At 42.0% G+C, this 72089-nt stretch overlaps 1 protein-coding gene across 2 annotated transcripts; it reads left to right on the forward strand.

The window, feature by feature from the left end:
* Positions 1-13715: 13715 nt before the first annotated feature.
* On the forward strand, positions 13716-40174 carry LOC139569649 (zinc finger protein 518A). Of its 2 annotated transcripts, none has more exons than XM_071391064.1 (3): positions 13716-13845; positions 16008-16082; positions 26383-40174. In XM_071391064.1, the coding sequence occupies exon 3, from the start codon at positions 26401-26403 to the stop codon at positions 30715-30717; it is 4317 nt and encodes a 1438-aa protein (XP_071247165.1). In that variant the 5' UTR covers positions 13716-13845; positions 16008-16082; positions 26383-26400; the 3' UTR covers positions 30718-40174. The 2 variants fall into 2 exon arrangements, with proteins under 2 accessions (XP_071247165.1, XP_071247163.1); XM_071391062.1 differs by having other exon boundaries at positions 13794-13860.
* The last annotated feature ends 31915 nt before the right edge of the window (positions 40175-72089 follow it).

Below are 72089 nucleotides of genomic sequence, written 5' to 3' on the forward strand. Positions count from 1 at the left end.
ACACAACTAAAGACAATAACTCCTGACCATAACTGCTGACCAATACTGACGACACAATTACTGACCACAACTAAATAACTACTGACCACATCCATGCAACTACTGACCACTACTACTGAGAACAACACAATTACAGAACATAACTACTGATCACATCTACTGACCAAAACCACAAAACGACTAACCACAACTACTGACATCAAATACTGACCACAACTAATGACACACATTTATGACGACAACCACACAACTACTGACCACAATGACTTACCACAACCACACAACTACTGACCACAACCACATAACTACTTATCACAACTACAGACAAAAACAACACAACTAAAGACAATAACTCCTGACCACAACTACTGACCACAACCAAACATCTATGGATCAGAACTACTGACCAAAACACACCAATACTGACGACACAACTACTGACCTCAATTACTGACAACACCCACACAATAATTGACCACACCTACTGACCACAACAACACAACTACAGACCGTAGCAGTCAGACGTCTTTGTCCTTCGTCTTGTCGTGTCCCATGAATATATATTTTTCTTCGCATATCTTTTTTATATTTTTCTAAACCTCAACTTCAACTTTTTCGAAAGTATTTTTATTTACCTTGGAACCGGAATCCCCCAACAGAAGCTAGCCAGCTCACTAGCTACTAGCTAGTAGTCAGCTAACCACTGCTAGCGGTCATCAGCTAACCTTTAGCTCGGAAAGCTCTCGCCAGTTTGTACAACGCGACTCAAACCAGAGCATACCGGACCTATTTTCTGTCCATGTCCCCGGGTTCCTACCGCAAGCTCTGGACATTTTCGCCTGGATCATTGCAGCTAGCTAGCTGCTATCCGAGTGACTACTCCTGGCTAACGTCTGTCCCGAAGCAAGCACCAATTAGCCTGGAGCTAGCCCATGCTAGGTCCATTCTCCTGGCTAGCTGAAGAGGCCCATCAGCCACTCCTGGGCTACAATACCCGGACCCCTTCTACTGCCGGCCCGGGGCATGGAACCCCGCCGATCCTTCACAACTGGACTACGACGTAATCTGCACGAGGGGGTACTCAACTGGCCCCTACATCGCGACGTCCCCTTAATGCCAATCTGCTAGCCTGCTAGCCGCGGCCCGCTGTCTAGAGCATATTGGACTGTTAGCTGAATAGATCCACCGGCCAATTCCTTGGGCCACTATACCTATTTTGCCAATTGGACTTGGACCCCTCAGCTAATCGGAACCCTACTAATCTATCACGACTGGTCTATAGACGTCACAGCACGCGGAGGCTAAAACAGACTTTCCTCCATCGAGACGTCCCTCTAAGGCCCTTCTGCTAGCTGTCTGAATCGCAGTTTCTCCAGCCAGCCCAACCACTCACTGGACCCCTATGATCACCCGGCTACGCATGCCTCTCCCTAATATCAATATGTCTTGTCCATTACTGTCCTGGTTAGTGATTATTGTCTTATTTCACTGTAGAGCATCTAGCCCTGCTCAATATGCCTTTTAGTTGCCTTTCATATTGCCTTTCAATATGCCCAACCATTTAGTTCCACCTCCCACATATGCGGTGACATCACCTGGTTTAAACGTCTCTAGAGACAATTTCTCTCCCATCATTACTCAATGCCTAGGTTTACCTCCAATGTACTCACATCCTACCATACCTTTGTCTGTACATTATGCCTTGAATCTATTCTATCGCGCCCAGAAACCTGCTAATTTTACTCTCTGTTCCGAACGTACTAGACGACCAGTTCTAATAGCCTTTATCCGTACCCTTATCCTACTCCTCCTCTGTTCCTCTTGTGATGTAGAGGTTAATCCAGGCCCTGCAGTGCCTAGCTCCACTCCTACTCCCCAGGTGGTCTCATTTGTTGACTTCTGTAACCGTAAAAGCCTTGGTTTCATGCATGTTAACATTAGAAACCTCCTCCCTAAGTTGGTTTTATTCACTGCTTTAGCACACTCTGCCAACCCGGATGTCCTAGCCGTGTCTGAATCCTAGCTTAGGAAGACCACCAAAAACCCTGACATTTCCATCCCTAACTATAACATTTTCCGCCAAGATAGAACTGCCAAAGGGGGAGGTGTTGCAATCTACTGCAGAGATAGCCTGCAGAGTTCTGTCATACTATCCACATCTCTACACAAACAATTCGAGCTTCTACTTTTAAAAATCCACCTTTCCAGAAACAAGTCTCTCACCGTTGCCGCTTGCTATAGATCACCCTCTGCCCCCAGCTGTGCCCTGGACACCATATGTGAATTGATTGCCCCCATCTATCTTCAGAGCTCGTGCTGCTAGGTGACCTAAACTGGGACATGCTTATCACCCCGGCCATCCTACAATCTAAGCTTGATGCACTCAATCAATGAACCCACTAGGTACAACCCCAAATCCGTAAAGTCGGGCACCCTGATAGATATCATCCTTACCAACTTGCCCTCCAAATACACCTCTGCCTTTTTCAACCAAGATCTCTGCGATCACTGCCTCATTGCCTGCATCTGTAATGGATCTGCGGTCAAACGACCACCCCTCATCACTGTCAAACTCTACCTAAAACACTTCAGCGAGCAGGCCTTTCTAATCGACCTGGCCCGGGTATCCTGGAAGGATATTGACCTCATCCCGTCAGTAGAGGATGCCTAGTTATTCTTTAAAAGTTCCTTCCTCACCATCTTAAATAAGCATGCCCCATTCAAAAAAAATTGAACCAGGAACAGATATAGCCATTGGTTCTCTCCAGACCTGACTGCCCTTGACCAGCACAAAAACATCCTGTGGTGTTCTGCATTAGCATTGAATAGCCCCCGTGATATGCAACCTTTCAGGGAAGTTAGGAACCAATACACACAGGCAGTTAGGAAAGCTAAGGCTAGCTTTTTCAAGCAGAAATTTGCATCCTGTAGCACAAACTCAAAAAAGTTCTGGGACATTGTAAAGTCCATGGAGAATAAGAGCACCTCCTCCCAGCTGCCCACTGCACTGAGGCTAGGAAACACTGTCACCACCAATAAATCCACTATAAATGAGAATTTTAATAAGCATGTTTCTACGGCTGGCTATGCTTTCCACCTGGCTACCCCTACCCCCATCAACAGGCCTCCACCCTCCACAGCAACTCGCCCAATCCTCCCCCATTTGTCCTTCACCCAAATCCAGAGCTAATGTTCTGTAAGAACTGCAAAATCTTGACCCCTACAAATCAGCTGGGCTAGACAAGAAAATTACAGTAACCTTCCCGCTAGCCATGATTGGCTGAGATAATGAGTGGGCCAGACATTCCGCGAGATGAGTTTGGATTGGTCTGCCATATAGCACGCTTCTGTATATTTGAGCTGATCAGTATGTCTAGGTAATCCTGTCTAAAGCTAAATCTCAGAGATCAATTGGTAAACTCTGATTTACCACCTCAAAATATCCTTAGACGATGTCTATTTGCATCCTCTACTGGATGGAAACGACTGCGCTCAATGCAATGGCACTTACAAATGTAGATCCTTCAAACAACCCCAAACAGGGAAACCGGACCCAATCAAAGGTGTTATCACGTGCTCCACTAAGGCATTTGGTTCAAATCCAGGCTCTGTCGCGGCTGGGAGACCCATGGGGCAGCACACAATTGGCCCAGCGTCATCCGGTTTAAAGGGATGTTCTTGTCCCATCGCGCTCTAGCGACTCCTGAGGCGGGCTGGGTGCAATGCACGCTGACACGGTTGCCAGGTGTATGGTGTTTTCTCCGTTGTCTACCTAGCTATAATGACAAACACTGTTTTCTCCACTTAACCTGGAAGCGGCTGGCTTCCGGGTTAAGTGGGCATTGTGTCAAGAAGCAGTGCGGATTGGTTGTGTTTTGGAGGATGCACGGCTCTCGACCTTCGCCTCTCCCGAGTCTGTACAAGAGTTGCAGCGATGAGACAAGACTGTAACTACTAATTGGAAACAACAAAATTGGGGAGAAAAAGCGGTAAAAAATATATATAGATAGATAGTCTAGCTATTTACATTTTCAGATATTACACATTTCTAATTTTGACAGAAAGTTCAAGTTACAGTGTACTGTTAGCTAACTAGCTAACATTAGCTGGCTGGCTCGCTAGCTAACGTTACTTGTACGATCTTATTACTCGTATCTCAGAGCCATTTGCTTGGCTAGCTATAGCCTAATGTTAGCCAGCTAACTTTGAACCTGGTTGGTTAGCTACCTGCAGATTCATGTAGGGTAGTAATGGATTATTGGGATTATAGTTCATTGTTTACCTAGCTAGCTAGCTAACGTTATGTGTATGATCTTATTATTTGTATCTCTGAGCCAATTGCTTGGCTAGCTATAGCCTAATGTTAGGTAGCTAACATTGAATCTATTTGGTTCGCTACCTGCAGATTCATGCAGGGTAGTAATGTCATGAGTTGGAATTATGGTTAATTGTTTACCTAGCAAGCTAGCTAGCTAGCTAACGTAAATTCAGTCTGGCCATCTACTCTGATTTCAGAGCACTCTCATCTGAGTGTGCCAGAGCACAAAATAACTGACGAATTTACGAATGCACAACACCTGTTGAATATGGCCGGTGTCAGTAAATTTTCAGCAAAAAAGCATAATTAAATTGTTGCCAGCTGCACAGTTACAGTCACTAACGCTCTGGATAACATGAAAACAGCCTAACCAGCTCTGCTAGGTTGAGTAAAATGGTCAGAGTGGGGTGTTCTCTTGTTTGTCCGGAAATAGCCAGCCAATGTTAACCAGTTAGCTTGGGTGCTTGACTGCCGTTGTGAGGTCAGAACATTTGGATGCGTCCAATGTGCACTCTGAATGCTCTGAGAGCAAAACCTATTTGGTTATGAACGGACTATCTGACAGCACAGTTGCAGTCACCAACGCTCTGAATAACATAACAGCCTAACCAGCTCTACTAGGGCGAGTAATGTTCAGTGAGCTGTTCTCTCATTTGTGTCTGGAAGTAGCTAGCAAGTTAGCTTCGGTGCTTGACTGCTGTTGTTAATACAGAACGCTCGGATCAACCTTTAAAGAGATTCTTCTTCAGTGGGGTTCATCGGCGGTTGGCATCCAACGTTATGGTGCATTACCGCCACCTACTGTATTGGAGTGTGGGCCAGAGACAGGGGGAAACTAAATCCTACCTGCCAGCCCTGTTGCTCTTAAAAAAAGATAGCAAAATATTTGGTACTATATCTAATGACTTTCTACTCAATATACTCTTTAAACTTATTTCCTGTATCCCCTTCTGCCTCATACTAAATCTCAGCCTCTCTCTTTCCCTCTGATACTGCTCACACTGTAGCAATACATGCTCCACGGTCTCTGTTTCCTGGCAATAATCACACTTTCACACTTATTATTTAAGGACTTATTCAACTGGCTGTGTCCCACCCTTAATCTCTCTTCTGTCCCTTCCTGCCGTCTTCCCCGACTTTCCTCTGTACTTGAAATAAATGCCTGCCCTTAGTATCTCTATTCCCCCTTAAAGAGATGGGTGTGGCTTAAGCTTAAGAGGGTGTGAATGATGCTGAATGGGTTTAGACAAAGAAGGGCTCTGCAGTAGTAGTACCAAAACATTCAAAGACCATTTTCTCAAAAGTGAGTTTACAAGTTTATATTTCAAAGCAGAATTACTTTCCCATTGTTCCTCAACTGTAGTGTATGAAACACCATTTTGTAGCTCTGAGTCTCTACTTTTATCCAATGTAAAAAACACAGTTTCAAATTTTGCTACTTAAGACCGATTTGAGCCAGTCAGTCACATTTGAGAAAAGCGCTACCGAAGTTCTATCAACACATTGCCTGTAGTACTCGCGTGACCATTATTACTATCCCTTCCGCGATGGCTACAAGGCCCTCCCCCGCCCTACCTTTGGCAAATCACGACTCCATTCTGCTCCTCTCTTCCAATAGGCAGAAACTCAAACAGGAAGTACCCGTGCTAAGGTCTATTCAATGCTGGTCTGACCAATCAGAATCCATGCTTCAAGATTGTTTTGATCACGAGGACTGGGATATGTTCCGGGTCGCCTCTAAGAATAACATTGACGCAGACACAGACACGGTGACTGAGTTCATCAAGTGTATAGGAGATGTTGTTCCCAAAGTGACTATTAAAACATACCCAAACCAAAAACCGTGGATAGATGGCAGCATTCGCGCAAAACTGAAAGAACGAACCACCGCATTTAACAACGGCAAGGTGACTGGAAATATGGTGGACTACAAACAGTGTAATTATTCACACCGTAAGGCAATCAAACTGGAAAGACATCAGAACATAGACAAAGTGGTGATGCAATTTAACGGCTCAGACACGAGCCATATGTGGCAGGGTTAACAGACAATCACGGATTACAAAGGGAAAACCAGCCACGTCGCGGACGTCGACGTCTTGCTTCCATACAAGATAAACACCTTCCTCGCTCGCTTTGAGGATAACACAGTGCTACCGATGTGGTCCGCTCCCAGGGACTGTGGGCTCTTGTTCTCCGTGACCGACATGAGTAAGACATTTAAGTGTGTTAACTCTTTCAAGGCAGGTTGTGAAGGTACAAAACAACACCTCCACTACGCTGATCCTCAACACAGGGGCCCCACAAGGGTTTGTGCTCAGGGCCCTCTTGTACTTCCTGTAAACCCATGACTGCGTGGCCATGCAAGTTTACAGACGACACAACAGTAGCAGGCCTGATTATCAACAATGACAAGACAGCCTACAGGGAGGAGTTGAGGGCCCTGTCGAAGGGGTGCCAGGACAATAACCTCTACGTCAAAAAAACGAAGGAGCTGATCGTGGACTTCAGGAGACAACAGAGAGAACACGACCTATTCACATCGACGGGACCGCAGTGGAGAAGGTAAAAAGCTTCAAGTTCCTCAGCTTACACATCACTGACAATCTGAAATGGTCCACCCACAAAGACAGTGTGGTGAAGAAGGCACAACAGCACCTCTTCAACCTCAGGAGGCTGAAGAAATTAGGCTCGGCCCATAAGACCCTCACTAACTTTTACAGATTGAGAGCATCCTGTCGGGCTGTATCACCGCCTGGTACAGCAACTGCAGGGTCTGCCCAACGCATCACCGGGGACAGATTGCCTGCCCTCTAGGAAACCTACATCACCTGATGTCACAGGAAGGCCAAAAAGATCCTCAAGGACATCAACCACCCGAGCCATGGCCTGTTCACCCCACTATCATCCAGAAGGCGAGGTCAGTACTGGTGCATCAAAGCTGGGACCGAGAGACTCAAGGCCATCAGACTGTTAAATAGCATCACTAGCCAGCTTCCACCCGGTTACGTAACCCTTCACCTTAGAAGCTGCTGCCTTTATACATAGACTTAGAATCACTGGCCACTTTAATCATATTTAAATCCTTTTTCCATACTGCTTTACTCATCTCATATGTACTGTATATACTGTATTCTATTCTACTGTATTTTAGTCAATGCCACTCAGACATTGCTCGTCCTAATATTTATATATTTCTAAATTCCCTTCTTTTACTTTTAGATTTGTGTGTATTGTTGTGAGTTGTTAGATACTACTGCACTGGAGTTTTGAACACAAGCATTTCGCAATAACATCTGCTAAATATGTGTATGTGACCAATAAAATTTGATTTGATGTAGAGTCGCACGCTTTTTCGATCTAAGGTGTCCACAGATCGATTTATAAGCGAAATTGTCTCTCGTAACCGATACCAGAAACACGCAGGTCCCCTAAACAGGGGACCTTATATCTAAGGTATTCGTCTCCAGCTATTATAAGCCATGCTTTTGTGTATATTTTGTATTTCTCTAAGCTCAGGTTTCCTTACTAGCTACCCAGCTTACTAGCTCAGTGTAGTTTTTTTATATATTATTTTATTGCTGTCAGGTTATGCAAAATGTTCAATTCAGTGCACTAAATGCCAGGGGTTTACGAGACATAACTAAATTAAACATTTTATTTTTTATTTTGTAAACACACTAATGCAGATATAATTTGTATTTTCTGATCTTGCTGATAAGCTTACTGAGCTGCAGAACAAGTATGACTCATCATGGTGCCTTTCAGCTCTGCCTTGAGAATGACGTAGGCTACTAGGAAGGGTTAAGTGACGTTATAACACCATTGAAATAATGGCATAGTTATTTAGGGAAACAGATGTAATTGAGAACACCGCTGGCCTCTGAACATTCTCTTCATATGCATTTGCCTCTTCTAAATCAGTTGGAGCGCATAGAAAAGGCTTTTAACATGTAATCCATATTAATCTGTGTTAGAACACAAAATATACTGTATATAATGACGAAATGGTCTCCGCCCTAACAATGGGAGTCGTTGTCTGGCGGTCTGCTTTTATTGTGGACAGATTTTGAGGGGAATAAACCCTCTCATTTCGCCTCTTCCTCTCTGCCAACACCAACCTCAGACAGTCAGAACCACTGAGCTATAATAAGAATGTCAGAAACGAAGTACCCAGATGGTGACATGCAGCCCCGAGGGATAAAGTTGTGACGATAGAAGAGAAGCATGGAGAGGCCAGAGACTTGTAAATTAGGATAAGGAAGAGAAGTTGGGTTTTGGAGAAACACCATCAGTGCCTGCTCTGCAACCAATACAGCGGATGAAGGCGCAGCAAGAGCGTGGTGAGCGGATAGATGTGGTTATGGACAGCGAGGAAGAAGGAGAAGAGCTGAGTACAGTCGGAAGATGTGTGTTGAGGAAGAATGGCGGCAAGTACAAATCGTATTCTGCTTTCTCTGATGGCACAGATATTTAACCTAACGAGAGTGAAGATGAATTACCTGTGGTGGCAGATGTGGTGAAGACCTCCGAGTCCGAGCCTCACCCCGAGAAGAAGGATGATTTGGGCCCAGTGGGAGTGCCATTTTTCTAGAAAGTGGATCCCAGCCTTTAGGCTGATCCATATGTAGTCGCAGGCTGGGTAGAAAAGAAGTTTGGCACTGTTAAATCGGTAAAGGTAGCTTGAAGTGACTTGTAATGATTTTCTGTGTTTCTTCTGTTCAGAGGGAGTGGGTGCTTCACGTCACTCGACAAGGGACAAGACCTGTGACTTGCTTTGCCTTCTGGAGCAGGGTGCCTTTGAAAATAATGATTACTGGGGTGGCGTTAAGTGTTGATGTGGAGCAACTGAAATGGAAAATTCCTTGTGTCTGTGATGCCCGACATTTGATGCGACGCAGACCCTGTGGCGAGCGTGGTTAAACTGAGTTTTGAAGCATAATCTTTACCTGATAAAGTAATGTTAGGATATGTCAGTTATCCACTGAGAGCTTTTGTACCGAACCCACTAAGGCAGTGGTCACCAACCTTTTCTGAGTCAAAATACAAGCCGAGATCTACAGATTTTTTGGAACATGACTTAAAAAACGTAAGCCTATGCAACATTAACCAATTAATATATAAACAGTTCTGTAGCAATCAGGTTTGTGCAGTAGGATATAGGCCTAATACATTAAACTGCATATTGTCTATGCTTGAATTGCCCTGCCAATGTTGTTCTCCTCAGACCATTTTGAAATTATATTACAGCATTTTAGGTATATGATCACACTGGTAATAGATGATTTGTTGTGTTACTTGTGAGGCGCAGCTGAGTGAGCATAATATATACACTATTTATACAAAAGTATGTGGACACCCCTTCAAATTAGTGGATTTGGCTATTTCAGCCACACCCTTTGCTGACAGGTGTATAAAATTGAGCACACAGCCATGCAATCTCCATAGTCAAACATTGGCAGTAGAATAGCCTTACTGAAGAGCTCAGTGACTTTCAACGTGGAACCGTCATAGGATGCCACCTTTCCAACAAGTCAGTTTGTCAAATTTCTGCCCAGCTAGAGCTGCCCTGTTCAACTGTAAGTGCTGTTATTGTGAAGTGGAAAAATCTAGGATCAACAACGGCACAGCCGTGAAGTGATAGGCCACATAAGCTCACAGAACGGGACCACCAAGTGCTGAAGCGCATAGCGTGTAAAATTCGTCTCTCCCCGGTTGCAACACTCACTACCAAGTTCCAAACTGCCTCTGGAAGCAATGTCAGCACAATAACTGTTCCTCGGGAGCTTCATGAAATGGGTTTCCATGGCCGAGCAGCCACACACAAGCCGAAGTTAAACATGCGCAATGCCAATCGTTGGCTGTAGTGGTGTAAAGCTCGCCGCCATTGGGCTCTTGTGGCTGAATGGAAGCAAGTCCCTTCATCAATGTTTCAACATCTAGTGGAAAACCTTCCCAGAAGAGTGGAGGCTGTTATATCAGCAAAGGGGATCCACTCCATATTAATACCCATGATTTTGGGATGAGATGTTCGACGAGCGTCCACATACTTTTGGTCATGTAGTGCCTTCGGAAAGTATTCAGACCCCTTGACTTTTTCCACATTTTATTAGGTTACAGCCCTATTCTAAAATTGATTAAATAGTTGTTTTTCCTCATCAATCGACACAAAATACCCTATAATGACAAAGCAAAAACAGGTTTGATTTGTTTTGCTAATTTTTGCTAACAGATATCACATTTACTTAAGTATTCAGACCCTTTACTCAGTACTTTATTGAAGCACCTTTGGCAGCAATTACAGCTTCGATTCTACTTGGGTATGACGCTACAAGCTTGGCACAGCTGTATTTGGGGAGTTTCTCCCATTCTTCTCTGCAGATCCTCTCAGGCTCTGTCAGGTTGGGTGGGAAGCTTTGCTGCACAGCTATTTTCAGGTCTCGCAAGAGTTGTTCGATCATGTTCAAGTCCGGGCTCTTGCTGGGCAACTCAAGGATATTCCGAGACTTGTCCCGAAGCCACTCGTGCATTGTCTTGGCTTTGTGCTTTGGGTCTTTGTCTTGTTGGAAGGTGAACCTTCGCCCCAGTCTGAGGTCTTGAGCGCTCTAGAGCATGTTTTCATCAAGGATCTCTCTGTATTTTGCTCCGTTGATCTTTGCCTCGATCCTGACTAGTTTCCCAATCCCTGCCGCTGACAAACACCCCCACAGCATGATGCTGCCACCACCATGCTTCACCGTAGGGATGGTGCCAGGTTTCCTCCAGACGTGATGCTTGGCATTCAAGCCAAAGAGTTCAATCTTGGTTTCATAAGACCAGAATATCTTGTTTCTCATGGTCTGAGAGTCTTTAGGTGCCTTTTGGCAAACTCCAAGCGTGCTGTTGTGTACCTTTTACTGAGGAGTGGCATCTGTCTGGCCACTCTACCATAAAGGCCTGATTGATGGCGAGCTGCAGAGATGGTTGTCCTTCTCAAAGGTTCTCCCATCTCCACAGAGTAACTCTAGAGGAAGAGTTACTCTCTCCCTCATGGCTTTGTTTTTGCTCTGACATGCGCTGTCAACTGTGGGACCTTATATAGAGTGTGCCTTTCCAAATCATGTCCAATCAATTGAAGTAGGGAGAAGGTGCATTTTATGGCTTATAAAAGAGTTGAACAAAGTGTTGACAGTGCTGAATAACAACTTAAACATTAACTTACTAATACAAACAGCAGCTCTTTGCTGTATTCATTGAGTCTCTCTCTAGTCATAGTTTTAAAAGTTTTGAAGTCTCACATTATCAACTTTGCTGTGCGTTGAGGTTTCTTTTTACAGTCTATGGTACGAGGAAACTATGCAGAAACTGTGAACTGATTGGCCAGCGGTCGGCCTATAAGTGCACTTGATTTGTTCTCTGGTTCTGCTGGGTAAGCGGAGTTCTACCTTCAGACACATGAATAGGTTCAAAATGGGAACACTTTCCCTTCCTGGCGCTAGGGCTGCTGAATCAAGTGCATATGTAACCGATGTGAAATGGCTATCTAGTTAGCGGTGGTGCGTGCTAATAGCCTTTCAATCAGTGACGTCACTTGCTCTGAGACCTTGAAGTAGTGGTTCCCCTTGCTCTGCAAGGGCCGGGGCTTTTGTGGAGCGATGGGTAACGATGCTTCGTGTGTGACTGTTATTGATGTGTGCAGAGGGTCCCTGGTTCGCGCCCGGGTCGGGGCGAGGGGACGGACTAAAGTTAAACTGTTAAACATATACCGCCAACAGCACGAAACATATACAAAAAATTAGAACGCAAGGCTTTTTTTAACAGAAATGTTTCGTGATCGACGAGGAATGCATTGGAGATCGACCAGTCGGTGACCACTGCACTAAGGTGTTTCAGATGCCAAGCTTATGATCACGTTGTGGCAGTGTGTAGGCGGGAGATTCCGAAATGTGTGAAGTGTGCAGGAAAGCATGGGACAAAGGAATGTGTAGCATCGGTGGAAAAAACTGTGTCAACTGTGCGAGAAAGACAGGTTGAGGTTGCCAGGGCCAGAGTACAGCAGAAGGTGTTGTATGCTGAGACAGTGAAGAGAGTAGAGGATGATGTGTCAAGGGTGAGTAGTATTTGGTTTCAGTAAGGTTGGCTTCTTAGCATTCATTGCCATAGTTATCAACTGTACCGCAGGAATGGAATGTAAATTACAGAAAATATATGTTGTGGTGGCAGCTGCAGAGAAGTACTTCGGTTTTACTGCAGAAGAGATACAAGGCAGTTAACCCACTGTTCCTAGGCCGTCATTGAAAATAAGAATTTGTTCTCTCCCTTGGTCATATGTTCATGACCCGGATTCACATAAATTATTTTAAATTCATAGTAACCCCTCCTACAACCCCTCCTACAGCATATGCTGACAAAATATTCTATAAAAAAAGTATTTTAGTGGCAAAGACTCCAGTGGTCATACATAATTCATAGATTCACCAAACATATATTATTATTTTATGTTTCATTATTCATGGTATATACTATTGGTTATGATTGCAGACAGAGCCCAAAGAATGCAATCATAACCAATAGTATATACCATGAATAATGAAACATAAAATAATAATATATGTTTGGTGAATCTATGAATTATGTATGACCACTGGAGTCTTTGCCACTAAAATACTTTTTTATAGAATATTTTGAATTAGTAATATTTTGATAAGGTGCATGTCACCCAGAGATATGCCCATGTTGTAGAGATACACCTAGCGGACTGAAAGCTCACAGTTGTAGGCATATTACAGTTAGTGCTATTTAGATTAGCGCTGGCAAACAAATCCATTACATTAGCTACCTAAATGTGAAGTAAACTCAACTGAGGACTAATAGAGCAGCAGGTAGCCTAGTGGTTAGAGTGTTGGACTAGTAACCGAAAGGTTGCAAGATTGAATCCCTGAGCTGACAAGGTAAAGATCTGTCGTTATGCCCCTGAACAAGGCAGTTCCTAGGCCATCATTGAAAATAAGAATTTGTTCTTAACTGACTTGCCTAGTTAAATAAAGTTAAAAAATAATAATAATGGAGACTTTTAACTTGTAAACGTGCAGGATAACTACTTCCGTTTTTTTAATACTCTGTTTTGCTTGTTTGGGTAGCACTCCTCACAGGCTGTTTGGTGTATGTTTTTTGTTGTTGCTGAGATGAAACTGCCCAAACTCTGAAAGGTATTATTGTATGTCAGAATTGCAACTCGAGATTTGTTCAAGCCTAAAATGTTATTCCGTAATCGTAACATGGTGTTTGTATGTTCACAGATGAAATTTCACGTTCAGTTCATTTTTCACGCAAGGCTTTTCTTATGAACCTAACAATTTATATATGGATCTTCTTACGATTCTAACAATACGTACATTCAACCTTTAGGCAGGTATCTGGCTCCATAGCGGCGGCATGCACAAACAATTGTGCAAACGCCATGATACCAAAGAAGAAGTAGTAGTAGTACCCGGATGGAGCTGTCATGGCCGCCGTCGCTGAGCTGCAAGGCTGAAGAGAAAAGGAAGGTAAATTCATCAACGGTAAACCTTTTTTCCACTGTAATTTTAACAATCGCCAGGGTTTACATTGCGTCACAGTCGATAATGTCTAAATAAATCATCGCTAACCATACATTTACATTATGAGGCGTTATTTCTGGCGTGGGTGGGGGCAAGCTCTATTTTGTATTTAAATAACCGGTTATTGAACAAGTTCTTACTTTATATTGGGACTCTATAGTGTAGTTATTTGTCAGTATCACGGATGAAGTTAATGAGGTACGTGGAGCAATATAAATTCTCAAGATAAACATTGCCCCATGCTTTCCACTGGTGTTGTAGGCTATACGTCTGCGTTTTTTCAAAGTTAGAGAATGTCGAGTCTATAGGTAATGTTAGCTAGCTACCGGAAAAGTACATTTTAAAATTGTATTTTTGTCAAGTAATTTATCTGTTTACAATGTATACACACGAGGTGGGATTTGTCTGTCTTCCACAAATATTGTTAGTTGTTGCCTGTTGTGAAGTAACGTTAGCTTACTGAGACATAAAATTGTTTGGGGGCACACACTGTACTTATTGTGTCGTTTTGCTTTGATGTGCTGAACGGTGTGGGTATGGATCCGATGTTCTGGCCCATGATGTTCTGTTGGTCGTAGTTTGTAGGATGCAGGGAATAAAAAACATTTCCACAATGAACGTTATCCTAGCTACTTCCTATAGGGACCCTCTTCGATAACAACACACAGACCTACACATTTTGAAGGACATTAGTGTTAATATCATTATGCTATCATATTGTCAAATTAATAAATTTACCACATTACTGCTATTAAATTTATATATTTTTCCACAGACAATGTGGTAGAATTAGAGAATAGTTTATGGTTTGGTTGCCTTGTGAAATGCATTCATGAGTTGCATAGGCTAGCTTAATGCAGCAAATGTAGTATTCGTTAGCAGTGAGGATGGAAATGTGTCTTTTGGGATGGTGGCACAACAACTCACTCAGTTATGTCTTCTTTAGTTGTGTAGTGCTGGGACATCACAGAATTTGTAAATCCTGGTGGCTATTTTTTCAAACATGGTCGCCAGCCAATGCTCCAGGGTCAGTTATGCAGTTTTCTTGGTTGGGTCAAAAAACATGGGTTGTGTGCTAATACCCAACCTTTGAAGGATACTGTGCAAATAAGTCTGTGACATTAGAAAGCCAGCTATTTAGACTGCCCTTTGTGCTTGTTGACAACTATATTTTGCCCTAGCAGAATTAAGTTACAATGGCCTTTAAAGTTATAATCAAACCTAAATCCTTGGAGTTGGTTGGCAGTTAGGCTATATTGGAAAATGAGTGTCCTCTTTCAATGCGTGCCTATATCCAGTAATGTGATGTTAAACTTAAAGGTTGAGTAGGCTTGGGCGATACTCCGGTATACGGTATATTCCGTAATTACCTACAGTATGACTTTCAATACCCCCCCAAAAAAAACATTTATTTATGTGTGGGGGGGGGGGCACCACTGCTGTGTGGGGGTGTGTGGTAAGCCACTGCTTATAACTAGAAGTAAAGTATAACTACAAGAAATTTGAAGGTTTGTCAAATACATTATGTCCATCTCAGGGCTCCAGCTATGCATTTGGTTTGCTAACTTGCTAGCTAAGTGGCTAGATGTCAAGATCAAGCTTATTGGTTACAGCAGATGCATCCAATCCCCTACTGGATCAAGATCCCTGTTGCCTAATTTTTTTAGAAATACTGCCCCTTCTGTGCACATTCGGTAATACCGTAGACCCCGGTATGGTACAGAAACAGTAGGACGGTATGAAAATCTGGATATTGCCCAACCCTAAGGTAGACTAAATAACAATATCGGGCTGACTAACGCAACAACTAAGAGCATGAAGTGTGAGGCTAAACTCCTGCAATATGAAGTGTGAGGCGCTCATCTGCAATATTATTGGTTAATCCTGCTGCTTGTGGCAATGTCACATTGCTGAGTCTCAGTTCAACCGTAATCTGAATCTTACCCTTCATTCAACCATATCGATAGTCTTTACCTTTCATTCAATATTTTCCCAATTTACACAAACAGAATTATGATGACAATAAATGGACATCAAAACCATGTAATCAGTCCACACAATTAATGGAAGCAGTGGTGATGTTAATCATTTTGCAATTTTTCTGACAGCTTTTTTCCCGACATCACCAACCCAGAGGGAGAAGACAGAACATTCATGTTAAGGCTTCCTTGGAAGGGGTAAAGGTAAATTCAAATAGTCATAATAAAAACAAAGGATGTCATTTCTGAGGTTCTTTTTTGTTGAGCAAGTATTCTATTGATGTTCAGTCTTGATACTTTTGTAAAATATGAATTAGGATGTGCATACAACAGACATACAGTAGCTATGTTTCAATCAATTTCAGTCAATGCAGTTTGTCATGCTGTTCATTAATCTTAGTCTGTAAAGCCTACCATAATTTATTATCTGATTTATTATCTGATATCTGATAAGGCAATTGCACCAACAAATGTGCATATGCTGTGTGGAATACTGTTTTTCTTTTAGTGGTAACATTGAGATATAGGCCTAATACAGAATTCAGTGTGAAAATAATCTTGATTACAATGAAAAAGCCACAAGAATAAAGCATGAGACCATCTGATCTCACATTGGAACTTTGTGAAGTCATCATTAGCTAGGTTTCCATCCAATTTGCAACAGATTTTCATACGAATATCGTCATTTTCCAACCAGAGGTGATAATTATTGGAAAGGAGCATCAAGCTCATCACTGTGCACTTTCACCACCCTGTGAAGTTCATCTTCATTTATTACATCTGTGGCTTTTCCAAGTCGCAGTGGGAGGACCACACAACATAGCATTGTGTAACTGTAAGTTTACTTTGACATGATAGGTATTATATCAATATTTGTGCATAAAAGCGGGGATGCACAGCCAGGACCGCACACCTCCCCAAAATTCCCAACCAAGGCGACTCATCATACGTGGCTCCTGTTTGGGATGGGCAGTTGACATTATTTTGCTATTCGAATAATATATGCAAAATATGTATATGCGTGAAAAATAAATAAATGCTCAAATCTACCCATAAAATATTTGGAAGCCAATAGTTTGGGGTATACATATACACTATAGACTACAATATTATGCTAAGTTAGTATTGATCATATTGAACAATATTTCTTTATTTTCATTTGCATTCTGTATAGAGGGAGTGCTTTTTGTGCTAATGTACCCTTTAAGCTCACCTAAGATAAATGTCAAATTTACAAAAATTGCATTTTTAAATGTATGTTGTTGTAGCAACATAACTTCTGTGACATGCAGGTATGACTGCTAGCATGAAAAACACATATTTTAAATTGGCAAGAAATAGTAATGAATGTTAATGAATATGCTATCATGTGCATATAGCAGCACACTGATCTCTTAATTTGAGATAAATTATGATCACTTATCTGACAATGTTATCTGCGGGTAGCCTCAACAGAAGTTTTTTTATAGCTTTGAAATTGGCCATTAATGTGAACTTACACAATTGTCAATAACTTAATAAAACATCTGATTAGCTTAGAATAAAATAATTTATGGATATAACATCCAGATGAATTAGTTGAAACATTAAACAGCAGAATACTTTTTATTTTTATTTGAATCCAAAGATTGAAGTGGGCTTAATGGGTACATGGGCTTAAATGCCATGTTGCGAATTACATTTGACAATATAATATACATACACCCTCTGTGGATGGCAAAACAACCCAAAAAAATTTGGGCTGCTAAGAAGAAAATGTGTGAAGCACATGCGCTATTAAGCAATGCCCCCCTCAAGTGCATGATGCAGCCTGTGATTTTACCTAAGACGTTCGTTCAGGTGAAGACTCTGGAGCTGACTGGGGACAACATATGGTGAAGACGCCAGTTTTACAAACAAGTAACTATTACTCCTAGGCCTGAAGAACTAAAATAATTGTCTCTTATATTTACATGTACATGATTTTTGTTGGTAAAAGGCATGAACTTGGCATTGCTTGCTGGCTTCTGACTTATTCATGCTACTTTACGAGCAGCTGGCAAGCTGGATCAGGCAGTTTTACATGCCAGGGGGAAATTAAATGCTATATTTGCTAAGCTATCCATCTGATTGTTAGCACTGACTAATATTCACTTTGTCCCATTCTTTAATCTTGTCTGGGATATACAGTGCATTCGGGAACTTTTCAGACCCCTTCCCTTTTTCCACATTTTGTTATGTTACAGCCTTATTCTAAATTGGATTAAATAAAAACAATCCTCATCAATCTACACAAAATACCCCATAATGGCAAAGGAAAAACAGGTTTTTAGACATTTTAGCAAAAAACTGCTTATTTACGTAAGTATTCAGACCCTTTGCTATGAGACTCAAAATTGAGCTCAGGTGCATCCTGTTTCCATTGCTCATACTTGATGTTCCTTCAACTTGATTGCAGTCCACCTATGGTAAATTCAATTGATTGGACATGCTTTGGGAAAGCGCACACGTGTCTATGTAAGTGTATGTCAGAGCAAACACCAAGCCATGAGGTCGAAGGAATTGTCTGTAGAGCTCCGAGACCGGATTGTGTCGAGGCACATATCTGGGGAAGGGTACCCAAAGAATTCTGCAGCATTGAAGGTCCCCAAGAACACAGTGGCCTCCATTGTTCTTAAATAGGAGAAGTTTGAAACCACCCAGACTCTTCCTAGAACTGCCAAACTGAGCAATTGGGGTAGAAGGGCCTTGTTCAGGGAGGTGACCAAGAACCTCATGGTCACTCTGACTGACAGAGCTCTAGAGTTACTCTGTGGAGATGGGAGAACCTTCCAGAAGGACAACCATTTCTGCAGCACGCCACCAATCAGGCCTTTATGGTAGAGTGCAGTAAAAGGCACATGACAGCCCACTTGGAGTTTGCCAAAAGGCACCTAAAGGACACCCGAACCATGAGAAACAAGATTCTCTGATCTGATGAAACCAAGAATGAACTCTTTGGCTTGAATGCCAAGCGTCATGTCTGGAGGAAACCTGGCACCATCCCTACGGTCAAGCATGGTGGTGGCAGCATCATGCTGTGGGGATGTTTTTCATTGGCAGGGACTGGGAGACTAGTCAGGATCAAGGGAAAGATTAATAGAGCAAAGTACAGAAATATCCTTGATGAAAACCTGCTCCAGAGCGCTCAGGACCTCAGATTGGGGTGAAGGTTAATCTTCCAACAGGACAACGACCCTATGCACACAGCCAAGACAACGCAGGACTGGCCTTGGGATAAGTCTCTGAATGTCCTTTACTACAGGTGGACTCCAAGTTGTAAAAACATCACAAGGATGATCAATGGAAACAGGATGCACCTGAGCTCAATTTTGAGTCTCATAGCAAAGGGTCTGAATACTTATTTACATAAGGTATTTCTGTTTCTGAACCTGTTCGCTTTGTCATTATGCGGTATTGTGTGTAGATTGCGGAAAAACATGAATCCATTTTAGAATAAGGCTGTAACAACATAACAAAATGTGGAAAAAGTAAAGGGGTCTGAATACTTTTCGAATGCACTGTATCTGCCTTGTAAGGCAAAAGTATTCAGATTTCAGTGGAGATCTATTGAGAGCATTGGGTGTTATTTTTCATTTATGCTTGGCTATTCAAAGAATATTTTAACATTGTCAGAATGACATGACCAATGTTGAATATAGGGGAATCCCAGCTTTCCAACTGTGTCAGATTTATTTCTCAGGAGTATTTAGCTTTGGTTTATTAACACACCCGTTCATTTGCAGTTATTCTGTTGTTTTTAGGACGTCGGACATGACAATGACATTAATAGATGCTAAATAGTTAACTAGCCAGGCTACACAATATGTTTTGAATTGGCTATCTAGTCTGTCTGTTGTCTTATTATTTTATAGCCTACATGCTCTGTCTCTCTCTCTCTCGGGCCCAGTCGCACTGGCACACACAGGTGACTCATACATCTTTACTTTTCCAGGATTTTCATGACCGTACAAACCTTGTTTGCTGACCCAAGTCTTGCTATAACTGGGTAAATAACTCAATAACTAGCAAGGATTATCAGCACTTCGATCTCAAAAGCTTTTGATCTCGGGACCGCAAGTGATTGACAGATCGCCTTTCAATGCAATACAATTATATTCTGATGCGATCTGCAGAAATCACTTTTTTTTAAATTTAATTTTTATTTTTTATAAATCAACCATGTAGACTTAAATGTATATTCTGCTTGTCAAATATTTTTTGGGGACTTGCCCCAGTGTTAATGTCGAACCCTGTCCCACTGAAGGCTACTATCAACTATTAATAAAAGTTGCTCTCTCTAATACACCAGCCACAAGTTTTCAACACAACTTTGAAAATGTCAACTTCTTCCACGAGATGCACAATCATATTTCTCTCCCAAAATAATAGCCGATAACTTTTCAAATTCCTTCATGATTAAATGTGGAATAGTCTGAGTAGTTATTTGTGATGAAATATGTGATGTAACTGCCCCACACTCCAAGGTTGATTATAGTGGGGTAATCAGACCAGATATTTTAATGTTAACCTTTTGACTATATCTCACCGCTTCACTTTAGTAAAACGTTTTAATCCTCTTAAACTACCGCAAAAATAATTTTCTTCATGGGAAAATTACCATCTTGTTACTGATTTTATATATTTCATGATTTGAAGTGAATAAATATTCACTTTGTGGACTTGAGTGTGACAATCAGGCATCTGTCACTTAAAGGGTAACTTCATTATCTCCAGCACAATACTAGTGTCAACATATGTGAAAATGGCGCATTTCTAAGTTTTGTAGAAGCAAATTCATTTTTAATGTTACATCTGTCGATTATCATCAGTTTAAACATTAATTTAAAAAAATATTTTCAAACACTATGAGATTTGTGGTGATGTGGGGAGCAAGCAAATATCCGCTCTTGGGCTAGAAACTAGTAGCAGGTTTTGAAAATCCCTTTTTAAATCCTATCCTGTGATGTCACAGAGAAGCATTTTTTTTAGGACCTTTTTAATCACAGATCATAGAAATGTGCTGTTTTTAGAGACTGGTTTGGTGCTGGAGATCATGAATATGAGGTTGAAAAGTGGCGGATTTGCCCTTTTAGCCCTTTGACATGTACCAACAAACGGGTGTGATCATTCTACAGTGGTCCCTACAGGGTACGCTCAAACCTCTGTCCAGTTTCGATTGATGCAACAGTCAGTGTTTCAGCTGGCCACTTTTTTCACAGAAATATTTTGCACAAACATAGTCCTTACAAAGTTGTCATGAATGGTTTATTTTTGGATGCAATGTTCAGACAGTCACAGAAGTAGCCACAGCATAACGCAATCATCCAAACCGTAAAATGTAGGCTACATTAGTCCTAACTCTGGGGAAAGATTGACGTAACGCAGTGGTCATATTTAGCTGACATAAAGCACAATATGAATTAGCTAGTAGCAATTACTATTCACAGTTCATCACATCACGGTTGAGCTCACCATTGTTAAAAATAGAGAAACACTTTGATGTGTAGTAATCCGACAATGGGTAGTTTTCGCGCGCCACCATGTTTTTTCCCCCCACGTCGACCAAAGATAAGAGGAGACAAGATGAGTTTGGTCTGTTTGCAGTATGCATGTTGAAGGGGGTGTGTCATCTACTATCATTCACTTCCCTTCATTCACTTCCGGGAAGTTTACTTGAAAGATGTGTGAACCATTCCTTCACCTCATTATAACATCTTTGGTCTGACAGATGTTTACGTGATACCCAGAATGCATTGTATAATGTCAACAAACAGGATTAGCTCATCATAATCAGTACATCCGTCAAAAAAATACAGTGGCTTGCTAAAGTATTCTCCCCTTGACATTTTTCCTATTTTGTTGCCTTACACCCTGGAATTAAAATGGATTTTTGGGGGGTTTGTATCATTTGATTTACACAACATGCCTACCACTTTGAAGATGCAAAATAATTTTTCTTGTGAAACAAACAAGAAATAAGACAAAAAAAAGAACTTGAGCATGCATAACTAATAACCCCCCCCAAAGTCAGTACTTTGTAGAGCCACCTTTTGCAGCACTTACAGCTGCAAGTCTCTTGGGGTATGTCTCTATAAGCTTGGCACATCTAGCCACTGGGATTTCTGCCCATTCTTCAAGGCAAAACTGCTCCAGCTCCTTCAAGTTGGATGGGTTCCGCTTGTGTACAGCAATCTTTAAGTCATACCACAGATTCTCAATTGGATTGAGGTCTGGGCTTTGACTAGGCCATTCCAAGACATTTAAATGTTTCCCCTTAAACCACTCGAGTGTTGCTTTAGCAGTATGCTTAGGGTCATTGTCCTGCTGGAAGGTGAACCTCCTTCCCAGTCTCAAATCTCTGGAAGACTGAAACAGGTTTCCCTCAAGGATTTCCCTGTAATTAGCGCCATCCACCATTTCTTCAATTCTGACCAGTTTCCCAGTCCCTGCCGATGGGGAGGGGTGGGGAACATCCCCACAAGCATGATGCTGCCACCACCACCCCCACAGTGAAGCATGGTGTTCTCGGCTTAAAGTGGTCCTATAGACAGATACTCCAATCTCCGCTGTGGAGCTTTGCAGCTCCTTCAGGGTTATCTTTGGTCTCTTTTGTTGCCTCTCTGATTAATGCCGTCCTTGCCTGGTCCGTGAGTTTTGGTGGGTGGCCCTCTCTTGGCAGGTTTGTTGTGGTGCCATATTCTTTTCATAAAAAAAAAAAATTTGATTTAATGGTGCTCAATGTTTCTGATATTTTTTTATAACCCAACCCTGATCTGTACTTCTCCACAACTTTGTCCCTGACCTGTTTGGAGAGCTGCTTGGCCTTCATGGTGCCGCTTCCTTCGGGATGACCCTTGCTTAGTGGTGTTGCACCAGATCTTATTTAGGGGCTTCATAGCAAAGGGGTGAATACATATGATCTCACCACTTTTTTCAGTTTGACATTTTTTTTAAATCTTTGAAACAAGTATTTTTTTTTATATTTCACTTTCAATTTGGACTATATTGTGTATGGCCATTACATGAAATTTACATGATAGGTTGTAATGCAACAAAATAGGAAAAACTCCAAGGGGGATGAATACTTTTGCAAGGCACTATACATACATACATACATACATACATACATACATACATACTGTATGCTACAGTAGAAACAACACAATATACAGAAAATAAGGCACTTGCTTTGATAGGAACGCATACATTTCCAAAGTTATTATTTGTAAGGAAAACAACAATGAAGGCAATGCGTGCACCAGCCAGATAATGTGCCAGACTGTGCAAATATCTGCGTACTTGTTCTGCGGAAACACTGGGGAAGTGCTTAGGCTCTCCTCCCAGAGAGGATAAGAAAGAAGTTTGTCCGGCTTAGTAAAGCCTCATACTTATATAGTTTGAACAGTGAAACGGCTACTTCTATGTGAATTAATGAGGCGGAACACCACTAAATTCAAACTGTTAGAAAATTTATTTTGTTCGAAAATAATTTGAAATTGACTAATTGAAACAATTAGCAGGCAGCGCAGGTTATCTATAGGCTAACTGTCTTGTTGCGTAACAATCACATTTTGGAAAAGTGAGTGCATTCTGACATCACGTGCATAAAACAACTCACGCTGGGGCGACCGTTAGAGATATTTGGAATTCACACGTGAAAAGGTCAAGTGTACACCTGTTTGAATGTAAGTAATAGAGCCTTGTAAAATCATTTTATTTAAAAAAATATATATATATATTTTCCCCCCAAGTTTGGGTGTCTGTTTTGTTTTTCCCAGGTTATGGTTTTTGGTCACATAAACACACCGTTTGTTTACTAGAAGAACATCCAATTTCGTTGTGCTTTAAGCATTGTTGTGGACTTAAAACATTTGGAAACTACCTTGGAGGTCTAGGAAAAATCAAAGAAATTTTGATTTTGGGGTGCAGTTACCCTTTTAATGCATGTGTGCATCAGCAAATTAATGTTTGTTTAGCTATGTTTCTGTAACGGTTGTTATGTGTTTGCAAAACAAATGGCCACTGGATTGATGCAAATAATCACGATATCATTCTGCCAGGTAGGCATAGGCTAGCTAATTTCTAGTTAACATTTTAATTGAGAATGTTTTTGAGAAAGCCTTTCCTTCTCTACCAAAAGATGATTGTCATTAGCATCATCGCTAACTGCTACACAAAGTGTAGGGTTACCACAGACACAAATTTTAAATAGGTTATTTTGTAAAAATTTATGAAAACAAACATTTTGGTTCTTGGTATAAATTTAAGGTTAGGCATACGTTTAGCAGTGTGATTTAAGGTTAGGTTTAAAACAAATTTTAAGAAGATAAATGGTAGAATAGGCAGGCTTTATGACTTTGTAGCTGTGGTAACCAGTGATGACCAAAATGTAGGCATACACGCATACCGCAGATGTAGATCATAGTCAATCGATGTATATGCGTTGGGCATGAACGCGGGAGGTTGAGACTTTGGAGGCAATTAACAGTGGGGAAATTGATTGGCAAAATTCAGAATGACGGCTACAGCACATAGCCTTCCTAAGTCATGGAAGGGTAATGCCTTATCAAGTCTTTTGAACACACTCCTTTGATTTTAACTGACATCCAGATCTTCATCACTTAACATTTTTTATTTATTTTTTAAATACATTTTATCCCCTTTTCTCCCCAATTGTCGTGGTATCCAATCGCTAGTAATTACTATCTTGTCTCATCGCTACAACTCCCGTACGGGCTCGGGAGAGACGAAGGTCGAAAGCCACGCGTCCTCCGAAGCACAACCCAACCAAGCCGCACTGCTTCTTAACACAGCGCGCCTCCAACCCGGAAGCCAGCCGCACAATTGTGTCGGAGGAAACACCGTGCACCTGGCCCCCTTGGTTAGCGCGCACTGCGCCCGGCCCGCCACAGGAGTCGCTGGAGCGCGATGAGACAAGGATATCCCTACCGGCCAAACCCTCCCTAACCCGGACGACGCTAGCCCAATTGTGCGTCGCCCCACGGACCTCCCGGCTGCGACAGAGCCTGGGCGCGAACCCAGAGACTCTGGTGGCGCAGCTAGCACTGCGATGCGGTGCCCTAGACCACTGCGCTACCCGGGAGGCCCCCCACTTAACATTTTAAGATTGATTTTGATATCCTTTTAAAGCTTTCAAAGAGGGTTGTCAAACTATTTTTAAATCTTAGTTTTGATCTCTGTCTTAACATGCACTCCTGTTTGTATTTTCTTTTGAAAGGTTGTGGTGTCAGGTGTCCATCAGATGCAAAGCCATGTGATTAAGATTTCCAAATCCGCTGATGATTTGGACCCTTGTTTACATGTTTTGGTGTTGTGCCTGCCATCGGTTGTTGAACTGCATAAACTTAAATTCAGGGTGTCAGGTCTCAGGTTATATGACTAAAGCTAGTATGTTTGTTCATGTCTTGAAGGATCATGTTACACTTTTTTTTATGAAGCTTTTTTTTTAAGAACAATGCAATAATTTGAAACATTGTTCCCTTGTCATGTGAGACTCCTTCCTACTTAGCATTAATATAGCGTTCATATCAGCTTTTTGAATGGTTTTGATTTCCTTAAACTAAAGTGATAGCAGGTTTTCCTTTTAGGATTTTACCTGGACTCCGTCCATTTGAAGTAATAGGCATACCAGCAAAGTAATATGAGTTGTAATGTTATTTCTGAAAAATCCACTGAACATTATCTACTGTGTCCGAATCATTGTGTTGGGTCAAGTCGGCTGAGCCTTTTAGCCTGCAGCAATATGTCCATTATTATATTGCTTGATTCAATTGAGGTTTTTAAAGAAGCACTATGCAGAAATCGCTTTGCCATTTCCTGATTGCTAAACTTCTAATAGTTTAGCAACCTGGTTGCTAAATTTCTAATAGTTTAGCAACCAGGAAACGGTGGAAAAATATTGTATTTTCAGCGCCGAAAGTAAAAGACGCAAAAACAAAACTTAAGAACGGGAAGCACAGAAATGGCGCATACAGAACAGATCTATCGCTTCTTAGACTTGCTTTCTATGAGAATGACAGATCTATTACACACATTTCTATGTGAATTTGGTAGTGTCGCCCACAGTTACATATTGCAGGTTTAAGTCAGAACCGGAGCCATTCAAGAACAGCTGTAACATCAGTAGAAACTGTGCTTGTCAGTTAGTAATTCTGTAACAAATCACACAATACATTGAATAGATTCCATAGAGGGTCATGTAATTATAAGCATAAGTAACCATTTATTTTTGTCCACAAACATGATTTACAATTTCTTTTTCAAATTTGTGAAGTGACAAAAATCCTGATTTTTAGTTTTCACACAATTTCTCCATTGACACCAATGCCTGATTTGCAAGGTCAGTCAGAATTCCCAAGTTGTGATTGACTGACTGTTCAATCAAAGGCGGTTTCCGAAGGTGAGAAAGATGTCTTGTGCTGGTAGATTGCATCTTTGTGACACTCGTTTCTCTTGTCCATAGGAGCCTGTATATTGAAGCATGGAAGAGGACCTGATGACACAGGATGATCCCGCTGAAAGCCATGATGACATCATGGAGGCTGAGGAAGAAAAGGAATCCACAAAGGCCCACACAGACCAGATGGCAGGTCAATCTTCTGTGTTGCCATGTAGTGACCAATGTGACCCCGATGAAACATCTGAAGAGTCGGGTAGTTACAAGACATCCAGAAAAGCATCTAAGAAGTCCCCATGTAAAATACAGCAGGGTGCAGTCTTCTCTGGGAAAATACTTAGCTTTGGGTGTTCAGAGTGTAAGGGTGAAGCCACCTACAGCCCCAATGACCTCCTCAAACATTTTCAGGGGGCCCACAAGGGAACCCTGCCGACGTATCCGTGTGACTTGTGTGGCTTTGCCACAAATGAGTTCCCTGCACTTCAGCGCCATCGGATCGGGCACAGGAACACTTTAGTCACATGTGAGATCTGTAATGATGATGTACAGTACTCTCTCCTCATGCTCACTAGACACTATATCATGTCTCACAGCCAGAATGGCCACTTTCACTGTGAAAAATGTGAATTTTCAACAGTTGACGCAGGAACATTTGTGCAGCACATTCATCATCACAATGAGAGCCAGCTCAAATGTGTGAAATGTCAACATGTGAGCTCTAACCGAGGTGAGCACCAGAGGCACCTAAAACTCTACTCGGGTACCTTCCCCTTCACGTGTCTGGTCTGTGGATATGGGGCAGCACGGAGAGAATACCTCACAAAGCACATGGTAACTGTCCATGGTGAGGAGGCAGACAAGAAAAATGTATCGAGATCAACGGAGGACAGCAACAATACCCTGGCAAACTCCTCTGCAGGATTAAAACTCCTGCTGAAGAAAAGCCTTGCTGCAGGTGGTCAATCAAAGGAATCCCAGTGGATGTCAAAACTGAATTCTCTTCCTGGAGTGGGTTTACATAACCAAAATGGAAGGGTGCTGAAACCAGAGAAAACATTGGAGGAATCCCAACAGTTCCATGAAAGGGCTGTAGGCGTGAAAAAGGACAGTAAGAAGTGGTTCAAAGGCGCTCTTAAGAATGAGCAACAAATTGACTCCCAGGCTGTATCATCTATACCACCACCAAAGACCCAGGAAAGTTTTGATAGTCATGGGGCTGACGACCTAAACCCCAACAACACCAATGGACTAACTGTTCTCATGGTCAAAAATAAAATCTCTATTCCACCTAACTGTACTACAAAAGTGATGGGCTTCAAGATGGTTGATGGTAAAAAGCATTTAGTTCTCAAAGTTATACCAACAGCAAAGCTGGAGTTCTCAGCAGAAAATGACATTTTATCTACAGGGCAAGAAGTGGGCTGCCCAATGATAGGCACTAACTCTGATGGAAGTAAATGCTCAGACTCGACTGAAAATGGGGAAAATACTAGCTCCCCTTACTTGGCTGTTCTAAGCCCCTCAGGGACTGATAGCGATGCTGCAATTTCAGTACAAGTGAAGCCAGAGGAAGAGGACGTTAGCATTGAGGAGACATTGCCCATACTGGAGAAACTAGCACAGAAAGCAAAAAACACAGTGGAGAAGAGGATTGATAAACAACATACGTTTAAGGGTGACCAGATTCCTTCCTTGGCAGTTTTTCCAATGACTAAAGAGTCGGATCACGCCACGATTGAGAACGGTAAACTGAGTAACAATACAGCAGACAAAATGTCTGCTTATTCAAGCCCTAATGTGACTGCTGTGGAGCTCCTCCCAGCCAAAATACTCACAGATAATACCATGCCTTCTGAATCAGCTTATGAGACCATGCTTCCCAAACCAGTTTCTGAAGAGACGATCAACATGCTTGGAGTTGGTGACATGAGTACAGCTACTGCTGATAATTTCAGTGACCCCATCAATGGAAATTCCTCTCGGCCCAAAGGAGAGACGTTACCCTCCAATGACAAACCTAAGACTCCCTCAGAACCCATGACTGGTGACATCCAACCTTCTGATGATACTGCTGAGAAGACTCATTCAGTTATCAAGGAGATGGATCCTTCTGATTCTACTTCCGATAAGATTAATTCCAGTGTGGCTGCTAAGACTAAAACTGAAACTTTATCGCCAGATCTGACGGCCCAACTGGAGTCACACCCAGCTGAATTTGTCAACTCCAGAGAGACTGATATTAATGCTGAAAATCAGAATTCTCCCAACCAAGAGTTGTTTAGTTTTCATAATTACTCAAAGGAAACATCAAGCATTTCCTCCAACTCAACACAACCTTGTGAAAATCCATCAGAGCTTTTGACAGAGGATGAAAGTGTTTGGATGAAAGAATGGAGTTTGACATTGGCTGCATCCCCACAACCTACAGATGAGTGGTCTGGAAATGGGGAAACGGAGACAGAGAATGCAATGGAAAGAGTGTCAGACCGTGACGTTGAGGTCGATGAGTGCATAGCTACTGTAGAGGATCTGGCCACCCCAGTGGAAACTGAGAAGGCAAATCATGGACACTCTTGGTCTACACACCAAGTCCAACCTACTGTAAAAATGGAGGAGTGTGTTCCTTTGTCGGAAAGGGCAACAGGAAGCATAAGTAGTTTGGCCGTCTTGGGTCGCATACTGGAGGAGCATTCGGATGCTATCATTAGCCACCAGCTTGAAAAAGATAGAATAGGCTGCTCAGCTGCCAGCCACGATTCTGTCAAGCCACCTAAGACTATGCTAAGGATCCTTAAATCGGCAGAGGGAAAGCAGCAGATGTTGTTACACACTGCAAAGAACCGGTATGCTGTACCTGTGCAGCTCCAAGGCAACCCAGGGTTCAAGCTGATAACCAAATCTACTCCTCATATCAATGTGTCCTATGTTAAGCCAGGAATTGAAAGACAGAATAAAACCACAGGGCTGGCACTCACCCTCAATGGTGGAAGTTTCAGCATTCTAGGACAGACTGTAGGTGCTAGTGAAAAAGGTGCTAGGCTGTTGTCTGCTGTTCAGCCTGGATCTAGCACTAGTGCAAGCCATTACCTACTGAACAGCACATCTCTTAAAGGTCCTCTTGTCTTGTCAGGTGCAGCACATAGTTCTACTGGAGAAAATACCATAAAGTCACCGCAGACTTGTTACTTAGTCCAGAGGCCAGTCCCTGTAGATCAGGCCCCCCACAATGCTGGTAACAAATTGGCACGTTTAAGCTCTCAGTCTCCACTTTTGTCCCGTCCAGTTCTGGCAATGTCTGCAAACTCAGTGAACAGATCCACTGCATTACACACTGGGCGACAAGCCTTCTTGGTTAGGTATATCTCTACAGCTAAGTCAGGGATGCTTATTAATAGTCCTGATGGGAAGTCTGTGAACCAGAAAGGTCAACCTAATGAAAGTAGGGGACATAAAGTTGTATATAAGATAGTCAGAACTGCCAATGGTAGTGCGTTCCTTTCTGGTGGTGCACATTCCTCAGCCAACAAGCCCATTTATCTGGCCACAAATTCCACACCGATGCCGTGTTTTCTGATGTCATCAAATAAAGTCTCAACCGGAGTGAAAAAACTGATATCCATACAAAATGCCTCCCACAACCCTGTCACGGCCTCACAGCTCTCAAATCTTCTTTCCCCCCAATCCAACTTGCAAGGTAGGGTCAGGCAGATAACGGACGTAGGTCTGAATAAACACCCCCTTGACCCAAGGCCAGGTCGCCAGCTAAGTCAAAGGAAGAGGCGCAGGAAAGCATTGTGTGATGAACTCCCAGAGCACTTGACTAAAGCGAGGAGGCTCTCGAGCAAGGCGGTAACTGAAAAAGGGTCTCCCTTGCTCTGGGAGCCTGTACCCAAAGATGCAGAGAGGACACTGAGACTGTATCCTTTCAGTTCACTACAGGAGATTAAGTGCCCTCGCCGAAATCAGCCGGTGGTTGTTCTCAACCATCCTGATGCAGACATTCCTGAAGTGGCCAGTATCATGAGCTCCGTCAACAGGTATAAAGGTGCTGTTTCCAAGGTGGTACTGTCCCAAAAGACGGTTCAAGCTCTGGCTGAACTCTGCCCAGCCGGACTTCTAGGGAAAAGCTCCAAGGCTAAATGTCCCTCGTCACAAAGCAGTGGCTCCAGACTTCAGACTTCAAAAAGCAGAGTCCGAGAGCGATTTCTGTTGAAACTGAAGTTTAGAAAGTCTAGCAGGAAAAAGTATGAGGTGGTGAAGTCCTTATTTAGAGGTACAGAGAGGTCATCAATGTTCGCCTGCTGGTTTTGTGGTCGACTCTTCAAGAACCAAGAGGAGTGGATTGGCCACGGCCAGCGGCATCTCATGGAAGCAACCAGAGACTGGAATAAGCTGTTTTAAAGCTGTTACAAAGCCCCTGGATTGGCCCACATACCGTCCTATAGAGTGGAACAAATGGAGAGGTTAAAGCATTTTTTAAATTACTTATCAGTATACTTTATTCTTATAACGCTTTATATTCCCATAAATGCCCTATTAGCTATGATTGAATCACGGTTTTTGAGGTTGTTGATGTGTGGTGTAAGCTGAAACACGTACCAGTCAAGTTTGGACACACCTACTCATTCAAGGGTTTTTCTTTATTTTAATATTTTCTAAATTGTACAATAATAGGGAAGACATCAAAACTATGAAATAACACATATTTTGGAGTCATGTAGTAACCAAAAAAGTGTTAAAACAAATCAAAATATATTTTATATTTGAGATCCTTCAAAGTAGCCACCCTTTGGCTTGATTATAACTTTGCACTCTCTTGGCATTCTCTCAACCAGCTTCACCTGAAATGCTTTTTCCAACAGTCTTTAAGGACTTCCCACATAGGCTGAGCACTTGTTGGCTGCTTTTCATTCACTATGTGGTCCAACTCATCCCAAATTATCTCAATTGGGAGGCCAGGTCATCTGATGCAGCACTCCATCATGCTCCTTCTTGGTCAAATAGCCCTTACACAGCCTGGAGGTGTTTTGGATCATGGTCCTATTGAAAAACAAATGATAGTCCCACTAAGCGCAAACCAGATGGGATGCTAACCCTAACCATGCTGGTTGTGTGCCTTGAATTCCAAATAAATCACTGACAGTGTCACCAGCAAAGCGCCGTCACACCACCTCCTCCATGCTTCACGGTGGGAACCCCACAATGTGGAGATCATCCGTTCACCTGCTCTGCTCAGAGCAGGTGAACGGATGATCTCCACATGTGGTTGGAACCAATCATCTCAAATTTGGACTCATCAGACTAAGGACAGATTTTCCCCAGTCTAAAGTCCATTACTCGTGTTTCTTGGCCCAAGCAAGTCTCTTATTATTATTGGTGTCCTTTAGTATTGTTTTTTTTGCAGCAATTGGTCCATGAAGGCCTGATTCACGCAGTCTCCCTGAACAGTTGAGGTTGAGATGTGTCTGTTACTTGAACTCTGAAGCATTTATTTCGGCATACATTTCTGAGGCTGGTAACTAATGAACGTATTCTCGGCAGCAGAGTTAACTCTGGTTCTTCCTTTCCTGTGGCGGTCCTCATGAGAGGCAGTTTCATCATAGCGCTTGATGTTTTTTCAACCGCACTTGAAGAAACTTTCAAAGTTCTTGACATTCCGGACCTTCATGTCTTAAATGATGGACTGTCGTTTCCCTTTACTTAGTTGAGCTGTTCTTGCCATTATATGGACTTGGTCTTTTACCAAATAGGGCTATCTTCTGTCTACCACCCCTACCTTGTCACAACAGATTTGCTCAAATGCATTAATTTTTGGGAAAGATGGAACGCTAACGCCCCATCTCGACAACAAAAACGATTTCCCTCTGGTTTCTGCCTTCCAAATCAGTTCTGTTATACTCACAGACATGATTTTAACAGTTTTAGAAACTTCCGATTTTTTTCTAACCAATACTACCAATTATATGCATATCCTAGCTTCTGGGCCTGAGTAACAGGCAGTTTACTTCTGAATACTGCCCCCTAGCCCTAAGAAGTTTTCAGAAGGGAAGGAATCCCACAAATTAACTTAGCGTCCCACATATCCCAGAGAAGTTAACGTCCCACTTGGCCAAAAGCAAGTAAAAATGCAGAGCGCCAAATTCAAATAAATTACAATAAATATCAAACTTTCATGAAATCACACATGCAATACACCAAATTAAAGCTACACTTGTTGTGAATCCAGCCAACATGTCAGATTTCAAATAGGCTTTTCGGCGAAAGCAGACGATGCTATTATCTGAGGATAGCACCATAGTAAACAAAGAGAGAAGCATATTTCAACCCTGCAAGCGCGACACAAAACGCAGAAATAAATATATAATTCATGGCTTACCTTTGACGAGCTTCTGTTGTTGGCACTCCAATATGTCCCATAAACATCACAAACGGTCCTTTTGTTCGATTAATTCCGTCGATATATATATATCCAAAATGTCCATTTATTTGGCGCGTTTGATCCAGAAAAACACCGGTTCCAACTTGTGCAACGTGACTACAAAATATCTCAAAAGTTACCTGTAAACTTTGCCAAAACATTTCAAACTACTTTTGTAATACAACTTTAGGTATTTTTTAACGTAAATAATCAATAAAATTGAAGACGGGATGATCTATGTTCAATACAGGATTAAAACCAACTGTAGCTAGCTTTCTGGTCACGTGCCTCTATCTAACAGTACACTACAAGTGACCCTCGTTCAAGATGGCCGTACTTCTTCATTACACAAAAGAAAAAACCTCAACCAATTTCTAAAGACTGTTGACAAACAGTGGAATCGGTAGGAACTGCAAGAAGGTCAATTAGAAATCTGGATTCCCAATGAAATGCTATTGAAAAGAGTGACCTCAAAAAAACTAAAAATAAATCTGAATGGTTTGTCCTCGGGGTTTCGCCTGCTAAATAAGTTATTTTATACTCACAGACATGATTCAAACAGTTTTAGAAACTTCAGAGTGTTTTCTATCCAAATCTACTAATAATATGCATATCTTATCTTCTGGGGATGAGTAGCTGGCAGTTGAATTTGGGTATGCTTTTTATCCAAATGTGAAAATGCTGCCCCCTATCCTAGAGAAGTTAAGGCACACCTGTTAATTGAAATGCATTCGCCGTGACTACCTAATGAAGCTGGTTGAGAGAATACCAAGTGTGCAAAGCTGTCATCAAGGCAAACGGTGGCTACTTTGAAGAATCTCAAATATGAAATATATTTTTATTTGTTTAACACTTTTTGTTGGTTACTACATGATGATTTCATGGTTTTGATGTCAGAACTATTATTCTACAGTGTAGAATATAGTAAAAAAAATACCTGGAATGAGTAGGTGTGTCCAAACTTTTGACTGGTACCGAATGTGGTTTGTGTATAATATAAGAATATATACATATGACTTAACCCTTTACACTCGTGGGAATTGGCCAATATGGATAGGGCTAAATTGAAATGTTTCTTATTTCTTCTATATGAGAATGCATAACTATAGTAGCAATTGAAAGGGAACAGTTTGACGATCATGGGAAAATTATTAGACCAAAGGTGAGGACAACAGTTCACCTGACAGTCCACTGTTGACTGTTGAGTTACTTTCTCTGCATTTGTTGATAATAAAATCTGAAAATACTCTGGAAAATACATTCAATAACATAAGAATATTCCTGGAAAATGTGGGGTTGGTGCAACATAAGACAAAGAAGTTGGAGACACCAGTTAGTCCTCTAAGTGGCCACACACCTCTCCAAAGTGTGCACAGTTCCTAAGTAATTTCAATACTCTTTTATGACTCAAAGAAATCTTCAACTATAAGGTGCTTTTTTTTTTAGCTCCGCCTAACTGTGCCATTTGAGGAACTAGAGCAAGCACACTTTTAGTTTTGTTTAGAACACAACCCTGTCTTCCTGCAATCACACAAAACTGTTGTTTACGCAATCCAAAAACGGTCCATTATAAATCGCGATCTGGGTCAGGTGGGCATCATTTGAAAGCTTGTTCTATTGCCAGCATGACTAGCTTAGTTATAAAATACAATATTGCAGTGTTGGGCTTTCACAATACAATTCAGGGAAAACGATCACAACGTCTTGTTGCGTGAGGTGCTCAAGTTCAGTACTGCTGTCAGTCAAAACCTATACAGCGCTGTGAAGCGCAGAGCCAGAGCTCTGACGTCATGTATAACATGTTACTGTACAGCCACTGCCTTTCAATGTAGGTGTTTATCAGTGCCCAAATCTGCCATTTTCAACCCGTATACAGGTACGAGTGTAAAGGGCTCCCCTCTCATATGTATGTACAGATGGAATTGAACTGTGAAGACTGGGCACACTGTAATAGAGCATATTTGAGAGAGCACTGGTTTTAGAGGGGGACATTGTTGATGACTTATTTTTGTATTCAGAAATATACCAAATTACTCAGGTGATTTCATATTCTCTGATTCAACTAATCTGGTTTGTAACATAAGCTATTCTTTAACATTTATCTGCTTTTCATAGGTTTAGAGAGCATTGTGCGGTAATTGTTTCCTTTTATTTATTCCCTGTATTACTTCCATTCATAAGGTCAGAACTTAATTTGTAAACCTGAAATCCAAGCATTTTGTTTTTCATGTTCTCTTCAGATTTTAGTTTTGTTTTACTAGTATACAAATAGGCTAAATGTTTTTTTTGTAGCAGATAGTGACTTCAGAAAGTATTCACACCCTTTGACTTTTTTAAACTTTTTTGTGTTACAGACTGAATTTAAAATAGATTACATTTAGATTTTTTTACAAATTAATTGAAAATGAAAAGCTGAAAAAATGAAAAAAATAATAAAAGCAGACATTGTATATCTCATGGTGAAGTTATTAATTACACTTTGGATATTGTATCAATACACCCAGTCACTACAAAGGTAGAGGAGATTTTGCTAAGTTGCCGGAGAGGAAACCGCTCAGGGATTTCACCATGAGGCCAATGATGACTTTCAAACAGTTACAGAATTTAATGGCTGTGTTAGAACTGATGGATTGACAACATTGTAGCTACTCCACAATGTTAAACTAGTTAACAGAGTTAAAAGAAGGAAGCCTGCACAGAATAAACATATTCCAAAACATGCATCTTGTTTGCAACAAGGCACTAAAGTAATACTGCAAAATGTGGCAAAGCAATTCCCTTTTTGTCCTGAATACAAAGTGTTATGTTTTGGGCAAATCCAATAAAACACATTACCACTCTCCATATTTTCAAGCATAGTGATGGCTGCATCATGTTATGGCTATGCTGGTCATCATTAAGGACTGGGGAGTTTTTCCTGGATAAAAAAAGAAACGGAATGGAGCTAAGCACAGGCACAATACTAGAGGAAAGCTTGGTTGTTTGCTTTCCATCAGACACTGTGAGATTAAATTCACCTTTCAGCAGGACAATGATGTAAAACACAAGGCCAAATCTAGTGGCAGAGTTTTGACTTAAATCTGCTTGAAAATCTAGGCTAGACCTAAAAAAGGGTTGTTTAGCAATGATCAACAACCAATTTTTCTTAACTGCATTGTTGGTTAAGGGCTTGTAAGTAAGCATTTCATTGTAAGGTCTACCTGTTGTATTTGGTGCATTTGACAAATAAAATACAATTTGAATTTAGCAGAGCTTGAAGAATTTTGTAAAGAATAATGGGCAACTGTTGCACAATCCAGGTTTGGAAAGCTCTTCGAGATGTATCCATAAACACTTGTATCTGTAAACGCTGTCAAAGGTGATTGTAACATGTTTGAGAAGTTGTAAACCTTTTTGTATCTTAGACTTACACAATGTAGATTGCTGACAAAAGAAGGACAATTTGAATCCACTTATATCCCATTTTGTAACAACAAATGTGGAAAAAGTCAAGGGGTGTGAATAAATTCTGAAGACACTGTACATACATTCTGGTTTGTCTCACTGTTTTACCCATTTCTGGGATGACATAGATGTTTTAGCTTCTTTTACTGCAACACAATGCCATTGTCTAATCTCTTAATTGTCAGTGCTTGACTTTAGCATTACTCATCACATACTTATGTTGAGTTTAGCTCTCTTAACATTTTTTTTTTTTTCACATCCTTGTTCAGTATGAAAGAATAACTCAACTGATCAATTAATGCATGAGTGATACTTTACGATAAATTGAGGATATTGAGAAAACTTTATAAAATGAGTAAGATCTCACTTTATGGGGATTCGCTCTAGCGGATTCACTAACGGAAGTACCAATCACAATGTCTGTTGGTGGCGAATGAGGTGAGCACCTCTCCCCTTCATAAGACGCCACTCGCCCGCTTCTGGTCTTTCTTAAGCGTGCCTCTCTTGCGAGCAGAGATATCTCACCCATTTGATCATAGAACCAGGGTTATGCAAGTAACTGTTTCAGGGCAACTCTTTACAAGAGATTTACGATGCTGCATGTTGGGCCACCCCACATGAGGTTTTACCGGTGGTCCAACCAACATCCAGCATCGCAAATCTCTTATAAAGAGATGCCCTTAAACAGTGCCAAAGAGGTATGTGCCTTCAAGCCCTTGAGGGGCTGCAAATCCTTGCTATTATAAGCCAATATAATAGTGTCCACTATCCAATGGGGATAGCTTTTGACAAGATCGGGGCCCTCCCTTGCAGGGGTACGCTCAGGGAACAAAGTTGGTCAACCTTTCGCTATGCTCTCATTCTATTCAAGTATATGCGCAAAGCGCGTACCGGGCACAAACTGTGGAGACACTCTACTTCCGTAGAGGTGAAGGACGGCGGGTGGAAAGCCATAAGCTCTTAGGCTAGACAATTGTAATTGTCGCAGACCTTTAGGCATGAAATTGGGGTTGGGTAACAGTGTTACCTTGGATAACCCTGGGGCAAACTGTAGGCACGAATGGTGAACTGACGATGCATGTAGCTCACTCACTCGTTTTTTGGGATGCAAGGACAATCAATAAAGCAGTTTTGAAGGAGAGATATTTCATCCACGCTTTCCAGCACCTCAAAAAGCTGCCTCAAGCACAATAGACCGGTCCCAAAGCGGAGCTAATGGCTTGGAGACGGGGTGTAAACGACACGCTCCCTTCATAAATCGACATAACAGAGGATGTTTTCCTTACTGTGTTATTGTCGAATCCTGTATGACAGGCCGAGATGGCGGCTAAATTTACAACCTGGTCGCACCACTTCTCAAAAACAAGAGTCAAGCCTGTTGTATTCAGATTCATCCTCTCACGGGCCAGGCCCAGAGGACGATGGGCTAGGTGGAGATCAAGTGTGTCAGTAGATCCTTGCGTAACAGTATCTGCCAGGGCTCATCGTAAAGCAGGAGAGTGATCTCTGCTAATCAGAGCTTGCCTGGCCATCAAGATGAGGGATAAGCGTTCTTTCCTCACTCTGTTCAGAGTGGGGAGGATCAAGCATAAAGGAGGAAAAGCAACACTCTTGGCCAAGGGTGTGTCAGCGTGTCCACCTCAAGTGGTATGTTTCCTGCTATTGCAAAGAACGGACAGTGCGTGTCTTTGTGCGATGAAAAGATCTCTATGGTGGCTAAACACTCTCACAGATCTGCAACAACATTTGGGAAAGTCGTCTCCAATCCCCATAACGGGGATTCCCTCTGAACAACAAGTCCGCTTGCACATTCGGTATGCCTGGGACATGAGTCGCGCATAACGAGGGAGATGCACTGCTCCACAGAATAGTCTGTAAGTGCGGAGAGCGAGTGCCACCCTGGCGGTTGATGTATGCCACCACAGTTGTATTGTCTTTCCTGTGAAGGATGTGACAATTTTGAAGGAGGGGCAGAAAGAGTATCAGTGAATGAAATGCTGTCAGCGGTTCGACGGAATTTATGAGTGTGGTGGAGCTGTGGTGACCACAGTTCCTTTATTGTTCTTCCCTCGTGAACTGCTCCCCACCCTGTGAGTGACGCATCTGTCTTCACCACCTTCCTCTGACACTTCACCTAGGGGACGTGGGCACAGGTGATGGGCAGTTAATCAAAGCTGGAAGTCTCAGATGGTGGACGCCATCAACCCCAGCACTCAGACACTTTCTGAGCATGACCAAACTCCCCCTGTTGAACAGGGAGAGGCACTGTCGGAACAACGAGGTGCGACCGTCCGATTGTGTAGCCCGGTAAGAGAGAGAATTCAGCTTAAGTTTTCTGTTCTCTGTGTGGGCTAGCCGGAGAAGTAGTACAATGCTAGCCGGAGAAATTGTGTGCTCATCTCTTATTTTGAGCTAAACGAGAGAAAGCTAGCAATTCAACCTTTCCAGGCAGTTAAGTATAGCAAGCCTTGCAGCGAGTATTTTGATTAGCTGAGCCTTTCGACGATAACTGGCCCTTTTGTGGGTTTAGCTAACTTTCCAGCTAGCTAGCCAAGTTAGCTGTAGCCTCGTGGCGTGTGCTAACCAAGTCTCGATAGCTAACCTGTGACACACTACCACCGGTGACTGAGGAGTAGAAAATAAATTGTACTCGAAGCAAAACTTTACTTTCAGTCAATACTCAACACATCCGACAGGATTTGGGGACCTACCTTCAGCAGCGTCAACCTCGCAGTTCACCAGAGAACAGTTCATTAGGAAGACTGAAATCTTGAGGAGAGCTTAAAGAGTTATAGAGAACTCTTCACAAGGAAAAGCGGTGTGAATGACCAGAGGCGGGATGAGTGGCGTCTTATGAAGAGGAGAGGGACTCACCTCATTCGTGAGATACTGTATGAAATGAAATATTTCAAATAGAACAGCTAACCTAAATAACCAACACAACCTTATTTTTGTCTTTGCCCTTGCATCGCTGCGCTATGCGCCAGCCGGCGCAACGGGGATGAGTGAGTGACTGGCATCGCAAAGCCACCTGAGTTTTCCAGCCTGGTCATTGTCTTTGTTGTAGTTTAATATGCAATGAAAATTAATATCAGTGTTGACATAAAAAATCACTGGAATCGAGCAGTTTATGCAACTGTCAGTTTAAAAAAATATATATATATTGATGGCAATTGGGGGGGTGACTGAATTTAATTTGGATTGTATTCTGTTAATTTTTCTCCAGTGGGTCTATGATGTAAAAATTCAGGCTCTTACTTTTATGTGCATTGGATGTTTCGTTGATGTCGGATTCGTGCCGTATATGGGGTTCGTGAAGGTTTTTAGTGGTACAAGTTGGACGTTCTAATGAGTAATGTACATTTTCCGCATTTAGAACTATTTTTACGGGCAGAAAAATCTGTTCCCCATGATCAAAGCTTTACTAGTTAAATTGAAAGAGTAGTTGAAAATGAATAGGCCTACAAAATATTATATTATATGGCTTCATGAAAGACTGGTATAACAGGACTACACTAGACCACAAATAAGACTAGACCACAGTTTAAACAGCAACCACCAGTCTGCATTGACACACTGCTACTCATTTCATTTGTATTTCTTTTCATATGCTAATTGAACAACTGTGATTTCCAATGTCCAATAGATTTCTTGTGTTATAGTAGAGGGAGTTCTTTTCTGAAGCATCTGTACAATTCATTTGACAAATTACGCTTGACACAACATTGTTCTCTTTCCAATACCTCTTCATTCGACAAACAAATAATCATTCTCTTAGTTTTATGAAATTCTCCTTTCTTAGGAAAAAAATTACATTATTTTGTTTTCAGTTTTAATATCCCTGTCAGAATAGTTGCTGGGTCTTTTTACCTGAGAATAAAAGTAAAATGTTTTTACGCTAAGTGCCTCAAATGTTGGGCACCAGGTTGACATAAAATTGTACTGTATTCACCTTGTGGTTCTATCTTCTCAAATAAATGTAAATACTTTGGAAAATGTCTTGTGTTTTGCAAAAATGTACTGTTTGTTGGGTCTTTGGGCACAGGAACACTGATTTAATAGATTCATCAATTTGATTCATAAACATATTTATAAAAAGATTTGACTAACTTGAATTTTAAATACAGTTGAAGTCGGAAGTTTACATAAACTGAGTTCAAATGTATTTGGCTAAGGTGTTTCACAATTCCTGACATTTAATCAGAGTAACAATTCCCTGTTTTAGGTCAGTTAGGATCACCACTTTATTTTAAGAATGTGAAATGTCAGAATAATAGTAGAGAATTATTTATTTCAGCTTTTATTTCTTTCATCACATTCCCAGTGGGTCAGAAGTTTACATACACGCAATTAGTATTTGGTAGGATTGCTTTTATATTATTTAACTTGTGTCAAATGTTTCGGGTAGCCTTCCACAAGCTTCCCACAATAAGTTGGCCCATTCCTCCTGACAGAGCTGGTGTAACTGAGTCAGGTTTGTAGGCCTCCTTGCTCGCACACGCCTTTTCAGTTCTGCCCACACATTTTCTATAGGATTGAGGTCAGGGCTTTGTGATGGCCACTCCAATACCTTGACTTTGTTTTCCTTAAGCCATTTTGCCACAACTTTGGAAATATGCTTGGGGTCATTGTCCATTTGGAAGACCCATTTGCGACCAAGCTTTAACTTGCTGACTGATGTCTTGAGATGTTGCTTCAATATATCCACATAATTTTCCTACCTCATGCCATCTATTTTGTGAAGTGCACCAGTCCCTCCTGCAGTAAAGCACCCCCACAATATGATGCTGCCACCCCCGTACTTCACGGTTGGGATGGTGATCTTCGGCTTGCAAACATAACGATGGTCATTATGGCCAAACAGTTCTATTTTTGTTTCATCAGACCAGTGGACATTTCTCCAAAAAGTAAGATCTTTGTCCCCATGTGCAGTTGCAAACCGTAGTCTGGCTTTTTAACTTCTTTGGGACAGGGGGGCAGTATTGAGTAGCTTGGATAAAAAGGTGCCCAGAGTAAACTGCCTGCTACTCTGTCCTAAACGCTAGAATATGCATATAATTAGTATATTTGGATAGAGAACACTCTGAAGTTTCTAAAACTGTTTGAATATGAGTATAACACATTGTCTGTGAGTGTCTGTGAGTATAACAGTCTGTGGGTATATGGCTGGCAAAAACCTGAGAAAAAATTCAACCAGGAAGTGGGAAATCTGAGGTTTGTAGTTTTTCAACTCTTTGCCTATCCAAGATACAGTGGAAATTGGGTCATATTCCACTCCCTAAGGCATCCACTAGATATCAACAGTCTTTAGAACCTTGTTTGGTGCTTCTACTATAAAGGGGGGGGGAATGAGAGGGGATTGAGTCAGAGGTCTGGCAGAGTGCCACGAGCTGGTCATGCGCATTCACATGAGAGGTAGCTTGCGTTCCATTGCATTTCTGAAGACAAAGGAATTCTCCGGTTGGAACATTATTGAAGATTTATGATAAAAACATCCTAAAGATTGAATCTATACTTCGTTTGACATGTTTCTACGAACTGTAATATGACTTTTCGTCTGAACTTTCGCCTGGACCTGCCAGCGCGTCGTCAGTTTGGATTGTGTACTAAACACGCGAACAAAAAGAGGTGTTTGGACATAAATTATGGAATTATGGACTATAATGCTATTTCTGACTTTGTTGACTCCACAACATGGCGGATATCTCTTTGGCTTGTTTGGGCTCTGAGCACTGTACTCAGATTATTGCATGGTGTTCTTTTTCGGTAAAGCTTTTTTGAAATCTGACACAGCGGTTGCATTAAGGAGAGGTTTATCTAAAGTTCCATGCAGAACACATGTATTTTCATCAACATTTATGATGAGTATTTCTGTAAATTGATGTGGCTCTCTGCAAAATCACCGGATGTTTTGGAAGCAAAACATTACTGAACGTAACGCGCCAATGTAAACTGAGATTTTTGGATATAAATATGAACTTTATCGAACACAACATACATGTATTGTGTAACATGAAGTCCTATGAGTGTCATCTGATGAAGATCATCAAAGGTTAGTGATTCATTTTCTCTCTATGCTTTTTGTGACTCCTCTCTTTGGCTGGAAAAATGGCTGTGTTTTTCTTTGGCTATGTACTGACCTAACATAATCGTTTGGTGTGCTTTCGTCGTACTGCCTTTTTAAAATCTGACACGTTGGCTGGATTCACAACAAGTGTAGCTTTAATTTGGTGTATTGCATGTGTGATTTCATGAAAGTAAAATTTTTATAGTAATTTATTTTAATTTGGCGCTCTGCATTTTCATTGGATGTTAGCCATATCCCAGAGAGGTTAATGGCGGTTTTGGAGCAGTGGCTTCTTCCTTGCTGAGCGGCCTTTCAGGATATGTCGATATAGGACTCGTTTTACTGTGGATATAGATACTTTGTACCGGTTTCCTCCAGCATCTTCACAAGGTCCTTTGCTGTTGTTCTGGGATTGATTTGCACTTTTCGCACCAAAAGAACGCGTCTCCTTCCTGAGCGGTATGACGGCTGCGTGGTCGCATGGTGTTTATTCTTGCGTACTATTTGTTTGTACAGATGAACGTGGTACCTTCATGCATTTGGAAATTGCTCCCAAGGATGAGCCAGACTTGTGGAGGTCTACAATTTTTTTCCTGAGGTCTTGGCTGATTTCTTTTGTTTTTCCCATGATGTCAAGCAAAGAGGCACTGAGTTTGAAGGTAGGCCTTGAAATACATCCACAGGTACAGCTCCAATTGACTCAAATGATTCATTGCTCATCCTTGGGAGCAATGCTCAGTGTCTGGAATTTTCCAAGCTGTTTAAAGGCACAGACAACTTAGTGTATGTAAACTTCTGACCCACTGGAATTGTGATACAGTGAATTATAAGTGAAATAATCTGTCTGTAAACAATTGTTGGAAAAATTACTTGTTTCATGCACAAAGTAGATGTCCTAACTGACTTGCCAAAACTGTAGTTTGTTAACAAGAAATTTGTGGAGTGGTTTTAATGATTCCAACCTACGTGTATGTAAACTTCCAACTTCAACTGTACATCCATTATCGCTAGCTACGTAGCTAACAGCTATAGAATACATTACATTACATTTTTAACAAGGCTTTTTCCAATTAAAATGTGTTCATTGCATCCGCCATAGGAGCCCAGATTCATAATATTACCATGTGTCCCAGCTGCTAGCCGTAGTTTTGACTACTATAATTTTGATATCATAGATGGTCAGTCCATGCATCATTGGCCCTGTCAGTAAATTTGAGAGTGCTTACATTACCCCCAGGCCCATCCTTCAGATTTTTACCAAACACAGGTGGCATGCCTGCTTTATGGTTTCAATTAGAAATTGTTTAAGGGGGTGTTAGCTTGGCAGATAATGTTACCCATCTAAAGAAAGTGTTTTTGATTTACCCGTATTGCCAGTTTCATTGTATTATTACGCTATAAATGGTTATTTTATTGTTGTGATACAATTAATTACTACTTCAGTAAGGACTACTTTACACTTATTCAGGGACTTTAGGTGTAGAAACTTTGACTGTCTGACCAACACATTGTTGAAAAAACGAAGGTACTGCAATTGCTAAATATTTCCAATAAATTGAAGCAATATAATTGACATAACATAGCATGTAATCTAAGACTATACAGTGAGGGAAAAAAGTATTTGATCCCCTGCTGATTTTGTACGTTTGCCCACTGATAAAGAAATGATCTGTCTATAATTTTAATGGTAGGTTTATTTGAACAGTGAGAGACAGAATAACAACAACAAAATCCAGAAAAACACATGTCAAAAATTGTATAAATTGATTTGCATTTTAATGAGGGAAATAAGTATTTGACCCCCTCTCAATCAGACACTCTTAAAGGGAGTGCTCCTAATCTCAGTTTGTTACCTGTATAAAAGACACCTGTCCACAGAAGCAATCAATCAATCAGATTCCAAACTCTCCACCATGGCCAAGACCAAAGAGCTCTTCAAGGATGTCAGGGACTATACTCCCGTGTAGTTCTGGGCTGTATATCCCATGATTTTGTAAAATGGTCACTCACTACTTTACAGTTAGCTATATACAAATCAAAATATATTTTATATTTCAGATTCTTCAAAGTAGCCACCCTTTGCCTTGATGAGGCATGAGGTAGTCACCTGGAATGCATTTCAATTAACAGGTGTGCCTTGTTAAAAGTTAATTTGTGGAATTTCTTTCCTTAATGCGTTTGAGCCAATAAGTTGTGTTGTGACAAGGTAGGGATACAGAAGATAGCACTATTTGGTAAAATACCATGTCCATATTATGGCAAGAACAGCTCAAATAAGCAAAGAGAAACAACAGTGCATCATTACTTTAAGACATGAAGGTAAGTCAATTTGAAAAATTTCAGGGGCTTTGACATTTTCTTCAAGTGCAGTTGCAAAAACCATCAAGCGCTATGATGAAACTGGCTCTCATAAGGACCGCCACAGGAAAGGAATACCCAGAGTTACCTCTACTGCAGAGGATAAGTTCATTAGTTACCAGTAGAGGTCGACCGATTATGATTTTTCAACACCGATACCGATTAATCGGCCGATATTTATATATTTTTGTAATAATGACTATTACAACAATACTGAATTAATACTTAATTTAACTTAATATAATACATAAATAAAATCTATTTTGTCTCAAGTAAATAATGAAATATGCTCATTTTGGTTTAAATAATGCAGAAACACAGTGTTGGAGAAGAAAGTAAAAGTGCAATATGTGCCATGTAAATAAGCTAACGTTTAAGTTCCTTGCTCAGAACATATGAAAGCTGGTGGTTCAATACTCCCAGTTCTTCAATATTCCCAGTTAAGTTTTATGTTGTAGTTATTATAGGATTTATGACGCGTCGACTATTTCTCTCTCTACCATTTGTATTTCATATACCTTTGACTATTGGATGTTCTAATAGGCACTTTATTATTGCCAACCTAATCTCAGGAGTTGATAGGCTTGAAGTCATAAACAGAGCTGTGTATCAAGCATTGCTAAGAGCTGCTGGCAAACGCAGTAAAGTTTGAATGAATGCTTACGAGCGTGCTGCCGCCTACCACCGCTCAGTCAGACTGCTCTATCAAATATCAAATCATTGACCTAATTATAATAGAATAAACACAGAAATATGAGCCTTTGGTCATTAATGGTCAAATCCGGCAACTATAATTTTGAAAACAAAACGTTTATTCTTTCAGTGAAATACGGAACTGTTCCGTATTTTATCGAACGAGTGGCAACCCTAAGTCTAAATATTGCTGTTAGATTGCACAACCTTCAATGTTATGTCATAATTATGTAACATTCTGGCAAATTAGTTCGCAACGGGCCAGGCGGCCCAAACTGTTGCATATACCCTGACTCTGCGTGCAATGAACGCAAGAGAAGTGACACAATTTCCCTAGTTAAATATGCAGGTTTCAAAAAATATACTTGTGTATTGATTTTAATAAAGGCATTGATGTTTATGCTTAGGAACATTTGTGCAACAATTGGGTTTTTTTCGCGAATGCGCATTTGTTAAATCATCCCCAGTTTGGCGAAGTAGGCTGTGATTCGTTGATAAATTAACAGGCACCGCATTGATTATATGCAACGCAGGACAAGCTAGTTAACCTAATAATATTGTCACGACTTCTGCCGAAATCGGTCCCTCTCCTTGCTCGGGCGGCGTTCGGCGGTCGACGTCACCGGCTTTCTAGCCATCGCCGATCCACTTTTCATTTTCCATTTGTTTGGTCTTTGTTTTCTACACATCTGGTTTCTATTCCCCAATATCATGTTCATTATTTAACCCTCTTGTCACGTTCCTGACCTGTTTTCTCTTATTTTTGTATGTGTTTAGTTGGTCAGGGCGTGAGTTGGGGTGGGCATTCTATGTTATGTGTTTCTATGTTGGTTAATGGGTTGCCTGATATGGTTCTCAATTAGAGGCAGGTGTTTTACAATTCCTCTGATTGAGAACCATATTAAGGTAGGTTGTTTCACATTGTTTGTTGTGGGTGGTTGTCTCCTGTGTCTGTGTTTGTAGCGCCACACGGGACTGTTTCGGTTTGTTTGTAGTGTGTACCTGTTCGTGCGTTCTTCGTGTATATGTAAGTTCTTATGTTCAGGTCGGTCTGCGTCGTTTGTTGTTTTGTAGTTTGTTAAAGTGTTTTCGTCTTTTTTCGTCTTTACTTTAATAAATTCATTATGTCTACATTTCACGCTGCGCTTTGGTCCAATCCCTACTCCTCCTCTTCAGACGAAGAGGAGGAAAGCACCCGTTACAGAACCACCCACCAAACCCGGACCAAGCAGCGTGAGTACGAGCAGTGGCCCACTACACAGGAATCCTGGACATGGGAGGAAATACTGGAGGGAAAAGGACACTGGGCTCACATTGGGGAATATCGCCGCTCTCGGGAAGAGATGGAGGCAGCTAAAGCCCAGGAGCGGTGGTATGAGGAGGCAGCAAGGAGACGTGGCTGGAAATCCGAGAGGAAACCCCAAAAATTTCTTGGGGGGGGGGGGGGGGGGCTAAAAGGAAGTGTGGCGAAGTCAGGTAGGAGACCTGCGCATACTCCCTGTACTTACCGTGGAGAGCGAGAGTACGGGCAGACACCGTGTTATGCAGTAGAGCGCATGGTGTCTCCTGTACGTGTGCATAGCCCGGTGCGGTACATACCAGCTCCTCGTATCGGCCGGGCTAGATTGAGTATTGAGCCAGGTGTCATGAAGCCGGCTCAACGCGTCTGGTCTCCAGTGCGTCTCCTCGGGCCGGCATACATGGCGCCAGCCTTAAGCATGGTGTCCCCGGTTCGCCTACATAGCCCGGTGCGGGTTATTCCACCTCCCCGCACTGGTCGGGCGACGGGGAGCATACAACCAGGTAAGGTTGGGCAGGCTCAGTGCTTAAGGGAGCCAGTACGCCTGCACGGTCCGGTATTTCCGGCGCTACCTCCCCGCCCCAGCACATTACCACCAGTGCCTACACCACGCACCAGGCTTCCGGCGCGTCTCCAGAGCCCTGTTCCTCCTCCACGCACTAGCCCTGTGGTGCGTGTCTCCAGCCCATTACCACCAGTGCCTACACCACGCACCAAGCCTCCTGTGCGTCTCCAGAGTCCTGTACGCACTGTTCCTTCTCCCCGTACTCGCCCTGATGTGCGTGCCCTCAGCCCGGTGCCACCAGTGCCGGTACCATGCACCAGGCCTATAGTACGCCTTGAGAGTCCAGTGTGCCCTGTTGCTGTTCCCCGCACTAGCCTGATGGTGCGTGTCCTTAGCCCGGTACCTCCAGTTCCGGCACCACGCACCAGGCATACAGTGCGCCTCAGCCGGCCAGAGCTGCCCGTCTGTCCCGAGCCGTCAGAGCTGCCCGTCTGTCCCGAGCCGTCAGAGCTGCCCGTCTGTCCCGAGTCGTCAGAGCTGCCCGTCTGTCCCGAGCCGTCAGAGCTGCCCGTCTGTCCCGAGCCGTCAGAGCTGCCCGTCTGTCCCGAGCCGTCAGAGCTGCCCGTCTGTCCCGAGCCGTCAGAGCTGCCCGTCTGTCCCGAGCCGTCAGAGCTGCCCGTCTGTCCCGAGCCGTCAGAGCTGCCCGTCTGTCCCGAGGCTGCAAAGCCACCCGTCTGTCCCGAGCCTGCAAAGCCGCCTGTCTGTACTGAGCCTTCAGAGCCGTCCGCCAGACGGGAGCCGCTAGAGCCTTCCGCCAGACGGGATCAGCCAGAGCCTTCCGCCAGACGGGATCAGCCAGAGCCTTCCGCCAGACGGGATCAGCCAGAGCCTTCCGCCAGACGGGATCAGCCAGTGCCTTCCGCCAGACAGGATCAGCCAGTGCCTTCCGCCAGACAGGATCAGCCAGTGCCTTCCGCCAGACAGGATCAGCCAGAGCCTTCCGTCAGACAGGATCAGCCAGAGCCTTCCGCCAGACAGGATCAGCCAGAGCCTTCCGCCAGACAGGATCAGCCAGAGCCTTCCGTCAGACAGGATCAGCCAGAGCCTTCCGTCAGACAGGATCAGCCAGAGCCTTCCGTCAGACAGGATCAGCCAGAGCCTTCCGTCAGACAGGATCAGCCAGAGCCTTCCGTCAGACAGGATCAGCCAGAGCCTTCCGTCCAGCCAGGATCCGCCAGAGCCGTCCAGCCAGGATCCGCCAGAGCCGTCCAGCCAGGATCCGCCAGAGCCGTCCAGCCAGGATCCGCCAGAGCCGTCCAGCCAGGATCCGCCAGAGCCGTCCAGCCAGGATCCGCCAGAGCCGTCCAGCCAGGATCCGCCAGAGCCAGCCAGTCCGGAGCTCCCGTCCCTCAGTCCGGAGCTCCCGTCCCTCAGTCCGGAGCTGTCGTCCCTCAGTCCGGAGCTGTCGTCCCTCAGTCCGGAGCTGTCGTCCCTCAGTCCGGAGCTGTCGTCCCTCAGTCCGGAGCTGTCGTCCCTCAGTCCGGAGCTGCCGCCCCTTATCCCGGTGCTGCCCCTTGTCCCGGTGCTGCCCCTTGTCCCGCTGATGCCCCTTGTCCCGCTGATGCCCCTTGTCCCGCTGATGCCTCTTATTTTAGGTGGGTTTATTTGGAGGGTGGTCATTGGGAGGGGGCTACAAAAGCGGGGGTTGACTATGGTGGGGTGGGGACCACGCCCAGAGCCTGAGCCGCCACCGTGGACAGATGCCCACCCAGACCCTCCCCTAGACTTTATGCTGGTGCGTCCGGAGTTCGCACCTTGAGGGGGGGGGGTTATGTCACGTTCCTGACCTGTTTTCTCTTATTTTTGTATGTGTTTAGTTGGTCAGGGCGTGAGTTGGGGTGGGCATTCTATGTTATGTGTTTCTATGTTGGTTAATGGGTTGTCTGATATGGTTCTCAATTAGAGGCAGGTGTTTTACGTTTCCTCTGATTGAGAACCATATTAAGGTAGGTTGTTTCACATTGTTTGTTGTGGGTGGTTGTCTCCTGTGTCTGTGTTTGTAGCGCCACACGGGACTGTTTCGGTTTGTTTGTAGTCTGTACCTGTTCGTGCGTTCTTCGTGTATATGTAAATTCTTCTGTTCAGGTCGGTCTGCGTCATTTGTTGTTTTGTAGTTTGTTAAAGTGTTTTCGTGTTTTTTCGTCTTTACTTTAATAGATTCATTATGTCTACATTTCACGCTGCGCATTGGTCCAATCCCTACTCCTCCTCTTCAGACGAAGAGGAGGAAAGCACCCGTTACACCTCTGTTTCCCCCATGTTTGTGTGCGGGTTTGTATATAATGTTCAGGTCGTTACTTGTTGGCTGGTATTGTTTGCCGGGTTCGTTATTACACCCGTTATTTACGAGTGACCGGTATGTCACGCACCTTTAGTAATTGTTTTATACTGGTGCTGTTCGTGGAATAAATTGCCTTGTACACTCATCTCTGCTCTCCTGTGCCTGATTCCATGCACCAGTTACCCACAGCCTGACAAATATCATCAACCATGTGTAGTTAACTAGTGATTATGTAAAGATTGATTGTTTTTTATAAGCTACGTTTAATGCTAGCTAGCAACTTACCTTGGCTCCTTGCTGCACTCGCGTAACATGTGGTCAGCCTGCCACGCAGTTTCCTCGTGGAATGCAATGTAATCGGCCATAATTGGCATCCAAAAATGCAGATTACCGATTGTTATGAAAACTTGAAATCGGCCCTAGTTAATCGGCCATGCTGATTAATCGGTCGACCTCTAGTTACCAGCCTCAGAAATTGCAGCCAAAATAAATGCTTCATAGAGTTCAAGTAACAGACACATCTCAACATCAACTGTTCAGAGGAGACTGCGTGAATCAGGCCTTCGTGGTCGAATTGCTGGAAAGAAACCACTACTAAAGGACACCAATAAAAAGAGACTTGCTTGGGCCAAGAAACATGAGCAATGGACATTTACCGGTGGAAATCTGTCCTTTGGTTTGATGAGTCCAAATTTGAGGATTTTGGATCCAACCGCCGTGTCTTTGTGAGATACACCTCCAGGCTGTGTAAGGGCTATTTGACCAAGAAAGAGAGTGATGGAGTGCTGCTTCAGATGACCTGGCCTCTACAATCACCCGATCTCAACCCAATTGGGATGGTTTTGGATGAGTTGAACCACAGAGTGAAGGAAAAGCAGCCAACAAGTGCTCAGCATATGTGGGAACTCCTTCAAGACTGTTGGAAAAGCATGCCAGGTGAAGCTGGTTGAGAGAATGCCAAGAGTGTGCAAAGCTGTCATCAAGCTAAGGGGCAGCTACTTTGAAGAATCTAAAATCTATTTAGATTTGTTTAACACTTTTTTGGTTACTACATGGATCCATCTGTGTTATTTCATAGTTTTGAGGTCTTCACTATTATTCTACAATGTAGAAAATAGAAAAAATATATATGTATATACCGTATTAGGCCTGTGTTGCTTTTGAGAGAGCAAAGAAAATTACAATTATATATAAGAGGTATTGAGTTCTGGCCAAATGGCCAAATGATTTCTAGTCAGATGCACTAACCTCAACTCTAGTATACATGCATAAAAAAAAAATGTATATCTCATATGACGAATTAACAGTCTCGGAGTAGAGTTCATCTTCCACAGCCCGCCAAAAAGATTACATCATGCAACCCTTGCAGCTAGCAAATTACCTCAACATGCCCTTCAATTGCACAAGAAAGCTGAGTGCTTGCTGCTGTTGGGGGCACTGAGCTTGTTTTAGTTGGCTACTTGTGCGAGGAGACGGTGCGGCTCGATGCTGGTTGATAAATTTGACAATGAATGTACTAGGAAAATAATTTCTCGACCAGTGGTGACTGAACTAATGTTAAGGATTGATAATCGTTATTGCAATAGTACTAGAGTATAATTTCAAAACATTAGCATGAAAACAGGTAATAATAAAAATCATTATATTAGTGAATCTGTTCAAAATACTTTTTCAGTCCTTCCTCTTGTATTAGCAGTGGGGAAAGGGACAAAAAAAAACACACGCGGGAGTTTCTATGAAGGAGTGGTGTATCCAGGGAGAACTCATCTTCCGAAATGTCATTCGCTGTCTTATGCTTCCATCTATTGGAATTATTTAGCAATTGCAATTATTTTTTGAGACCATATCCTTATAGAATTACTCAGAATAGCAAAATATAATATATGTTCTAGTTCATTTGATCACTTATGGCCATAAAATATCATTAGCATGTAATAAACATCTTTATTTTGCATTCAAGCCTCAGTTTAGGGTTTCGACTTGTAGACAATGACACGAAACAAATGATTGGTTATAGAAAGACTATTGTAGAACCAAGAATCCTGAGACAAAAGAGAATGTTGGATTGAATAGTGCATCAGTGACATAAGGTGCCAAAGTCGAGTGTTTGTTTTACAATGTAACATGTTAACAATGTTTCTACCATGTATGAAGCTGCCCATTTAAACGTACATGCTCTATCAATGCGAAATATGTTATGATAACGATCAAAGTGTTGGTAGAGTATAATCATATCATTTAACCTTCCTCGTGTGTTTGTCTGAAGCACCCCGCTGCTTCCTTGTTGAAGTGCCAGTGTGCATTATGCATGAGGCAAATTAGTCTACTTCTTCTTCAATGGGGTTTAACGGCGGTTGGCATCCAATGTTAATGGTGCATTACCGCCTGCAGCTGGACGGGGTATTAAATAAGAAACGTTAAAAAAATATCCTGGGAAAGGGATAAAACGATATTATACAAAATAAAACACGTCAAACTAAAAAACATGAGAAAAAAAAAATCATACTTCTTCAATCACAGTCCACTCCACATTACATCCCTACACGGGCTCAGGGGCCTGTGATGGGGCTACATTCACCGACAGGATTTCTTGCACCGCCTCGGCTGAAAAATCACGTAGACTCAAAAAAACGTTCAGCGGCATTCACAATGATTCCAATTTCCTTAGACTTCTTCTCCGCTTGTGCTGTATAGTTTATGACCATTGAAATAAACAATACAAAGTCCACCCTTTTAACATGTAGCATTTCACTATCCTTCAGTTGATGAAAAGCCTTCAGTGGTCTTGGTGGCTCTACTACCATTGCTTCTTCCCCGCCACTCTTTCCTTCCAATTTTCTCACTGCCTCCAGATAGGAGACGCGCTGGACACTCCTTACCCTTCAGGGCACTCCAAGAATTGAGGCGCATGATCCACAGTTCAAATCCACAGTTTCAGCATTTCCCTTCATCTGGCATACGGTATTCTTCCTTTCTTCCCTTCTGCACAAACTTGACACATGACCAAATCTTTTACATGTATGACACTGAAGGGGCTTGTGCACAAAAGCTCTTACAGGGTATCTCATGAATCCTTACTTTATATGAGAAGGGAGAGACTCTTTATCAAAGAACAGTAGCATGGGTGAAGTGAACTTATTTTCTCCGTCCACCATACAAGTCAATCGACGTGCACCAACCACTCCATCGATGTCTTCTGTTATCCTCTATTTCTTGCGCCGCCCCAGAAATAACCCCTTTGATAGGCGCCCTGCTACAAAAATCCATGCAGGAAACATTCCACTCGATATGTTTTTGGTCTTAACACACGCTTATTCTGCTCCACAGACACACAAAAAATCTAAATAAGACCACTTCTTGTGACTCTCACCGACTCCACACTTTCTTCCAACACATTCCAGATTGTCCTGGAGACGTTAAACAGATTTCCCAAGTAGCGTTCATCCAAAACCCTGACTCCGACCAAAAACGAGTCTAGACGTTTACTATTTTCCAACATAGCTTTACTTCTTTTGTTTCCCTTTTTCTTCGCCACTGTAACCCACTCATTCTCACTTTCTGTACTATTAGCTTCACTCAGCTCGCTAGCAGTTTCAAACAAAACCTCAGTTTCCGCCATCTTCCATCAACAAACGTCTATGTCAGAAGACAAGAGGCTCCGATGGCTCCAAATTAGTCTACGAGTCATCGAGGAACATTTATTTGTTGACGGGAATAACCAAAGTAATGAATTATCGCGGGGGGTGAATTACTTCATGAATGTGTATTATGTGACTTAAAGTAGATATTATGGTACAAGTTATTGAAGTGTGTGTTTATGTAAAACTGTTGTTTATGATGTTATATGTCCATGGAGAATTACGCACTCATGGTAGAAATGTGTTTTGGGGCTATCATGGTGGAACATTCCTAGCTGAAGGGAGTTCCTGGAAAGAGTACTTAGGTGCTCAGTTGGCTTTGCCTAGGAAGAGCAGGCTGAGCAGGTAACAGGTAGGCTAGAGTATAGTTATACCTGAGTTTTGTTATCTGTTTTAAGTTTTTTTTAAACCTTTATTTAACTAGGCAAGTCAGTTATGAACAAATTCTTATTTACAAATACGGCCTACCAGAAGGCAAAAGGCCTCCTGCGAGGATGGGGGCTGGGATTAAAAATACCAAATTAAATAAAAATATAGGACCGAACACACATCACAACAAGAGAGACACCACAACACTACATAAATAGAGACCGAAGACAACAACATAACATGGCGGCAACACAACATGACAACAACATGGTAGCAACACAACATGGCAGCAGCACAACATGGTAGCAGCACAAAGCATGGTACAATCATTGTTGGGCACAGACAACAGCACAAAGGGCAAGAAGGTGGAGACAAGAATACATCATACGAAGTAGCCACAACTGTCAGTAAGAGTGTCCATGATTGAGTCTTTGAATAAAGAGATGGAGATAAAACGGTCAAGTTTTAGTGTTTTTTGCAGGTCATTACAGTCGTTAGCTGCAGCGAACTGAAAAGAGGAGCGACCCAGGGATGTGTGTGCTTTGGGGACCTTTAACAGAATGTGACGGGCAGACTGTTATTTATTTATTTTTTATTTTTTTCACCTTTATTTAACCAGGTAGGCTAGTTGAGAACAAGTTCTCATTTGCAACTGCGACCTGGACAAGATAAAGCATAGCAATTCGACACATACAACAACACAGAGTTACACATGGAATAAACAAAGCATACAGTCAATTATACAGTAGAAAAAAGAAAACAAAAAGTTTATATACAGTGAGTGCAAATGAGGTAAGTTAAGGCAATAAATAGGCCATGGTGGCAAAGTAATTACAATATAGCAATTAAACACTGGTATGGTAGATGTGCAGAAGATGAATGTGCAGGTAGAGATACTGGGGTGCAAAGAAGCAAGATAAATAAATAAATACAGTATGGGGATGAGGTAGGTAGATAGATGGTCTGTTTACAGATGGGCTATGTACAGGTGCAGTGATCTGTGAGCTGCTCTGACAGCTGGTGCTTAAAGCTAGTGAGGGAGATATGAGTCTCCAGCTTCAGAGATTTTTGCAGTTCGTTCCAGTCATTGGCAGCAGAGAACTGGAAGGAAAGACGACCAAAGGAGGAATTGGCTTTGGAGGAGACCAGTGAGATATACCTGCTGGAGCGCATGCTACGAGTGGGTGATGCTAAGGTGACCAGTGAGCTGAGATAAGGCGGGGCTTTACCTAGTAGAGACTTGTAGATAACCTGTAGCCAGTGGGTTTGGCAACGAGTATGAAGCGAGGGCCAACCAACGAGAGCGTACAGGTCGCAATGGTGGGTAGTGTATGGGGCTTTGGTGACAAAACAGATGGCACTGTGATAGACTGCATCCAGTTTGTTGAGTAGAGTGTTGAAGGCTATTTTATAGATGACATCACCGAAGTCGAGGATCGGTAGGATGGTCAGTTTTACGAGGGTATATTTGGCAGCATGAGTGAAGGATGCTTTGTTGCGATATAGGTAGCCGATTCTAGATGTAATGTTGGATTGGAGATGCTTAACTTCTTATGGCTGGGGGCAGTATTGAGTAGCTTGGATGAATAAGGTGCCCAGGGTAAACTGCCTGCTACTCAGGCCCAGAAGCTAAGATATGCATATTATTAGTAGATGTGGATAGAAAACACTCTGAAGTTTCTAAAACTGTTTGAATGATGTCTGTGAGTATAACATAACTCATATGGCAGACAAAAACCTGAGAAAAATCCAAACAGGAAGTGGGAAATCTGAGGTTTGTAGGTTTGCCTATCCAATATACAGTGGAAATGGGGTCATATTTTACTTCCTACGGCTTCCAGTAGATGTCAACAGTCTTTAGAACCTTGTTTCAGGCTTCTACTGTGAAGGATGAGGGAATGAGAGCTGTTTCAACCAGGTGTCTGGCAGAGTGCCATGAGCTCACTCAGGCGTGCCCCTGTGAGAGGTAGCTGCATTCCTTTTCGTTTCTAAAGACAAAGGAATTCTCCGGTTGAAACATTATTGAAGATTTATGTTAAAAACATCCTAAATATTGATTCTATACATCGTTTGACATGTTTCTACGAACTGTAATGGAATTTTTTCAACCTTTCGTCTGGCCTGCGCGTCACGAATTTGGCTTTTTGAACTAATCACGCGAACAAAAAGGAGGTATTTGGACATAAATTATGGACTTTATCGAACAAAACAAACATTTATTGTGGAACTGGGATTCCTGGGAGTGCATTCTGATGAATATCATCAAGGGTAAGTGAATATTTATAATGCTATTTCTGACTTCTGTTGTCTCCACAACATGGCGGGTACCTGTATGGCTTGTTTTTGTGTCTGAGCGCCGTACTCAGATTATTGCATGGTGTGCTTTTTCCGTAAAGTTTTTTTGAAATCTGACACAGCGGTTGCATTAAGGAGAAGTTTATCTAAAGTTCCATGTATAACACTTGTATCTTTTATCAATGTTTATTGTGAGTATTTCTGTAAATTGATGTGGCTCTCTGCAAAATCACCGAATGTTTTGGAGGCAAAACATTACTGACGCGCCAATGTAAACTAAGATGTTTGGATATAAATATGAACTTTATCGAACAAAACATACATGTATTGTGTAACATGAAGTCCTATGAGTGTCATCTGATGAAGATCATCAAAGGTTAGTGATTAATTTTATCTCTATTTCTGCTTTTGGTGACTCCTTTCTTTGGCTGGAAAAATGGCTGTGTTTTTCTGTGACTTGGCTCTGACCTAACATAATCGTTTGGTGTGCTTTCGTCGTAAAACCTTTTTGAAATCGGACACTGTGGTGGGATTAACAACAAGTTTATCTTTAAAATGGTGTAAAATACTTGTATGTTTGAGGAATTTTAATTATGAGATTTCTGTTGTTTTATTTGGCGCCCTGCACTTTCACTGGCTGTTGTCAAGTCGATCCCGTTAACAGGATCTCAGCCGATCTCAGCCGTAAGAAGTTAATGTGAGTCTGGAAGGAGAGTTTACAGTCTAACCAGACACCCAGGTATTTGTAGTTGTCCACATATTCTAAATCAGAGCCGTCCAAAGTAGTGATGCTGGACGGGCGAGCAGGTGCGGGCAGTGGTCGATTGAATAGCATGCATTTAGTTTTACTTGCGTTTAAGAGCAGTTGGAGGCCACGGAAGGAGAGTTGTATGGCATTGAAGCTCGTCTGGAGGTTAGTTAACACAGTGTCCAAAGAGGGGCCAGAAGTATACAGAATGGTGTCGTCTGCGTAGAGGTGGATCAGAGAATCACCAGCAGCAAGAGCAACATCATTGATGTATACAGAGAAGCGAGTCGGCCCGAGAATTGAACCCTGTGGCACACCCATAGAGACTGCCAGAGGTCCGGACAACAGGCCCTCCAATTTGACACACTGAACTCTATCAGAGAAGTAGTTGGTAAACCAGGCGAGGCAATCATTGGAGAAACCAAGGATGTTGAGTCTGCCAATAAGAATGTGGTGATTGACGGAGTTGAAAGCCTTGGCCAGGTCGATGAAAACGGCTGCACAGTAAAGTCTTTTATCGATGGCGGTTATGATGTTGTTTAGGACCTGGAGCGAGGCTGAGGTGCACCCATGACCAGCTCTGAAACCAGATTGCATAGCGGAGAAGGTACGGTGGGATTCGAAATGGTTGGTAATCTGTTTGTTAACTTGGCTCCGAAGACCTTAGAAAGACAGGGTAGGATAGATATAGGTCTGTAGCAGTTTGCGTCTAGAGTGTCACCCCCTTTGAAGAGGGGGATGACCGCGGCAGCTTTCCAATCTTTGGGAATCTCAAACGATACGAAAGAGAGGTTGAACAGGCTAGTAATAGGGGTTGCAACAATTTCGGCAGATAATTTTAGAAAGAGACGGTCCAGATTGTCTAGCCCGCTGATTTGTATGGGTCCAGATTTTGCAGCTCTTTCAGAACATCAGCTATCTGGATTTGGGTGAAGGAGAAATGGTGGGGGCTTTAGCGGGTTGCTGTGGAGGTTGCCGGGCAGTTGACCGGGGTAGGGGTAGCCAGGTGGAAAGCATCGCCAGCCGTAGAGAAATGCTTATTGAAACTCTCAATTATAGTGGATTTATCGGTGGTAACAGTGTTTCCTAGCCTCAGAGCAGTGGGCAGCTGGGAGGAGGTGCTCTTATTCTCCATGGACTTCACAGTGTCTCAGAACTTTTTTGAGTTAGTACTACAGGATGCACATTTCTGTTTGAAAAAGCTAGCGTTAGCTTTTCTAACTGCCTGTGTATATTTGTTCCTAACGTCCTTGAAAAGTTGCATATCACAGGGGGCTATTCGATGGTAATGCAGAACGCCACAGGATGTTTTTGTGCTGGTCAAGGGCAGACAGGTCTGGAGTGAACCAAGGACTATATCTATTCCTAGTTCTAATTTTTTGAGTGGGGCATGCTTATTTAAGATGGTGAGGAAGGCACTTTTAAAGAATAGCCAGGCATCATCTACTGACGGTATGAGGTCAATGTCATTCCAGGATACCCCGGCCAGGTCGATTAGAAAGGACTGCTCGCAAAAGTGTTTTAGGAAGCGTTTGACAGTGATGAGGGGTGGTCGTTTGGTCGCAGACCTATTACGGATGCAGGCAATGAGGCAGTGATCGCTGAGATTTTGATTGAAAACAGCAGAGGTGTATTTGGAGGGCGAGTTAGGATGACATCTATGAGGGTGCCCGTGTTTACGGATTTGGGGTTGTACCTGGTAGGTTCATTGATAATTTGTGTGAGATTGAGGGCATCAAGCTAAGATTGTGGGATGGCCGGGGTGTTAATTATGTCCCAGTTTAGGTCACCTAGTAGCACGAGCTCAGAAGATAGATGGGGGGCAATCAATTCACATATGGTATCGAGGGCACAGCTGGGGGGAGGTCTATAGCAAGCGGCAACAGTGAGAGACTTGTTTCTGGAAAGTTGCATTTTTTGAAGTAGAAGCTCGAATTGTTTGGGTACAGACTTGGATAGTAATACAGAACTCTACAGGCTATCTTTGCAGTAGATTGCAACACCGCCCCCTTTGGCAGTTCTACCTTGGCGGAAAATGTTATAGTTAGCGATGGAGATTTCACTGTTTTTGGTGGTTTTCCTAAGCCAGGATTCAGACACGGCTAAGACATCCGGGTTGGCAGAGTGTGCTAAAGCAGTGAATAAAACAAACTTAGGGAGTAGGCTTCTAATGTTAACATGCATGAAACCAAGGCTTTTACGGTTACAGAAGTCAACAAATGAGAGCACCTGAGGAGTGGGAGTGGAGCTAGGCACTGCAGGACCTGGATTAACCTCCACCTCACCAGAGGAGAAGTAGGATAAGGGTACGGCTGAAGGCTATACGAACTGGCCGTCTAGCACATTTGGAACAGAGAGTAAAAGGAGCAGGTTTCTGGGCACGATAGCATAGATTCAAGGCATAGTGTACAGACAAAGGTAAGGTAGGATGTGAGTACATTGGAGGCAAAGAGTTGTTGCCGGAATAGTTTATACTGAGAATATGTTTGATTTATTAAAGTCTTTGTCAACGTCCTGGTTTGTTATTTTATGTACAAAGTTTATTGGCCAATTTAGTCCTGCACCTGTTAATATTGTAAATAAAAGCCTCTAAGGGAGGGAAGCACCAGAACATCCTGTCTGTCTCCTCACTGTCCGATCCGCTGCTTCGGTTTCTTCTTCACACTCCGTTTCTTCCAGGATACTTATTTTGACTCCTATGCACCTGGAACAGACAGTATTCAGTAGTAAGGCGTTAAAAGAGCACAGACGGCCTCTTCTAATTTTAGCATAACAATAAACAATGAAACTGACGGGCCAAACGCATAAACCAAAAATACCATACATTTAGTTAATTATAAAAAAAACTATTTGAGATGCAAAACATCTGCCAAAGTAACACCCTCTTAACATATAAACACATAGACACTGGACACAGACACCAAAAAATAGCTTTTTTATACATAAATCTGGTTGCTCTCAAAAGAGCCGTTGCTTTGCTGAGCGGTTTGTTTTCACGAGTGTGCTACCTGGCTGTCTTGTTCTGAAGTGTCTGTCCTATATCTGAGCGATATAAGAAAGATCAGGAAACCATTTTATTTATTTTTTACATGTATTTAAGCCCTTATTTTTTTATTTAACCTTTATTTAATCAGGTAAAAAAAAGTATTTTGTGAGGGCGACCTGGCAAGAACACAATACAGGGAAAAAGCAGCATGTACATAAAATATTACAGAAAAATACAAAATACACACAAAAGACAGTGTCACAAATTACAGATACATTTGAAGATTAGAAACAACTGCAGCTATCACAAACAGTGCTGTTGATCAGTCTTAAAAACAGGCAAGAACACTAACTCCCCTAACTTTTAATATATTTTGAAGCATGTTCCAGGATGAAGGGGCATTGTGGGTAAAAATATTGTTTCCCCATCTCAGTTCTAGCCTTAGGAACAGACAATGACAGCAGAGACTATGAACGAAGACTGTATTGAGTGACTGATCTGGTCAGTAAGGAACAGAGATAAAAAGGGAGTTGTCCTATCAATGCGCTGTACACAAAGGTATACCAGTGCTTTAGCCTCCTGGTGGAGAAAAAGGTCCATTGCACCATAACATTCAAATCACAGTGATGGGTGAGTGATCTAGCGTTTATATTAAATCTTAAAGCACCATGATACACTGTGTCCAGAGTTTTTAAGGTACTTGCTGAGGCCTGCATATAGACAATATTACCATAATACACCACTGCTTTAAACAAGATCCTTTCTGACTAACATTGAAAAACAACATTTGTTCCTAAAATAGAAACCCAGTTTCAACTTCAGTTTATTGGTCAAGTTATCAATGAGCTGTTTAAAATTCCGTTTTTAATCTAGCCAAATCCCAAGGAGGTGACCCTATCAATTTGCTGGCATTTTATAGTTAAAATCTGCAAGTGACTCCATCTGTTTACTTTCAGAGAAGAGAAAACCATACATTTATTTTTCTTGAATAACATCAAAGCCAACTGTTAGTTCTGAAAAGCCTTCTCAATATTAGATGCGCTAGAATAAATAATTGTGTCATCAGGATGCAGATGGATATTTGCAGAGTTAACAGTCTTTCCTATATAATTTACACACAGTGGAAAAAGGATCAGACCTAAAATTGAGCCCTGGGGAACTCCTTTTGTAAGCCTTCGAAACTCAGATTTCATAGCCTCCTGTGATACACACTATGTTCTGTCAGAATTTTTGTCACTAAACAGTCTCCATATATACTTCCATTTATTTTTTCAACTGGTACCGGAGGACCTTCAGATGAGTCTTGTGAGGCCTGTGGGCATCCTACAGCAAAACAACCGACATGTACAGTACCAGTCAAAAGTTTGGACACACCTACTCGAGGTTTTGTCTTTATTTTTACTATTTTCTATATTGTAGAATAATAGTGAAGACATCAAAACTATGAAACAACACATATGGAATCATGTCGCAACCAAAAAAGTGTTTAACAATTCTAAATATATTTTATATTTGAGATTCTTCAAAGTAGCCACCCTTTGCCTTGATGACAGCTTTGCCCACTCTCCAACCTAAGTGTAGGTACATTTCCGACTTCAACTGTACATAAACATACATAAACAACGACACTGAATGGCTCAGAGTGGGAGTGAGAGGTTACATGATTGATTGCTGAGACACGCACAACTTGTATAAATAAATCACCATCAGAAAATGTTTTGTATTGTAATTATTTATATATTTACTGTTTTATTCACATGTTTTCAAGTACTATTGTCAAATCATGCATTCCGAAGATTGCATAGATAGTAATGGGCACATATTATGTGTGTAAAATACAGTGCCTTGCAAAAGTATTGATCCCCCTTGGCATTTTTCCTATTTTGTTGCATTACAACCTGGAATTTAAATTGATTTTTATTTGGATTTCATATAATGGACATGCACAAAGTAGTCCAAATTGTCAAAGTGAAATGAAAAGAAATTACTTGTTCCAAATAATTTTTTAAAATTAAAAACGAAAAAGTGGTGCGTACATATGTATTTACCCCTAAATACATTTGTATCCCTAAATAAGATCTGGTTCAACCAATTACCTTCAGAAGTCACCATTAGTGAAATAAAGTCCACCTGTGTGCAATCTAAGTGTCATATGATCTCAAAATATATATTTACCTGTTCTGAAAGGCCCCAGGGTCTGCAACACCATTAAGCAAGGGGCACCACCAAGCAAGTGGCACCATGAAGACCAAGCAGCCCTCCAAACAGGTCAGGGACAAAGTTGTGGAGAAGTACAGATCAGGGTTGGATTATAGAAAAATATCCGAAACTTTGAACATCCCACGGAGCACCATTAAATCCATTATTAAAAAATGGAAAGAATTTGGCACCACAACAAACCTGCCAAGAGAGGGCCACCCACCAAAACGCACGAACCAGGCAAGGAGGACATTAATCAGAGAGGCAACAAAGAGACCAAAGATAACCCTGAAGGAGCTGCAAAGCTCCATAGCGGAGATTGGAGTATCTGTCCATAGGACCACTTTAAGCCATACACTCCACAGAGCTGGGCTTTACGGAGGAGGGGCCAGAAAAAAGCCATTGCTTCAAGAAAAAAATAAGCAAACACGTTTGGTGTTCTCCAAAAGGCATGTGGGAGACTCCCCAAACATATGGAAGGTACTCTGGTCAGATGAGACTAAAATGTATCTTTTTGGCCATCAAGGAAAATGCTATGTCTGGCGCAAACCCAACACCTCTCATCACCCCAAGAACACCATCCCTGTGGGGATGTTTTTCATCGGCAGGGACTGGGAAACTGGTCAGAATTTAAGGAATGATGGATGGGGCTAAATACAGGGAAATCCTTGAGTGGAACCTGTTTCAATCATCCAGAGATTTGAGACTGGGATGGAGTTTCACCTTCCAGCAGGACAGTTACCCTAAGCATACTGCTAAAGCAACACTTGAGTGGTTTAAGGGGAAACATTTAAATGTCTTGGTCAAAGCCCAGACTTCAATCCAATTGAGAATCTGTGGTATGACTTAAAGATTGCTGTACACCAGCAGAATCCATCCAACTTGAAGGAGCTGGAGCAGTTTTGCCTTGAAGAATGGGCAAAAATCCCAGTGGTTAGATGTGCCAAGCTTAAAGAGACATACCCCAATTTACTTTCAGCTGTAATTGCTGCAAAAAGTGGCTCTACAAAGTATTGACTTTGGGTCGGTTATTAGTTATGCACGCTCAAGTTTTCTGTTTTTTTGTCTTATTTCTTTTTTGTTTCACAATAAAAAATATATTGCCTCTTCAAAGTGGTAGGCATGTTGTGTAAATCCAATGACACAAACCCGCCAAAAATGTAATTTAATTACAGGTTGTAAGGCAACAAAATAGGAGAAATGCCAAGGGTGGTGAATACTGTCGCAAGCCACTGTACTTTTTTGAAGGTTCTACTGATTATGATGAGCTAAGCTAATTCCAGCTATGTCTGGAGCCATGTTTGTTGACATACAATACATTATTGGTGTCACGTAATCGTCTCATCTTGTCTTCTCTTATTATCTTTGGTGTATGTGAGAAAAAACAGCCTGGTGGCGCGCAGAAACTACCAATCGTCGGATTACTTTTTATTTCTAGAAAGTGTTTTACTCAATTATTTCGATCAATGGTGAGCTCACCCGTGATGTGATTAAAAACAATAATAATTGCTATTAGCTAATTCATATTGTAGTTTATGTCAGCAGAGAGTTATAAAAATATGATGGCTTGTGTTACTTCAATCTTTCCTCAGTTAGAGCTTGGACAAATGTAGCCTACATTTTTTCAGTTTGTATGATTGTGTTATGCTGTAGATTCTTCTGTGAATGTCTGAACATTGCATCCAAAAAATAAACTGCTCACATTCTGTACATAACTTTGTAAGGACAGTGTTTGTGCAAAATGTTTCTGAAAAAACAGTGTGGCCAGCTCAAATGCTGATTGTTGCGTCATTCGATATTGGCCGTCATTCGATATTGGCCGTTCTAAATAAGCACTCTAAATAAGCGCTCTAAATAAGCGTTCTAATCACACAGGTTTGATCATACGCTACAGGGACCACTGTAGAATGATCACACCCATGTGTTGGTACGTGTGAAAAGGTTAATTTCAATGTTTACAATGCTGGTTGAAATGAGATGAAAACAATACTGGTTGAAGACTTTTTGCAAATCCAAATGTGTTTTCCATGTATATTCCACATCACAATAGGTTGACAAATGACATTGAAACAATGTGAGGTGAGTGTGAGGATGAAAGTGTGTGGGAGAGTAAAGAAACAGAGAAAGAGGAGGGGGAGGTATAGAAAAGAGACAGGTTGGAGAGAAGTATATCCTTACGTGAAGCCCCTTCGACAGGCTTACGTAAGGATCCATATTTAAGACTCACAATTAGACCCCAAGTTTAATCCACCCAGTTAACTTCAACAATCAAGTCATCAACATGCAGGGCTTAAAGTTTGTAGAACACATTTATGAATTTTTGATATGTTCATATGTCCTCCTATACCCTCGCTTCCTAGTCTAGCTGACACCAAGGCCGAAGTCTTCCTGACTTCAGAGTCTGGAAAGTCTCCTTGATGTTGTATGCACAATACGTCAATAATGAAGAGGGCTGTGTTTTTTTATTGATTGGTTCTCCTCTGTGTCTTTATCACTCAAACACCTACATGAGCAGCCCCCACAGCCTACGATATTCGCCCCCCCCCCCTTCCAATATAACTGTTGTATATTAATATCCATACAACGAGAGGTCTCAACTCCCCAGGAAGATATTTTTAAACTTTTGACTGAGCCAATCAAAGCTTGACCAATTTTAGTGTGAATATTGCACCAACAAACTGACTCCTGTCCAGACCAGCTGTTCAGACAGCTCGCCCTCGCTGTGTACCAGGTGAGTCGCATCTGCAGGGCTACCCACCTCCCCCTTAACAGATAATTCATAAATCACAATTATGAATATACTTTGGAGAATAAACACTCCCCATCGCCCTGAGGTGCGTTTCTCTTTATTAATCATCATAAATAATGGAATGACTGACAAAAAACAATGACAGCTCTATGGATATTCGTATCTGCGTATAGATGATCATTCTGTTTCGTTAGAGGCATGTGCTCATGCAAGTGATGACTCAGATGGTATTGTTTACTCACTGCAAGGCTTCAGCGAGAGGCGCTCGAAGATCCCTTTGAAATCAACATACTGTCATTACGGAGCCTTTCCCTGGAGTTCCTTGTGCCACATTTTACCCTGTAAACATATCGCTGAGAGACATCAATTTCATTCCACAATCTCTCAATCAGTGGGTCTCATTTACACGGCTTATAATCAGAACCATATCTAACTATCTTTGTTGTTGTTAGTTTTTGCCCCTCAAAGGTCAATACGTAGTCATCCATCATTCAAAGGTATCTGAACAATGTACCTTTCCCAGTATAAAAGTAAAAAAGCACAATTGTAATGGTTTTCTCAGTGAAGGATCTCTTTTTGTATTTTGGCCTCTTGCAATATGTGCCTCTTTCCTAGTCTTTTCAACTCATTTATGAAATGCAGACTAGCAAATTGAAATGCAAACTGTCTCTTACATGAAAGTTCTAATGTGAGACCCAGTTTTTCACCCCAACTGGGTACATTTTCTAAACATTATTCACCCCTTCAAACACTCTGTCACTATTAAAAAACAGTAATTTGTGCAAAACATATGTATGTTATTGGTTTATAGATTCAACCTCCAAAGGCTGAACTAGCATCTGGGTCAAGTAAAAACAATGGAATACCTTGTACATTTTTATTTTGAGTGAAGTGACCCTTAACCTCACTCGGGTATGTGGGACGCCACCTCTTCAACAGGCAGTGAAACTGCAGGGCGCCAAATTCAAAACAACAGAAATCCCATAATTAAAATTCCTCAAACATACAAGTATTTTACACCATTTTAAAGATACACTTGTTGTAAATCCAGCCACAGTGTCCAATTTCAAATAGGCTTTACTACGAAAGCACACCAAACGATTATGCTAGGTCAGAGCCAAGTCACAGAAAAACACAGCCATTTTTCCAGCCAAAGAGAGGAGTCACAAAAAGCAGAAACAGAGATAAAATTAATCACTAACCTTTGATGATCTTCATCAGATCACACTCATAGGACTTGTTACACAATACATGTATGTTTTGTTCGGTAAAGTTCATATTTATATCCAAAAATCTGAGTTTACATTGGCGCGTTATGTTCAATTCAACATCAATTTACAGAAATACTCACAATAAACATTGCTAAAAGATACAACTGTTATGCATGGAATTTTAGATCCACTTCTCCTTAATGCAAGCGCTGTGTCAGATTTCAAAAAACTTTACGGAAAAAGCACACCATGCAATAATCTGAGTACAGCGCTCAGACACAAAACCAAGCCATACAGATATCCGCCATGTTGTGTAGTCAACAGAAGTCAGAAATAGCATTATAAATATTCACTTACCTTTGATGATCTTCATCAGAATGCACTCCCAGGAATCCCAGTTCCACAATAAATGTTTGATTTGTTCGATAAAGTCCATAATTTATGTCCAAATACCTCCTTTTTGTTCGCGCGTTTAGCCCAGTAATCAAAATTCATGAGGCGCGATCACTAGGTGCAGACGAAAAGTCAAAAAGTTCCGTTACAGTCCGTAGAAACATGTCAAACGATGTATAGAATCAATCTTTAGGATGTTTTTAACATAAATCTTCAATAATGTTCGAACCGGAGAATTCCTTTGTCTTTAGAATTTCAATGGAACGCAAGCCTACTCTCAAGTGAACACGCGTGGTCAGCTCATGGCACTCTGGGAGAGACCTTACTCAAACCCCTCTCATTCGCCCCCACTTCAGAGTAGAAGCCTCAAACAAGGTTCTAAAGACTGTTGACATCTAGTGGAAGCCGTAGGAAGTGCAATATGAGCCCATAGACACTGTATATTCGATAGGCAATGAGTTGAAAAACTACAGACCTCAGATTTCCCACTTCCTGGTTGGATTTTGTTTTGCCTGTCATATGAGTTCTTTTATACTCACAGACATCCTTCAAACAGTTTTAGAAACTTCAGTGTTTTCTATCCAAATATATGAATTATATGCTTATTCTAGCTTTTCTGGCTGAGTAGCAGCCAGGTTAATTTGGGCATGTTTTTCATCCAAAATTCCGAACGCTGCACCCTACCCTAGTGAAGTTAACTGGGCTATTACACTGGATGCAAAACTTTTACTAGACGTGAGATGCTCCCATTGTTTTAAATGAAACCTGGGAGTAGCGTGGCTCTGCGAGCACTCAACATAAAAGTACGCTCTGTTACTATTTTCAAGAATTCAATGTGCAAATTCGCACCCAAGAACACACCCGTCTGGGTAAGCTTCCTGTGTAGCAGCCAAAAAACTTACTGCTTTTGAAACCAGTGTGCTGCTAAGAGTATAGCTTCCTCCTTTCGTCCCTGCTCCATTCTGGGCTTGAAACTAGTGATCCTCTGCTCGCAAACACACGTGACCACCCTCCTTGTCAACCTATTAACTGATTGAGCTATACGAAAGGATCCAATTGGATAGCTCCATCTGCAACATTTCAAGCTACCTGTGGAGTGAGCTTACAGTATGTTCTTAACATCGTTACACTTTCACGAAACCCCAGTAGTACATATGTTAAAGGGGGGCTGAACTTACTAATTTCACATCCTCATGCTAGAATCAACAAGAGTTTGAAGTGGGTGTGTTATGTTTGCTACCGTTGTGTGTTCCTCTTTACTTGGAATATCCCAAACAGCCACTGTATTTCATTGAAATTACATGGAAACAACATTGATTCCATGAGTGTGAGCCTAGTTGGTACAGTATCAGTATCTTGTGTTTGTGATGCTAACATTAGCTTACAAATGTGAGGATGTTTGAATAAAAAAATAAAAAAAACATTACCATACGGAAAATAACAATTCAAATCTAATAAGAATCTTGTATGGCAGAAGAAAATAATTTGTACAAAAATTATCTGGTAAGATTGTGATTGTTTTGCTTTATATGTCAGTGGTGTTTTTTGTTTATGTGTTAGCTAACATGCTTTATGTAGCAAACACAATTGACTACATGATTTTCTTACATAGATATGGTATGACATATTTGAGACAAAATATATAAATCATATGAGTCATCTATGAATATTATAAGAATGTTCTGACAATATAACTTCCACAAAAGAAATGCTTTCCTTATAGGTTTCACATTGTTTTTACAAGTCAACATATAAAAACAAAAAAATACTTTAAGAAATATATAATATTTCATGAAATGCTTACAAGACTGTTTAGTTATCCCAATATACAGTGCATTCAGAAAGATTCCAGACCCCTTGACTTTTTCCACATTTTGTTATGTTACAGCATTTAAACATTTATAAAATAAATTTTTACCTCATCAATCTACACACAATACCCCATAATTTTTGCAAATGTATATAAAACATGTATTTGCTTAAGTATTCAGACCCTTTGCTCTGAGACTCGAAATTGAGCTCAGGTGCATCCTGTTTCCATTGATCATGCTTGAGATGTTTCTACAACTTGATTGGAGTCCACCTGTGGTAAATTCAACTGATTGGACATGATTTGGAAAGGCACACACCTGTCTATATAAGGTCCCACAGTTGACAGTGCATGTCAGAGCAAAAAGCAAGCCATGAGGTCAAAGGAATTGTCTGTAGAGCTCCGAGACAGGATTGTGTCGAGGTACATATCTGGGGACGGATACCAAAACATTTCTGCAGCATTGAAGGTCCCCAAGAACACAGTGGCCTCCATCATTCTTAAATGGAAGAAGTTTGAAACCACCAAGTTTGGCCGCCCAGCCAAACTGAGCAATCGGGGGAGAAGGGCCTTGGTCAGGGAGGTGACCAAGAACCTGATGGTCACTCTGACAGAGCTCCAGAGTTCCTCTGTGGAGATGGGAGAACCTTCCAGAAGGACAACCATCTCTGCAGCACTCCGTCAATCTGGCCTTTATGGTAGAGTTGCGAGACGGAAGCCACTCCTCATTAAAAGTCACGACAGCCCACTTGGAGTTTGCCAAAAGGCACCTAAAGACTCTCAGACCATGAGAAACAAGATTTGCTGGTATGATGAAACAAAGATTTAACTATTTGGCCTGAATGCCAAGCGTCACGTCTGGAGGAAACCCGGCACCATCCCTATGGTGAAGCATGGTGGTTGCAGCATCATGCTGTGGGGATGTTTTTCAGCGGCAGGGACTGGGAGACTAGTCAGGATCGAGGGAAAGATAAACGGATCAAAGTACAGCGAGATCCTTGATTAAATCCTGCTCCAGAGAGCTCAGGACCTCAGACTGGGGCAAAGTGTAATGGGTCCTATGTGTGGCTGGTGTAGAGAGTCAGGCGCAGGACAGCAGAGATGAGTAATCAACGTACTTTTACTCAAAATTTTAAATATACAAAGTAACAAATACACGCACACCATGACAGACCGACAATACAATAAACAATCACTCACAAAAACCCATGGGGGAACAGAGGGTTAAATAATGAAACAGTAATTGTGGGATTGAAATCAGGTGTGTAAAACAAAGACAAAACAAATGGAAAATGAAAAGTGGATCGGCGGTGGCTAGAAGGCCGGTGACGTCGACCTCCAAACGCTGCCCGAACAAGGAGAGGGACCGACTTCGGCGGAAGTCGTGACACAAAGGTTCACCTTCTAACAGGACAACGACCCTAAGCACACACCCAAGACAACGCAGGAGTGGCTTTGGGACAAGTCTCTGAAAATCTTTGAGTGGCTCTTCCAGAGCCTGGACTCTTCCAGAGCCTGGAGAGAGCTGAAAATAGCTGTTCAGCGATGTTCCCATCCAACCTGACAGAATTTTAGAGGATCTGCAGAGAAGAATGAGAGAAGACTAGAGGCTGTAATCGCTGCCAAACGTGCTTCAACAAAGTACTAAGTAAAGGGTCTGAATATTTATGCAAATGTTATGTTTATTTTAATTTTATATATACATTTGCAAAAATTTCAAAAAAGCCTGTGTTTGCTTTGTCATTATTGGGTATTGTGTGTAGATTGATGAGGGGGAAAAAACTATTTAATAAATTTTAGACCACCAGCTGTTCCGGATGACTGTGTGATCACAATCTCCATAGCCGATGTGAGCAAGCCCTTTAAACAGGTCAACATTCACATGGCCGCGGGGCCAGACGGATTACCAGAACGTGTACTCAGAGTATGCACGGACCAAATAGCAAGTGTCTTCACTGATATTTTCAACCTCTCCATGACCGAGTCTGTAATACCTACATGTTTCAAGCAGACCACCATAGTCTCTGTGCCCAAGATAGCGAAGGTAACCTTCCTAAATGACTACCGCCCCGTAGCACTCACGTCAGTAGCCATGAAGTGCTTTGAAAGGCTGGTCATGGCTCACATCAACACCATCATCCCGGAAACCATAGAGCCACTCCAATTCAAATACCGCCCCAACAGATTCACAGTTGACACAATCTCAATCGCACACCACACTGCCCTTTCCCACCTGTACAAAAGGAACACCTATGTCAGAATGCTCCTTCATTGACTACAGCTCAGCCTTCAACACCATATTGCCCACAAAGCTCATCACTAAACACCTCCCTCTACAACTGGATCCTGGACTTCCTGACGGGCCGCCCTCCAGGTGGTAAGGGTAGGCAACAACACATCTCATGCTCATCCTCAACACGGGGGCCCCTCAGGGGTGCATGCTTAGTCCCCTCCTGTTCTCCCTGTTCACCCATGACTGTGTGGCCAAGCACGACTCCAACACCCTCATTACGTTTGCTGACGACACAACAGTGGTAGGACTGATCACTGACAACGATGAGACTATAGGGAGGAGGTCAGAGTCCTGGCAGTGTGGTGGACAAGAACCTCTCCCTCAACGTGAGCAAGATAAATAAGCTGATCGTGGACTACAGGAAAAGGAGGGCCGAACACACCCCCATTCACATCGACGGGGCTGTAGTTCTAAAGGGGTCCTAAAATTCCAAATCAAATAGCTAAATGATCCATGGTAGACCATCTTAAAACAATTCCATATGTTAGCTTAGTAGGCCCCCCCAATGGCTTTTAGAAGTTAAAGAATGAGTTTTAAGCCTTGAGACAATTGAGCCATGGATAGTGTATGTGTGCCATTCAATGTGCAAGACAAAAGTCTTTGCACATTCAAGTGCCTTTGAACAAGCTTGTAGCGTCATACCCAAAAAGGCTGTAATCGCTGCTAGGTGCTTCAATAAAGTAAACGTTCTGAATACTTATGAAACTGTGATATATACACTACCTCTCAAAGTTTTAGAACACCTATTCATTCAAGGGTTATTATTTATTTTTTTACTATTTTCTACATTGTAGATAATAGTGAAGACATCAAAACTATGAAATAACACATATGGAATCATGTAGTAACCAAAAAAGTGTTAAACAAATCAAAATATATTTTAATTTTGAGATTCTTCAAATAGCAACCCTTTGCCTTGATGACAGCTTTGCACACTCTTGGCATTCTCTCAATCAGCTTCATGAGGTAGTCACCTGGAATGCATTTGAATTAACAGGTGTGCCTTCTTAAAAGTTCATTTGTGGATTTGTTTCCCTTCTTAATGCGTTTGAGCCAATCAGTTATGTTGTGACAAGGTAGGGGTGGTATACAGAAGATAGCCCTATTTGGTAAAAGACCAAGTCCATATAATGGCAAGAACAGCTCAACTAAGCAAAGAGAAATGACAGTCCATCATTACTTTAAGACATGAAGGTCAGTCAATACGGAACATTTCAAGAACTTTGAAAGTTTCTTGAAGTGCAGTCGCATAAACCATCAAGTGCTATGAAGAAACTGGCTCTCATGAGGACCGCCACAGGAATGGAAGACCCAGAGTTACCTCTGCTGCAGAGGATAAGTTCATTACAGTTATCAGCCTCAGCAATTGCAGCCCAAATGAATGCTTCACAGAGTTCAAGTAACAGACACATCTCAACATCAACTATTCAGAGGAGACTGTGTGAATCAGGCCTTCATGGTCCAATTGCTGCAAAGAAACCAATACTAAAGGACAACAATAATAAGAAGAGACTTGCTTGGGCCAAGAAATATGAGCAATGGACTTTAGACTGGTGGAAATTTGTCCAAATTGGAGATTTTTGGTTCCAACCACTGTGTCTTTGTGAGACGCAGTGTGGATGAACGGATGATCTCTGCATGTGTATTTCCCACCGTAAAGCATGGAGGAAGATGTGTTATGTTGTGGGGGTGCTATGCTAGTGACACTGTCTGTGATTTATTTAAAATTCTAGGCACACTCAACCAGCATGGCTACCAGAGCATTCTGCAGCAATTAGTGGGACTATCATTTTTGTCCTGTTTTTCAACAGGACAATGACCCAACACACCTCAAGGCTGTGTAATGGCTATTTTACCAAGAAGGAGATCGATGGAGTGCTGCATCAGAGGACCTGGCCTCCACAATCCCCCTGACCTCAACGAAATTGAGATGGTTTGGGATAAGTCAAACTGTAG

Source organism: Salvelinus alpinus, chromosome 3 (assembly GCF_045679555.1).
Source record: "Salvelinus alpinus chromosome 3, SLU_Salpinus.1, whole genome shotgun sequence".
NCBI lineage: Eukaryota > Metazoa > Chordata > Actinopteri > Salmoniformes > Salmonidae > Salvelinus > Salvelinus alpinus.

Excerpts from the sequence above, each read along its gene's own strand:
- LOC139569649 (XM_071391064.1), top strand. The coding sequence starts at position 26,401 with ATGGAAGAGGACCTGATGACACAGGATGATCCCGCTGAAAGCCATGAT.